Source organism: Anomaloglossus baeobatrachus, chromosome 5 (assembly GCF_048569485.1).
Source record: "Anomaloglossus baeobatrachus isolate aAnoBae1 chromosome 5, aAnoBae1.hap1, whole genome shotgun sequence".
NCBI classification, from domain to species: domain Eukaryota; kingdom Metazoa; phylum Chordata; class Amphibia; order Anura; family Aromobatidae; genus Anomaloglossus; species Anomaloglossus baeobatrachus.
In genome coordinates, this window is record NC_134357.1 from 595,267,416 (window position 1) to 595,339,071 (window position 71,656).

The following is a 71,656-nucleotide window of genomic DNA, read 5'->3' on the forward strand; positions in this document are numbered from 1 at the left end:
ACTGTATGGTGATGCCTGTGGGGTCTCCGTTATACTTTATGTAGAGGGCTGTTGGGTCTTCATTATACTGTATGTAGGGCGAGCTGTAGGATCTCCATTATACTGTATGTAGGGGCTGTGGGATCTCCATTATACTGTATGTAGGGGGGCTGTGGGGTCTCCATTATACTGTATGTAGAGGCCTGTGGGGTCTCCATTATACTGTATGTAGGGGCTGTGGGGTCTCCATTATACTGTATGTAGAGGCCTGTGGGGTCTCCATTATACTCTATGTAGGGGGGCTGTGGGGTCTCCATTATACTGTATGTAGGGGCTGTGGGATCTCCATTATACTGTATGTAGGGGCTGTGGGATCTCCATTATACTGTATGTAGGGGCTGAGGGATCTCCATTATACTGTATGTAGGGGGGCTGTGGGGTCTCCATTATACTGTATGTAGGGGCTGTGGGATCTCCATTATACTGTATGTAGGGGGCTGTGGGGTCTCCATTATACTGTATTCAGAGGCCTGTGGGGTCTCCATTATACTGTATGTAGGGGGGCTGTGGGGTCTCCATTATACTGTATGTAGGGGCTGTGGGATCTCCATTATACTGTATGTAGGGGCTGTGGGATCTCCATTATACTGTATGTAGGGGCTGAGGGATCTCCATTATACTGTATGTAGGGGGCTGTGGGATCTCCATTATACTGTATGTAGGGGCTGTGGGATCTCCATTATACTGTATGTAGGGGGCTGTGGGGTCTCCATTATACTGTATGTAGGGGGGCTGTGGGGTCTCCATTATACTGTATGTAGGGGCTGTGGGATCTCCATTATACTGTATGTAGGGGGGCTGTGGGGTCTCCATTATACTGTATGTAGAGGCCTGTGGGGTCTCCATTATACTGTATGTAGGGGCTGTGGGGTCTCCATTATACTGTATGTAGAGGCCTGTGGGGTCTCCATTATACTCTATGTAGGGGGGCTGTGGGGTCTCCATTATACTGTATGTAGGGGCTGTGGGATCTCCATTATACTGTATGTAGGGGCTGTGGGATCTCCATTATACTGTATGTAGGGGCTGAGGGATTTCCATTATACTGTATGTAGGGGGGCTGTGGGGTCTCCATTATACTGTATGTAGGGGCTGTGGGATCTCCATTATACTGTATGTAGGGGGCTGTGGGGTCTCCATTATACTGTATTCAGAGGCCTGTGGGGTCTCCATTATACTGTATGTAGGGGGGCTGTGGGGTCTCCATTATACTGTATTCAGAGGCCTGTGGGGTCTCCATTATACTGTATGTAGGGGGGCTGTGGGGTCTCCATTATACTGTATGTAGGGGCTGTGGGATCTCCATTATACTGTATGTAGGGGCTGAGGGATCTCCATTATACTGTATGTAGGGGGCTGTGGGATCTCCATTATACTGTATGTAGGGGCTGTGGGATCTCCATTATACTGTATGTAGGGGGCTGTGGGGTCTCCATTATACTGTATGTAGGGGGGCTGTGGGGTCTCCATTATACTGTATGTAGGGGCTGTGGGATCTCCATTATACTGTATGTAGGGGCTGAGGGATCTCCATTATACTGTATGTAGGGGGGCTGTGGGGTCTCCATTATACTGTATGTAGGGGCTGTGGGATCTCCATTATACTGTATGTAGGGGCTGTGGGGTCTCCATTATACTGTATTCAGAGGCCTGTGGGGTCTCCATTATACTGTATGTAGGGAGGCTGTGGGGTCTCCATTATACTGTATGTAGGGGCTGTGGGATCTCCATTATACTGTATGTAGGGGCTGTGGGATCTCCATTATACTGTATGTAGGGGCTGAGGGATCTCCATTATACTGTATGTAGGGGGCTGTGGGATCTCCATTATACTGTATGTAGGGGCTGTGGGATCTCCATTATACTGTATGTAGGGGGCTGTGGGGTCTCCATTATACTGTATGTAGGGGGGCTGTGGTGTCTCCATTATACTGTATGTAGGGGCTGTGGGATCTCCATTATACTGTATGTAGGGGGGCTGTGGGGTCTCCATTATACTGTATGTAGAGGCCTGTGGGGTCTCCATTATACTGTATGTAGGGGCTGTGGGGTCTCCATTATACTGTATGTAGAGGCCTGTGGGGTCTCCATTATACTCTATGTAGGGGGGCTGTGGGGTCTCCATTATACTGTATGTAGGGGCTGTGGGATCTCCATTATACTGTATGTAGGGGCTGTGGGATCTCCATTATACTGTATGTAGGGGCTGAGGGATTTCCATTATACTGTATGTAGGGGGGCTGTGGGGTCTCCATTATACTGTATGTAGGGGCTGTGGGATCTCCATTATACTGTATGTAGGGGGCTGTGGGGTCTCCATTATACTGTATTCAGAGGCCTGTGGGGTCTCCATTATACTGTATGTAGGGGGGCTGTGGGGTCTCCATTATACTGTATTCAGAGGCCTGTGGGGTCTCCATTATACTGTATGTAGGGGGGCTGTGGGGTCTCCATTATACTGTATGTAGGGGCTGTGGGATCTCCATTATACTGTATGTAGGGGCTGTGGGATCTCCATTATACTGTATGTAGGGGCTGAGGGATCTCCATTATACTGTATGTAGGGGGCTGTGGGATCTCCATTATACTGTATGTAGGGGCTGTGGGATCTCCATTATACTGTATGTAGGGGGCTGTGGGGTCTCCATTATACTGTATGTAGGGGGGCTGTGGGGTCTCCATTATACTGTATGTAGGGGCTGTGGGATCTCCATTATACTGTATGTAGGGGGGCTGTGGGGTCTCCATTATACTGTATGTAGAGGCCTGTGGGGTCTCCATTATACTCTATGTAGGGGGGCTGTGGGGTCTCCATTATACTGTATGTAGGGGCTGTGGGATCTCCATTATACTGTATGTAGGGGCTGTGGGATCTCCATTATACTGTATGTAGGGGCTGAGGGATCTCCATTATACTGTATGTAGGGGGCTGTGGGATCTCCATTATACTGTATGTAGGGGCTGTGGGATCTCCATTATACTGTATGTAGAGGCTGTGGGATCTCCATTATACTGTATGTAGGGGGGCTGTGGGGTCTCCATTATACTGTATGTAGGGGCTGAGGGATCTCCATTATACTGTATGTAGGGGGGCTGTGGGGTCTCCATTATACTGTATGTAGGGGGCTGTGGGGTCTCCATTATACTGTATGTAGGGGGGCTGTGGGGTCTCCATTATACTGTATGTAGGGGCTGTGGGATCTCCATTATACTGTATGTAGGGGGGCTGTGGGGTCTCCATTATACTGTATGTAGGGGCTGAGGGATCTCCATTATACTGTATGTAGGGGGGCTGTGGGGTCTCCATTATACTGTATGTAGGGGCTGTGGGATCTCCATTATACTGTATGTAGGGGGCTGTGGGGTCTCCATTATACTGTATGTAGGGGCTGTGGGATCTCCATTATACTGTATGTAGGGGCTGTGGGATCTCCATTATACTGTATGTAGGGGCTGTGGGATCTCCATTATACTGTATGTAGGGGCTGTGGGATCTCCATTATACTGTATGTAGGGGCTGAGGGATCTCCATTATACTGTATGTAGGGGGCTGTGGGGTCTCCATTATACTGTATGTAGGGGCTGTGGGATCTCCATTATACTGTATGTAGGGGGCTGTGGGTTCTCCATTATACTGTATGTAGGGGGGCTGTGGGGTCTCCATTATACTGTATGTAGGGGCTGTGGGGTCTCCATTATACTGTATGTAGGGGGCTGTGGGGTCTCCATTATACTGTATGTAGGGGCTGTGGGATCTCCATTATACTGTATGTAGGGGCTGAGGGATCTCCATTATACTGTATGTAGGGGGGCTGTGGGGTCTCCATTATACTGTATGTAGGGGCTGTGGGATCTCCATTATACTGTATGTAGGGGCTGTGGGATCTCCATTATACTGTATGTAGGGGCTGTGGGATCTCCATTATACTGTATGTAGAGGCCTGTGGGGGTCTACATTATTCTGTTTGTAGGGGGCTGTGGGATCTCCATTATACTGTATGTAGAGGGCTGTGGGGTCTCCATTATACTGTATGTAGAGGGCTGTGGGGTCTCCATTATACTGTATGTAGGGGCTGTGGGATCTCCATTATACTGTATGTAGGGGCTCTAGGATCTCCATTATACTGTATGTAGGGGGCTCTGGGATCTCCATTATACTGTATGTAGGGGGCTCTGGGATCTCCATTATACTGTATAAAGAGACCTGTGGGGTCTTCATTATACTGTATGTAGGGGCTGTGGGGTCTCCATTATACTGTATGTAGGGGGCTGTGGGATCTCCATTTTACTGTACGTGGGGTTCATTATCCTGAATGTGGGGGCTTCATGCTGTGGGGGTGTGTTTACTCTATACTTATTATACAGTGGTGTGTAAAAGTTTGGGCACCCCTGGTCAAAATTACTGTTATTGTGAACAGTTAAGCAAGTTGAAGATGAAATGAGTTCTAAAAGGCATAAAGATAAAGATAACACATTTCCTTTGTATTTTAGGCAAAAATAAAAATATTTTCATCTTTTGGATTGGAAAAATAACAAAAAGGAAAATGGACCGATGCAAAAGTTTAAGCACCCTCGAAGATTTGTGTGCTCAGATATCTTTGACCAAGGGTTCAGACCTTAATTATCCTGTTAGGGTTATGACTTGTTCACTATCATCGTAGGGAAAGGCCGGATGATGAAAATTTCACGCTTTATAAAAGCCCGGCCTCCTCTAACCTTGTGCCAAAATACAGCAAGCAGCTGCCCAGCACTCTGAAAATGGTGGAGGCCCACAAAGCATGAGAAGGCTTCAAGAAAATAGCAGAGTTTTTCTCAGTTTTGAAATGTAATTAAGGCTGCTTTCACACATCCGTTTTTTGCCATCAGGCACAATCCGGTTTGTGCCTGATGCAACGGATCTATCTCAGATTGTGTAAAAACTGATGCGACGGATCCGGTAAAAAACGGATCCGTTTTTTTTTTAATGCCAAAGGGGGACAGAGAGAGACCCCATCATCACTGCACACACCAAATCACTACCGCCCCCATCATTACCACACATACCCCGCCACTACCGCCCCCATCATCACCGCACACACGCAGGCACTACCGCCCCCATCATCACCACACACACCCGGGCACTACCGCACCCATCATCACCGCACACACCAGCACTACCTGAGTGACGTCCCCGCTGATAGCGCGGCTCACTTCAGTTTCTGCGTGCAGCTCACAGGAGCAGCTGTGTTCTACGGCCGCTCCTGTCAGCTTCCGATGTAGCAGAGCTGAAAGCGTCGTGGGACCTCGTGTAGATTACGTCGGACCTGGACGGGTATTTGGGGATTAATAAAGTGGTGAAAGAGGGTGTTTTTGTTTTTTTTGTCTTTTATTCTAAAGGATTTTTTCGGTGTCTGTGTTTATTTACTTTAAGTTACAGGTTAATCGTGGGGGGTGTCTCATAGACGCCTGCCATGATTAAGCTAGGACTTAGTGGCAGCTATGGGCTGCCATTAACTCCTTATTACCCCAATTGCCACCACACCAGGGCAATTCGGGAAGAGCCGGGTAGAGTCCCGGGACTGTCGCATCTAATGGATGTGGCAATTCTGGGCGGCTGCTGGCTAATATTTTTAGGCTGGGGGGCTTCCCATAACGTGGGGCTCCCCATCCTGAGAATACCAGCCTTCAGCCATGTGGCTTTTCATTGGCTGGTATCAAAATTGGGGGGGACCGCACGCCGTTTTTTTTTTTAAATTATTTATTTTACTGCAAGATATAGACCCGCCCACCGGTGGCTGTGATTGGTTGCAGTGAGACAGCTGTCTCTTAGCGTGGGGGCGGGTCTGCCTGCAACCAATCATAGGCACCGGTGGCCTGTGTGGCCGCCGGAGTGAAGAATTTTGCCGCATCCGGCAAAAACCTGATCAAATGCTAGTACATGCGGCACAATCCAGCGCTAATAAAAGTCTATGAGGAAAAAACGCATCCGGTTGGCAAAAAAAAAAACTGATGCGTTTTTCCCGCAAAGCGCCGGATTGTGCCTGACGCCAAAAACCGGATGTGTGAAAGCAGCCTAAGAAATGTCAGTTACCAGGAACAGTGTAGGTCAAGATAAGGTCTGGAAGAACAAGCAAAATTTCTGTGAGAGCTGCTCGTAGGATTGTTAGAGAGGCAAATCAGAGCCCCTGTGTGACTGTAAAAGACCTCCAGGAAGAATGGGAGGGGGGGGAATCAGGTACATCTGGAAATCCCGGCCCCAGGACTTGGCTGTCCTTCGTCTGGGGTCCCCAGGGGGTTAAGTATATCTGGAGAGCGCGGTCCCCAGGACCTGGTTGTCCTTCTTTTGGGATCCCCGGGGTGTCAGGTACATCTGGAGAGCTTGTGCCCCAGGACTTGGTTGTCCTTCTTCTGGGGTCCCCGGGGGGTCAGGTACATCTGGAGAGCGCAACCATCAGGATCCAGCTGTCCTTCTTCTGGGGTCCCCGGGAGGGGTCAGGTACATTTGGAGAGCGCGGCCCTCAGCCAGCTGTCCTTCTTCTGGGGTCCCTGGGGTGTTAGGTACATCTGAAGAGCGTGGCCCCAGGACCCAGCCGTCCATGTTCTGGGGTCCCCGAGGTGTTAGGAACGTCTTGAGAGCGCGGTCCCCAGGACCCAGTCCTCCATCTTCTGGGGTCTCCGGGGAGGTTAGGTACATTTGGAGAACGAGGTCAGGACCTGGCCGTCCATGTTCTGGGGTCCCCGGGGAGTCAGGTACATCTGGAGAGCTTGGCCCCCAGGACCCGGCCATCCTTCTTCTGGGGTCCCCGAAGTGTTAGAAACATCTGGAGAGCGCGGTCCCCAGGACCCGGTCCTCCATCTTCTGACGTCTCCGGGGGGGGTTAGGTACATTTGGAGAGCGCGGCCCCAAGGACCCGGCTGTCCTTCTTCCTGGTAAATCTTCTGATGAAGCTCCTGCCACTCGTCACCAATCCATCTCCAGCTTGTAACCGGCCGCTGACAGAGCGCTGCACGGGCGGCGGTAACTGCGCCCTCCGGTGGTAGATCTGTCCCATGATAATGTAACGGCCTCCTACAGAGAGAAGAGTCGGGGACTCAGCAGTGTGGTACCGTGTATCTAAGCCTACCATCTGTGATACAGAGCAGTGTGGTACTGCATACCTAATCCTACCATGCCTTGTGTGGCACAGAGCAGTATACTACTGCGAACCTAATCCTTCCATATGTGGTACAGAGCAGTATGCTACCGCGTACCTAATCCTTCCATATGTAGTACAGAGCAGTATGCTACCGTGTATTTAATCCTCTTCTGTGTGATACTGTCTGCTGAGCCGTGTACCTAATCCTATCCTGTATGATGTCTGCTGATCTGTGTATCTGATCCTCTCCGGTGTGGTCCCCTGTGCTGAGATGTATCTGATCCTCTCCTATGTGGTCTCATGTTCTGAGTTGTATCTGATCCTCTCAGGTGTGGTCCCCTGTGCTGAGCTATATCTGAGCCTCTCTAGTGTGATCCCATATCCTGTATCTGATCCTCCCCGGTATCTGATCCTCTCCGGTATGGTGCTCTGTATCTGATCCTCTCCAGTGTGGTGCTCTGTACCTGATCCTCTCCGGTATGGTGCTCTGTATCTGATCCTCTCCGGTGTGGTGCTCTGTATCTGATCCTCTCTGGTGTGGTGCTCTGTATCTGATCCGCTCCGGTGTGGTGCTCTGTATCTGATCCTCTCTGGTGTGGTGCTCTGTATCTGATCCTCTCTGGTGTGTGGTCCCCGGTATCTGATCCTCTCTGGTGTGTGGTCTCTGTATCTGATCCTCTCTGGTGTGGTCTCTGTATCTGATCCTCTCCGGTGTGGTGCTCTGTATCTGATCCTCTCTGGTGTGGTCTCTGTATCTGATCCTCTCCGGTGTGGTGCTCTGTATCTGATCCTCTCTGGTGTGATCTCTGTATCTGATCCTCTCCGGTGTGGTCCCCTGTATCTGATCCTCTCCGGTGTGGTGCTCTGTATCTGATCCTCTCTGTATCTGATCCTCTCCGGTGTGGTGCCCTGTATCTGATCCTCTCCGGTGTGGTGCTCTGTATCTGATCCTCTCCGGTGTGGTGCTCTGTATCTGATCCTCTCTGTATCTGATCCTCTCCGGTGTGGTCTCTGTATCTGATCCTCTCTGTATCTGATCCTCTCCGGTGTGGTCTCTGTATCTGATCCTCTCTGTATCTGATCCTCTCTGTATCTGATCCTCTCCGGTGTGGTCTCTGTATCTGATCCTCTCTGTATCTGATCCTCTCCGGTGTGGTCTCTGTATCTGATCCTCTCTGTATCTGATCCTCTCCGGTGTGGTCTCTGTATCTGATCCTCTCTGTATCTGATCCTCTCCGGTGTGGTCTCTGTATCTGAACCTCTCTGTATCTGATCCTCTCCGGTGTGGTCTCTGTATCTGATCCTCTTCGGTGTGGTGCTCTGTATCTGATCCTCTCTGTATCTGATCCTCTCTGTATCTGATCCTCTCCGGTGTGGTGCCCTGTATTTGATCTGGTGTGGTACCTGGGCTGAGCTGTATCTAAGCCCCGGAGTCGCGCAGTACTCACCCAGTCGGAGGTGGGCGCAGGGCGGGTGGTGCAGGGCGAGGACGGTGACCTGGAGAAGGCTCCGGTGTGGCGCAGTACTCACCCAGGCGGAGGTGGGGGCAGGGCGGGCGGTGCAGGGCGAGGACGGTGACCCTAGAGAAGGCTCCGGTGTCGGGGGTGAGGTGCAGCCGCTTCCCCTTGTAGAGTCCGGCGGTGGTCACCAGGACGGTGAGGATGGTGGCTCCTCCGCCCACCGCGTCCACGTCGTGGATGATCCCGTTCACCGCTGCAGAGGAGGCCGGGGTTACGGTTGCGGAGGCTGCGCTGTATGTAGGAGGAGGTCGGCAGGTACTCACCAAAGTCGCTGTGGCAGAACGCCTGGCGCTCGTCACCCTCTGTGTGACCCTCCGCCGCACACGTCCGCTCCGCGCCACCTACAAGACAGGAGGAGTGGGATGTAGTGCGGCATCCGACAGACCCTCATACATCACTGTGTGCTGATCTCACAGCTGAGGGGTCGTTACAATTGTATCCAGCCCGGACAATCTGCCCTGATACATTGTACCGAGGCCGCTGCTGTGAGACCTGGACGGTCAGATGTCTGCACCTTTCCTGAGGAGCCTGGGGTGGGCGGGCCGGGCCCCCTCTGCGGCTTGTGGGGGGCTTCTCCCAGGCCGGTTACTCTCATGCTGCGGGACCACCATGGTGTGAATATTGGGGGCGGTGAGGATGGAGCCCGGCCGGTTCCGGTGAGCGGCGGGGAGGTCGTTACGGTGCCGGACGTCCGCTGTCCTCAGCCCGGGGTTATTATCCAACGGCATCGAGAATCCGGGCAGGGAGGCGCTGAGAGGACGGACCACCCCCTCCAGAGGCCGGACCGGGACCCGGCCATCCACACCACCTGGAGAAAACAAACTGCAGTCACCTCCAGAGCTGCACTCATCAGCATCATACTGCAGTCACCTCCAGAGCTGCACTCATCAGCATCATACTGCAGTCACCTCCAGAGCTGCACTCATCAGGATCACACTGCAGTCACCTCCAGAGCTGCACTCATCAGGATCACACTGCAGTCACCTCCAGAGCTGCACTCATCAGGATTATACTCCAGTCACCTCCAGAGCTGCACTCATCAGGATCACACTGCAGTCACCTCCAGAGCTGCGCTCATCAGGATCACACTGCAGTCACCTCCAGAGCTGCACTCATCAGGATCACACTGCAGTCACCTCCAGAGCTGCATTCATCAGGATCATACTATACAGTCACCTCCAGAACTGCACTCATCAGGATCATACTACAGTCACCTCCAGAGCTGCACTCATCAGGATCATACTGCAGGCACCTCCAGAGCTGCAATCATCAGGATTACACTGCAGTCACCTCCAGAGCTGCACTCATCAGGATTATACTACAGTCACCTCCAGAGCTGCACTCATCAGGATCACACTGCAGTCACCTCCAGAGCTGCACTCATCAGGATTATACTACAGTCACCTCCAGAGCTGCACTCATCAGGATCATACTATACAGTCACCTCCAGAGCTGCACTCATCAGGATCATACTACAGTCACCTCCAGAGCTGCACTCATCAGGATCATACTACAGTCACCTCCAGAGCTGCACTCATCAGGATCACACTGCAGTCACCTCCAGAGCTGCACTCATCAGGATTATACTACAGTCACCTCCAGAGCTGCACTCATCAGGATCATACTATACAGTCACCTCCAGAGCTGCACTCATCAGGATCATACTATACAGTCACCTCCAGAGCTGCACTCATCAGGATCATACTATACAGTCACCTCCAGAGCTGCACTCATCAGGATTATACTACAGTCACCTCCAGAGCTGCACTCATCAGGATCATACTACAGTCACCTCCAGAGCTGCACTCATCAGGATCACACTGCAGTCACCTCCAGAGCTGCACTCATCAGGATTATACTACAGTCACCTCCAAAGCTGCACTCATCAGGATCATACTACAGTCACCTCCAGAGCTGCACTCATCAGGATCACACTGCAGTCACCTCCAGAGCTGCACTCATCAGGATTATACTGCAGTCACCTCCAGAGCTGCACTCATCAGGATTACACTGCAGTCACCTCCAGAGCTGCAATCATCAGGATTATACTGCAGTCACCTCCAGAGCTGCACTCATCAGGATTATACTACAGTCACCTCCAGAGCTGCACTCATCAGGATCATACTACAGTCACCTCCAGAGCTGCACTCATCAGGATCACACTGCAGTCACCTCCAGAGCTGCACTCATCAGGATTATACTGCAGTCACCTCCAGAGCTGCACTCATCAGGATTACACTGCAGTCACCTCCAGAGCTGCAATCATCAGGATTATACTGCAGTCACCTCCAGAGCTGCACTCATCAGGATTATACTACAGTCACCTCCAGAGCTGCACTCATCAGGATCATACTGCAGTCACCTCCAGAGCTGCACTCATCAGGATTACACTGCAGTCACCTCCAGAGCTGCACTCATCAGGATCACACTGCAGTCACCTCCAGAGCTGCACTCATCAGGATTATACTGCAGTCACCTCCAGAGCTGCACTCATCAGGATTATACTGCAGTCATCTCCAGAGCTGCATTTGTTCTAATCCTAGCAGGACAGGTTGGAGATAGCAAGTTAGTGCTCTCTGTTATCAGGTACAGAGATGTGCAGCAGAGCATCTCCACCTGCAGATAGAGATGTGCAGCAGAGCATCTCCACCCGCAGATAGAGATGTGCAGCAGAGCATCTCCACCCGCAGATACAGAGATGTGCTGCAGAGCATCTCCACCCTTAGAAAGAGATGTGCTGCAGAGCATCTCCACCAGCAGATAGAGATGTGCTGCAGAGCTTCTCCACCAGCAGATAGAGATGTGCTGCAGAGCATCTCCACCCGCAGATAGAGATGTGCTGCAGAGGATCTCCACCCGCAGAGAGAGATGTGCTGCAGAGCATCTCCACCCGCAGATAGAGATGTGCTGCAGAGCATCTTCACCCGCAGATAGAGATGTGCTGCAGAGCTTCTCCACCCGCAGATAGAGATGTGCTGCAGAGCATCTCCACCCGCAGATATGAGATGTGCTGCAGAGCATCTTCACCCGCAGATAGAGATGTGCTGCAGAGCTTCTCCACCCGCAGATAGAGATGTGCTGCAGAGCATCTTCACCAGCAGATAGAGATGTGCTGCAGAGCATCTTCACCCGCAGATAGAGATGTGCTGCAGAGCTTCTCCACCAGCAGATATGAGATGTGCTGCAGAGCATCTCCACCCGCAGATAGAGATGTGCTGCAGAGCGTCTCCACCCGCAGAGAGAGATGTGCTGCAGAGCATCTCCACCCGCAGATACAGAGATGTGCTGCAGAGCGTCTCCACCCGCAGAGAGAGATGTGCTGCAGAGCTTCTCCACCAGCAGATAGAGATGTGCTGCAGAGCATCTCCACCCGCAGATACAGAGATGTGCTGCAGAGCGTCTCCACCCGCAGATACAGAGATGTGCTGCAGAGCGTCTCCACCCGCAGATACAGAGATGAGCTGCAGAGCACCTCCACCCGCAGATATGAGATGTGCTGCAGAGCATCTCCACCCGCAGATATGAGATGTGCTGCAGAGCTTCTCCACCAGCAGATATGAGATGTGCTGCAGAGCATCTCCACCCGCAGATAGAGATGTGCTGCAGAGCATCTTCACCCACAGATAGAGATGTGCTGCAGAGCATCTTCACCCACAGATAGAGATGTGCTGCAGAGCATCTCCACCCGCAGATAGAGATGTGCTGCAGAGGATCTCCACCTGCAGATAGAGATGTGCTGCAGAGCATCTCCACCCGCAGATAGAGATGTGCTGCAGAGCATCTTCACCCGCAGATACAGATGTGCTGCAGAGCATCTCCACCCGCAGATATGAGATGTGCTGCAGAGCATCTTCACCCGCAGATACAGAGATGTGCTGCAGAGCATCTCCACCAGCAGATATGAGATGTGCTGCAGAGCATCTTCACCCACAGATAGAGATGTGCTGCAGAGCATCTCCACCCACAGATAGAGATGTGCTGCAGAGCATCTCCACCCACAGATAGAGATGTGCTGCAGAGGATCTCCACCCGCAGATAGAGATGTGCTGCAGAGCATCTCCACCCGCAGATAGAGATGTGCTGCAGAGGATCTCCACCCGCAGATAGAGATGTGCTGCAGAGGATCTCCACCCGCAGATAGAGATGTGCTGCAGAGCATCTCCACTCGCAGATAGAGATGTGCTGCAGAGGATCTCCACCCGCAGATAGAGATGTGCTGCAGAGGATCTCCACCCGCAGATAGAGATGTGCTGCAGAGCATCTCCACCCGCAGATAGAGATGTGCTGCAGAGCATCTTCACCCGCAGATACAGAGATGTGCTGCAGAGCATCTCCACCCGCAGATATGAGATGTGCTGCAGAGCATCTCCACCCGCAGATATGAGATGTGCTGCAGAGCATCTCCACCCGCAGATACAGATGTGCTGCAGAGCATCTCCACCCGCAGATACAGAGATGAGCTGCAGAGCATCTCCACCCGCAGATAGAGATGTGCTGCAGAGCATCTCCACTCGCAGATAGAGATGTGCTGCAGAGCATCTCCACCCGCAGATAGAGATGTGCTGCAGAGCATCTTCACCCGCAGATACAGAGATGTTCTGCAGAGCATCTCCACCCGCAGATATGAGATGTGCTGCAGAGCATCTCCACCCGCAGATAGAGATGTGCTGCAGAGCATCTTCACCCGCAGATAGAGATGTGCTGCAGAGCATCTCCACCCGCAGATAGAGATGTGCTGCAGAGCTTCTCCACCAGCAGATATGAGATGTGCTGCAGAGCATCTCCACCCGCAGATAGAGATGTGCTGCAGAGCATCTCCACCCGCAGATACAGAGATGTGCTGCAGAGGATCTCCACCCGCAGATAGAGATGTGCTGCAGAGGATCTCCACCCGCAGATAGAGATGTGCTGCAGAGCGTCTCCACCCGCAGAGAGAGATGTGCTGCAGAGCTTCTCCACCAGCAGATAGAGATGTGCTGCAGAGCATCTCCACCCGCAGATACAGAGATGTGCTGCAGAGCGTCTCCACCCGCAGATACAGAGATGTGCTGCAGAGCGTCTCCACCCGCAGATACAGAGATGAGCTGCAGAGCACCTCCACCCGCAGATATGAGATGTGCTGCAGAGCATCTCCACCCGCAGATATGAGATGTGCTGCAGAGCTTCTCCACCAGCAGATATGAGATGTGCTGCAGAGCATCTCCACCCGCAGATAGAGATGTGCTGCAGAGCATCTTCACCCACAGATAGAGATGTGCTGCAGAGCATCTCCACCCACAGATAGAGATGTGCTGCAGAGGATCTCCACCCGCAGATAGAGATGTGCTGCAGAGCTTCTCCACCAGCAGATATGAGATGTGCTGCAGAGCATCTCCACCCGCAGATAGAGATGTGCTGCAGAGCATCTTCACCCGCAGATACAGATGTGCTGCAGAGCATCTCCACCCGCAGATATGAGATGTGCTGCAGAGCATCTTCACCCGCAGATACAGAGATGTGCTGCAGAGCATCTCCACCAGCAGATATGAGATGTGCTGCAGAGCATCTTCACCCACAGATAGAGATGTGCTGCAGAGCGTCTCCACCCGCAGAGAGAGATGTGCTGCAGAGCTTCTCCACCCACAGATACAGAGATGTGCTGCAGAGCATCTCCACCCGCAGATACAGAGATGTGCTGCAGAGCGTCTCCACCCGCAGATACAGAGATGTGCTGCAGAGCGTCTCCACCCGCAGATACAGAGATGAGCTGCAGAGCACCTCCACCCGCAGATATGAGATGTGCTGCAGAGCATCTCCACCCGCAGATATGAGATGTGCTGCAGAGCTTCTCCACCAGCAGATATGAGATGTGCTGCAGAGCATCTCCACCCGCAGAGTGAGATGTGCTGCAGAGCATCTTCACCCACAGATAGAGATGTGCTGCAGAGCATCTCCACCCACAGATAGAGATGTGCTGCAGAGGATCTCCACCCGCAGATAGAGATGTGCTGCAGAGCATCTCCACCCGCAGATAGAGATGTGCTGCAGAGCATCTTCACCCGCAGATACAGATGTGCTGCAGAGCATCTCCACCCGCAGATATGAGATGTGCTGCAGAGCATCTTCACCCGCAGATACAGAGATGTGCTGCAGAGCATCTCCACTTGCAGATAGAGATGTGCTGCAGAGCATCTCCACCCGCAGATAGAGATGTGCTGCAGAGCATCTCCACCCACAGATAGAGATGTGCTGCAGAGCATCTCCACCCACAGATAGAGATGTGCTGCAGAGGATCTCCACCCGCAGATAGAGATGTGCTGCAGAGCATCTCCACCAGCAGATATGAGATGTGCTGCAGAGCATCTCCACCCACAGATAGAGATGTGCTGCAGAGCATCTCCACCCACAGATAGAGATGTGCTGCAGAGGATCTCCACCCGCAGATAGAGATGTGCTGCAGAGCATCTCCACCCGCAGATAGAGATGTGCTGCAGAGGATCTCCACCCGCAGATAGAGATGTGCTGCAGAGGATCTCCACCCGCAGATAGAGATGTGCTGCAGAGCATCTCCACTCGCAGATAGAGATGTGTTGCAGAGCATCTCCACCCGCAGATATGAGATGTGCTGCAGAGCATCTCCACCCGCAGATATGAGATGTGCTGCAGAGCATCTCCACCCGCAGATACAGATGTGCTGCAGAGCATCTCCACCCGCAGATACAGAGATGAGCTGCAGAGCATCTCCACCCGCAGATAGAGATGTGCTGCAGAGCATCTCCACTCGCAGATAGAGATGTGCTGCAGAGCATCTCCACCCGCAGATAGAGATGTGCTGCAGAGCATCTTCACCCGCAGATACAGAGATGTGCTGCAGAGCATCTCCACCCGCAGATATGAGATGTGCTGCAGAGCATCTCCACCCGCAGATACAGATGTGCTGCAGAGCATCTCCACCCGCAGATACAGATGTGCTGCAGAGCATCTTCACCCGCAGATACAGAGATGAGCTGCAGAGCATCTCCACCCGCAGATATGAGATGTGCTGCAGAGCTTCTCCACCAGCAGATAGAGATGTGCTGCAGAGGATCTCCACCCGCAGATAGAGATGTGCTGCAGAGCATCTCCACCCGCAGATAGAGATGTGCTGCAGAGGATCTCCACCCGCAGATAGAGATGTGCTGCAGAGGATCTTCACCCGCAGATAGAGATGTGCTGCAGAGCTTCTCCACCCACAGATAGAGATGTGCTGCAGAGCATCTTCACCAGCAGATAGAGATGTGCTGCAGAGCATTTTCACCCGCAGATAGAGATATGCTGCAGAGCATCTCCACTCGCAGATACAGATGTGCTGCAGAGCATCTCCACCAGCAGATATGAGATGTGCTGCAGAGCTTCTCCACCAGCAGATAGAGATGTGCTGCAGAGGATCTCCACCCGCAGATAGAGATGTGCTGCAGAGCATCTCCACCCGCAGATAGAGATGTGCTGCAGAGGATCTCCACCCGCAGATAGAGATGTGCTGCAGAGGATCTTCACCCGCAGATAGAGATGTGCTGCAGAGCATCTTCACCCGCAGATAGAGATGTGCTGCAGAGCATCTCCACCCGCAGATACAGATGTGCTGCAGAGCTTCTCCACCAGCAGATAGAGATGTGCTGCAGAGCATCTCCACCCGCAGATACAGAGATGTGCTGCAGAGCATCTCCACACGCAGATACAGAGATGAGCTGCAGAGCATCTCCACCCGCAGATATGAGATGTGCTGCAGAGCAGCTCCACCCGCAGATATGATGTGCTGCAGAGCATCTCCACCTGCAGATAGAGATGTGCTGCAGAGCTTCTCCACCAGCAGATAGAGATGTGCTGCAGAGCATCTCCACCCGCAGATAGAGATGTGCTGCAGAACTTCTCCACCAGCAGATAGAGATGTGCTGCAGAGCTTCTCCACCCGCAGATAGAGATGTGCTGCAGAGCATCTCCACCCGCAGATAGAGATGTGCTGCAGAGCTTCTCCACCAGCAGATAGAGATGTGCTGCAGAGCATCTCCACCCGGATAGAGATGTGCTGCAGAGCATCTCCACCAGCAGATAGAGATGTGCTGCAGAGCATCTCCACCTGCAGATACAGATGTGCTGCAGAGCATCTCCACCTGCAGATAGAGATGTGCTGCAGAGCTTCTCCACCAGCAGATAGAGATGTGCTGCAGAGCATCTCCACCCGCAGATAGAGATGTGTTGCAGAGCATCTCCACCCGCAGATAGAGATGTGCTGCAGAGCATCTCCACCCGCAGATAGAGATGTGCTGCAGAGCATCTCCACTTGCAGATAGAGATGTGCTGCAGAGCATCTCCACCTGCAGATACAGATGTGCTGCAGAGCATCTTCACCCGCAGATACAGATGTGCTGCAGAGCATCTCCACTTGCAGATAGAGAAGTGCTGCAGAGCATCTCCACCCGCAGATACAGAGATGTGCTGCAGAGCATCTCCACCCGCAGATACAGAGATGTGCTGCAGAGACACTGACCTGTGAGTGCAGCACTGCCGGCTGTGATGGTGATGATGATGAGGAGGATGATGTGAGTGCATCCGGCCCCTGATAACATTGTAGTGCTGTTTTGCAGAGTGTCGCGTCCTCGGCCTTCAGAGCCTCATGCTAATGAGGGGCTTCCATAGGGGCGGACACAGAGCGCCACAATCCCACACGTCCTCAGTGACCCACAAACCCATTCAGCCGGCGCCCTCGTTCTGCCACCGCTCACCGGCCCCTGGCAACCGCAGATCTGCATGTCAAAGGGATGAGCGGCGCCGGGCGCCCAGCAGGGAGGAAGAACGCTGCAGTCCTGGTGATCCGGCCCCTGGTGATCCGGCACCTTGGAATGCGGCACCTGATAATCCAGCACCTGATAATCCAGCACCTGATAATCCGGCACCTGATAATCCAGCACATGGTGATCCGTCACCTGATAATCTGGTACCTAGTAATTTAGCACTTGATAATCCGGCACTTGATAATCCGTCACCTGATAATCCAGCACCTGATAATCTGGTACCTGATAATCCAGCACCTGGTGATCCGTCACCTGATAATCTGGTACCTAGTAATTTGGCACTTGATAATCTGGCACTTGATAATCCGGCACCTAGTTATCCGGCACTTGATAATCCGGCACCTAGTGATTCGGCACCTGATAATCCGGCACTTGATAATCTGTTACCTGGTGATCCGGGACCTGATAATCCGGGACCTGATAATCTGGTACCTAGTAATCCGGCACCTGATAATCTGGCACTTGATAATCCGGCACCTAGTGATTCGGCACCTGATAATCTGGCACCTGGTGATCCGGGACCTGATAATCCGGCTATTAAATGTCAAAAATGAGAACTGATTCTACAATGAATGATATGTGTGTGAAAATAACAGTCACAGAGCGAATCTGTGCCAGGATGGTGGTGGTTATACTCCTCCCTGTTACCGCAGGTGAGGGGTTAATGCACATCCTGTTACCTGCAGGTGAGGGATTAACGCTCTCCAGTTACCGGCAGGTGAGGGGTTAACGCTCTCCAGTTACCGGCAGGTGAGGGGTTAATACTCTGTTACCCCGGCAGCTGAGGGGTTAATGCTCTCCGTTACCGGCAGTTTAGGGGTTAATACTCTCTGTTACTGGCAGGTGAGGGGTTAATGCTCTCCGTTACTGGCAGCTGAGGGGTTAATACTCTCTGTTACCGGCAGGTGAGGGGTTAATGCTCTCCGTTACCGGCAGGTGAGGGGTTATTGCTCTGTTACCGGCAGGTGAGGGGTTAATACTCTCTGTTACCGGCAGGTGAGGGGTTATTGCTCTCCAGTTACCGGCAGCTGAGGGGTTAATACTCTCTGTTACCGGCAGCTGAGGGGTTAATACTCTGCTACCGGCAGGTGAGGGGTTAATGCTCTCCGTTACCGGCAGGTGAGGGGTTAATACTCTCCGTTACCGGCAGGTGAGGGGTTAATGCTCTCCGTTACTGGCAGGTGAGGGGTTAATGCTCTCCGTTACCGGCAGGTGAGGGGTTAATGCTCTCCGTTACCGGCAGGTGAGGGGTTAATGCTCTCCGTTACTGGCAGGTGAGGGGTTAATGCTCTCCGTTACTGGCAGCTGAGGGGTTAATACTCAGTTACCGGCAGGTGAGGGGTTGATAATCCCTGTTACCGGCAGGTGTAAGGTTAATGCTCTCCGTTACCGGCAGGTGAGGGGTTAAAGCTCTCCGTTTCTGGCAGGTGAGGGGTTAATGCTCTCCGTTACCGGCAGGTGAGGGGTTGATAATCCCTGTTACCGGCAGGTGAGGGGTTAATGTTCTTCGTTACCGGCAGCTGAGGAGTTGATGCTCTCCAGTTACCGGCAGGTGAGAGGGGTTACGGCAGGTGAGGGGTTAATGCTCTGTTACCGGCAGGTGAGGGGTTAATACTCTGTTACCCCGGCAGCTGAGGGGTTAATACTCTGTTACCGGCAGGTGAGGGGTTATTGCTCTCCAGTTACCGGCAGGTGAGGGGTTAATGCTCTCCGTTACCGGCAGGTGAGGGGTTGATAATCCCTGTTACCGGCAGGTGAGGGGTTGATGTCTCTCCGGGGGTCTCCGCTTCGGCCTCGGCTGCGCGCACATGCGCAGTGGCTCCCGTGTCCCCGTTCTCTCGCTGAGGTAAAATGTGTCCCGCCGTGTGAGGGGGCGCGGAGGGGTCTGCCGCCTCACACTGGCCGGGTCACGTGCTCCTCCGCACTATTAATTTTCTCCATTTTTTATTTAAAACGAGATTCTGGAGCGACCCAGATGGGACTCGAACCCACAATCCCCAGCTCCGGAGGCTGATGCCTTATCCATTAGGCCACTGGGTCACCACACGTCTGCCAGCCTCACACACGTGCCTTACGTCTGACGCGAGCGGGAGGAGCGGCCCCGCCCACCTGCTGCCTGCAGCCAATCACAGCTGAGCATCTCCAGGAGATGACGCCGCCATCAGCCGGGAGTCAGTGCACGGCAGAGACAGACAGAGAAAGATGTGGCGAGATAGTGGAGGAGGCAGCAGCGCGGCGGGGGCTATACCGGGGGAGCGGAGGGATACAGGAGGGAGCAGCGCGGCGGAGGCTATACCGGGGGAGCGGAGGGATACAGGATGAGGCAGCAGCGCGGCGGAGGCTATACCGGGGGAGCGGGGCTATACCGGGGGAGCGGAGGGATACAGGAGGAAGCAGCGCGGCGGAGGCTATACCGGGGGAGCACAGGGATACTGGAGGAGGCAGCAGCGCGGCGGAGGCTATACCGGGGGAGCAGAGGGATACTGGAGGAGGAAGCAGCACGGCGGGGGCTATACCGGGGGAGCGGAGGGATACTGGAGGAGGCAGCAGCGCGGCGGAGGCTATACCGGGGGAGCGGGGCTATACCGGGGGAGCGGAGGGATACAGGAGGAAGCAGCGCGGCGGGGGCTATACCGGGGGAGCGGAGGGATACAGGAGGAGGCAGCAGCGCGGCGGAGGCTATACCGGGGGAGCGGGGCTATACCGGGGGAGCGGAGGGATACAGGAGGAGGCAGCAGCGCGGCGGAGGCTATACCGGGGGAGCGGGGCTATACCGGGGGAGCAGAGGGATACTGGAGGAGGCAGCAGCGCGGCGGGGGTTATACCGGGGGAGCAGAGGGATACTGGAGGAGGCAGCAGCGCGGCGGGGGTTATACCGGGGGAGCGGAGGGATACTGGAGGAGGCAGCAGCGCGGCGGAGGCTATACCGGGGGAGCGGAGGGATACAGGAGGAGGAAGCAGCGCGGCGGGGGCTATACCGGGGGAGCGGGGCTATACCGGGGGAGCGGAGGGATACAGGAGGAGGCAGCAGCGCGGCGGGGGCTATACCGGGGGAGCGGAGGGATACAGGAGGAGGAAGCAGCGCGGCGGGGGCTATACCGGGGGAGCGGAGAGATACTGGAGGAGGCAGCAGCGCGGCGGGGGTTATACTGGGGGAGCAGAGGGATACAGGAGGAGGAAGCAGCGCGGCGGGGGTTATACTGGGGGAGCAGAGGGATACAGGAGGAGGAAGCAGCGCGGCGGGGGTTATACTGGGGGAGCAGAGGGATACTGGAGGAGGCAGCAGCGCGGCGGAGGCTATACCGGGGGAGCAGAGGGATACAGGAGGAAGCAGCGCGGCGGGGGTTATACCGGGGCTATACCGGGGGAGCAGAGGGATACAGGAGGAGGAAGCAGCGCGGCGGGGGTTATACTGGGGGAGCAGAGGGATACAGGAGGAGGAAGCAGCGCGGCGGGGGTTATACTGGGGGAGCAGAGGGATACTGGAGGAGGCAGCAGCGCGGCGGAGGCTATACCGGGGGAGCAGAGGGATACAGGAGGAAGCAGCGCGGCGGGGGTTATACCGGGGGAGCGGAGGGATACTGGAGGAGGCAGCAGCGCGGCGGAGGCTATACCGGGGGAGCGGAGGGATACTGGAGGAGGCAGCAGCGCAACGGAGGCTATACCGGGGGAGCGGAGGGATACTGGAGGAGGCAGCAGCGCGGCGGAGGCTATACCGGGGGAGCGGAGGGATACAGGAGGAGGAAGCAGCGCGGCGGAGGCTATACCGAGGGAGCAGAGGGATACTGGAGGAGGCAGCAGCGCGGCGGGGGTTATACCGGGGGAGCGGGGCTATACCGGGGGAGCGGAGGGATACAGGAGGAAGCAGCGCGGCGGAGGCTATACCGGGGGAGCGGAGGGATACAGGAGGAGGCAGCAGCGCGGCGGGGGTTATACCGGGGGAGCGGAGCTATACCGGGGGAGCGGAGGGATACAGGAGGAAGCAGCGCGGCGGAGGCTATACCGGGGAAGCGGAGGGATACAGGAGGAGGAAGCAGCGCGGCGGAGGCTATACAGGGGGAGCGGAGGGATACAGGAGGAGGAAGCAGTGCGGCGGGGGTTATACCGGGGGAGCGGGGCTATACCGGGGGAGCGGAGGGATACAGGAGGAAGCAGCGCGGCGGGGGCTATACCGGGGGAGCGGGGCTATACCGGGGGAGCGGAGGGATACAGGAGGAGGAAGCAGCGCGGCGGGGGCTATACCGGGGAGCGGAGGGATACAGGAGGAGGCAGCAGCGCGGCGGGGGTTATACCGGGGAAGCGGGGCTATACCGGGGGAGCAGTGCGGCGGGGGCTATACCGGGGGAGCAGAGGGATACAGGAGGAGGCAGCAGCGCGGCGGGGGCTATACCGGGGGAGCAGAGCGATACAGGAGGAGGCAGCAGCGCGGCGGGGGTTATATCGGGGGAGCGGAGGGATACAGGAGGAGGCAGCAGCGCGGCGGGGGTTATACCGGGGGAGCAGAGGGATACTGGAGGAGGCAGCAGCGCGGCGGGGGTTATACCGGGGGAGCGGAGGGATACTGGAGGAGGCAGCAGCGCGGCGGGGCTATACCGGGGGAGCGGAGGGATACAGGAGGAAGCAGCGCGGCGGGGGTTATACTGGGGGAGCGGAGGGATACTGGAGGAGGCAGCAGCGCGGCGGGGGTTATACCGGGGGAGCGGAGGGATACTGGAGGAGGCAGCAGCGCGGCGGGGGTTATACCGGGGGAGCAGAGGGATACAGGAGGAAGCAGCGGGGCGGGGGTTATACCGGGGCTATACCGGGGGAGCAGAGGGATACTGGAGGAGGCAGCAGCGCGGCGGGGGTTATACCGGAGGAGCAGAGGGATACTGGAGGAGGCAGCAGCGCGGCGGAGGCTATACCGGAGGAGCAGAGGGATACAGGAGGAAGCAGCGCGGCGGAGGCTATACCGGGGGAGCGGAGGGATACTGGAGGAGGCAGCAGCGCGACGGAGGCTATACCGGGGGAGCGGAGGGATACTGGAGGAGGCAGCAGCGCGGCGGAGGCTATACCGGGGGAGCGGAGGGATACTGGAGGAGGGAACAGCGCGGCGGAGGCTATACCGGGGGAGCAGAGGGATACTGGAGGAGGCAGCAGCGCGGCGGGGGTTATACCGGGGGAGCGGGGCTATACCGGGGGAGCGGAGGGATATAGGAGGAAGCAGCGCGGCGGAGGCTATACCGGGGGAGCGGAGGGATACAGGAGGAGGCAGCAGCGCGGCGGGGGTTATACCGGGGGAGCGGGGCTATACCGGGGGAGCGGAGGGATACAGGAGGAGGCAGCAGCGCGGCGGGGGTTATACCGGGGGAGCGGGGCTATACCGGGGGAGCGGAGGAATACAGGAGGAAGCAGCGCGGCGGAGGCTATACCGGGGGAGCGGAGGGATACAGGAGGAGGAAGCAGCGCGGCGGGGGTTATACCGGGGGAGCGGGGCTATACCGGGGGAGCGGAGGGATACAGGAGGAAGCAGCGCGGCGTGGGTTATACCGGGGGAGCGGAGGGATACAGGAGGAGGCAGCAGCGCGGCGGGGGTTATATCGGGGGAGCGGAGGGATACAGGAGGAGGAAGCAGCGCGGCAGGGGCTATACCGGGGGAGCGGAGGGATACAGGAGGAAGCAGCGCGGCGGAGGCTATACCGGGGGAGCGGAGGGATACAGGAGGAGGCAGCAGCGCGGCGGGGGTTATACCGGGGGAGCGGGGCTATACCGGGGGAGCGGAGGGATACAGGAGGAAGCAGCGCGGCGGAGGCTATACCGGGGAAGCGGAGGGATACAGGAGGAGAAAGCAGCGCGGCGGAGGCTATACAGGGGGAGCGGAGGGATACAGGAGGAGGAAGCAGTGCGGCGGGGGTTATACCGGGGGAGCGGGGCTATACCGGGGGAGCGGAGGGATACAGGAGGAAGCAGCGCGGCGGGGGCTATACCGGGGGAGCGGAGGGATACAGGAGGAGGAAGCAGCGCGGCGGGGGCTATACTGGGGGAGCGGAGGGATACAGGAGGAGGAAGCAGCGCGGCGGGGGCTATACCGGGGGAGCGGAGGGATACAGGAGGAGGCAGCAGCGCGGCGGGGGCTATACCGGGGGAGCGGGGCTATACCGAGGGAGCGGAGGGATACTGGAGGAGGCAGCAGCGCGGCGGGGGTTATACCGGGGAAGCGGGGCTATACCGGGGGAGCAGCGCGGCGGGGGCTATACCGGGGGAGCAGAGGGATACAGGAGGAGGCAGCAGCGCGGCGGGGGCTATACCGGGGGAGCAGAGGGATACAGGAGGAGGCAGCAGCGCGGCGGGGGCTATACCGGGGGAGCAGAGGGATACAGGAGGAGGCAGCAGCGCGGCGGGGGCTATACCGGGGGAGCAGAGGGATACAGGAGGAGGCAGCAGCGCGGCGGGGGCTATACCGGGGGAGCAGAGGGATACAGGAGGAGGCAGCAGCGCGGCGGGGGTTATATCGGGGGAGCGGAGGGATACAGGAGGAGGAAGCAGCGCGGCGGGGGCTATACCGGGGGAGCGGAGGGATACAGGAGGAGGAAGCAGTGCGGCGGGGGTTATACCGGGGGAGCGGGGCTATACCGGGGGAGCGGAGGGATACAGGAGGAAGCAGCGCGGCGGGGGCTATACCGGGGGAGCGGGGCTATACCGGGGGAGCGGAGGGATACAGGAGGAGGAAGCAGCGCGGCGGGGGCTATACCGGGGGAGCGGAGGGATACAGGAGGAGGAAGCAGCGCGGCGGGGGCTATACCGGGGGAGCGGAGGGATACAGGAGGAGGCAGCAGCGCGGCGGGGGCTATACCGGGGGAGCGGGGCTATACCGAGGGAGCGGAGGGATACTGGAGGAGGCAGCAGCGCGGCGGGGGTTATACCGGGGGAGCGGGGCTATACCGAGGGAGCGGAGGGATACAGGAGGAGGCAGCAGCGCGGCGGGGGTTATATCGGGGGAGCGGAGGGATACAGGAGGAGGCAGCAGCGCGGCGGGGGTTATACCGGGGGAGCAGAGGGATACTGGAGGAGGCAGCAGCGCGGCGGGGGTTATACCGGGGGAGCGGAGGGATACTGGAGGAGGCAGCAGCGCGGCGGGGCTATACCGGGGGAGCAGAGGGATACAGGAGGAAGCAGCGCGGCGGGGGTTATACTGGGGGAGCGGAGGGATACTGGAGGAGGCAGCAGCGCGGCGGGGGTTATAGCGGGGGAGCAGAGGGATACAGGAGGAAGCAGCGCGGCGGGGGTTATACCGGGGCTATACCGGGGGAGCAGAGGGATACTGGAGGAGGCAGCAGCGCGGCGGGGGTTATACCGGAGGAGCAGAGTGATACTGGAGGAGGCAGCAGCGCGGCGGAGGCTATACCAGAGGAGCAGAGGGATACAGGAGGAAGCAGCGCGGCGGGGGTTATACCGGGGGAGCGGAGGGATACTGGAGGAGGCAGCAGCGCGGCGGAGGCTATACCGGGGGAGCGGAGGGATACTGGAGGAGGCAGCAGCGCGGCGGAGGCTATACCGGGGGAGCGGAGGGATACTGGAGGAGGCAGCAGCGCGACGGAGGCTATACCGGGGGAGCGGAGGGATACTGGAGGAGGCAGCAGCGCGGCGGAGGCTATACCGGGGGAGCGGAGGGATACTGGAGGAGGCAGCAGCGCGGCGGAGGCTATACCGGGGGAGCAGAGGGATACTGGAGGAGGCAGCAGCGCGGCGGGGGTTATACCGGGGGAGCGGGGCTATACCGGGGGAGCGGAGGGATACAGGAGGAAGCAGCGCGGCGGAGGCTATACCGGGGGAGCGGAGGGATACAGGAGGAGGCAGCAGCGCGGCGGGGGTTATACCGGGGGAGCGGGGCTACACCGGGGGAGCGGAGGGATACAGGAGGAAGCAGCGCGGCGGAGGCTATACCGGGGGAGCGGAGGGATACAGGAGGAGGAAGCAGCGCGGCGGGGGTTATACCGGGGGAGCGGGGCTATACCGGGGGAGCGGAGGGATACAGGAGGAAGCAGCGCGGCGGGGGTTATACCGGGGGAGCGGAGGGATACAGGAGGAGGCAGCAGCGCGGCGGGGGTTATATCGGGGGAGCGGAGGGATACAGGAGGAGGAAGCAGCGCGGCAGGGGCTATACCGGGGGAGCGGAGGGATACAGGAGGAAGCAGCGCGGCGGAGGCTATACCGGGGGAGCGGAGGGATACAGGAGGAGGCAGCAGCGCGGCGGGGGTTATACCGGGGGAGCGGAGGGATACAGGAGGAAGCAGCGCGGCGGAGGCTATACCGGGGAAGCGGAGGGATACAGGAGGAGGAAGCAGCGCGGCGGAGGCTATACAGGGGGAGCGGAGGGATACAGGAGGAGGAAGCAGTGCGGCGGGGGTTATACCGGGGGAGCGGGGCTATACCGGGGGAGCGGAGGGATACAGGAGGAAGCAGCGCGGCGGGGGCTATACCGGGGGAGCGGGGCTATACCGGGGGAGCGGAGGGATACAGGAGGAGGAAGCAGCGCGGCGGGGGCTATACCGGGGGAGCGGAGGGATACAGGAGGAGGAAGCAGCGCGGCGGGGGCTATACCGGGGGAGCGGAGGGATACAGGAGGAGGCAGCAGCGCGGCGGGGGCTATACCGGGGGAGCGGGGCTATACCGAGGGAGCGGAGGGATACTGGAGGAGGCAGCAGCGCGGCGGGGGTTATACCGGGGAAGCGGGGCTATACCGGGGGAGCAGCGCGGCGGGGGCTATACCGGGGGAGCAGAGGGATACAGGAGGAGGCAGCAGCGCGGCGGGGGCTATACCGGGGGAGCAGAGGGATACAGGAGGAGGCAGCAGCGCGGCGGGGGTTATATCGGGGGAGCGGAGGGATACAGGAGGTGGAAGCAGCGCGGCGGGGGCTATACCGGGGGAGCGGAGGGATACAGGAGGAGGAAGCAGTGCGGCGGGGGTTATACCGGGGGAGCGGGGCTATACCGGGGGAGCGGAGGGATACAGGAGGAAGCAGCGCGGCGGGGGCTATACCGGGGGAGCGGGGCTATACCGGGGGAGCGGAGGGATACAGGAGGAGGAAGCAGCGCGGCGGGGGCTATACCGGGGGAGCGGAGGGATACAGGAGGAGGAAGCAGCGCGGCGGGGACTATACCGGGGGAGCAGAGGGATACAGGAGGAGGCAGCAGCGCGGCGGGGGCTATACCGGGGGAGCGGGGCTATACCGAGGGAGCGGAGGGATACTGGAGGAGGCAGCAGCGCGGCGGGGGTTATACCGGGGAAGCGGGGCTATACCGGGGGAGCAGCGCGGCGGGGGCTATACCGGGGGAGCAGAGGGATACAGGAGGAGGCAGCAGCGCGGCGGGGGCTATATCGGGGGAGCGGAGGGATACAGGAGGAGGAAGCAGCACGGCGGGGGCTATACCGGGGGAGCGGAGGGATACAGGAGGAGGCAGCAGCGCGGCGGGGGCTATACCGGGGGAGCAGAGGGATACAGGAGGAGGCAGCAGCGTGGCGGAGGCTATACCGGGGGAGCAGAGGGATACTGGAGGAGGCAGCAGCGCGGCGGGGGCTATACCGGTGGAGCGGGGCTATACCGGGGGAGCGGAGGGATACAGGAGGAGGCAGCAGCGCGGCGGGGGCTATACCGGGGGAGCGGAGGGATACAGGAGGAGGAAGCTGCGCGGCGGGGTCTATACCGGGGGAACGGAGAGATACAGGAGGAGGCAGCAGCGCGGCGGGGGCTATACCGGGGGAGCGGAGGGATACAGGAGGAGGCAGCAGCGCGGCGGGGGCTATACCGGGGGAGCAGAGGGATACAGGAGGAGGCAGCAGCGCGGCAGAGCCTATACCGGGGGAGCGGGGCTATACCGGGGGAGCGGAGGGATACAGGAGGAGGAAGCAGCGCGGCGGGGGCTATACCGGGGGAGCGGGGCTATACCGGGGGAGCGGAGGGATACAGGAGGAGGCAGCAGCGCGGCGGAGGCTATAACGGGGGAGCGGGGCTATACCGGGGGAGTGGAGGGATACAGGAGGAGGAAGCAGCGCGGCGGGGGCTATACCGGGGGAGCAGAGGGATACAGGAGGAGGCAGCAGCGCGGCGGGGGCTATACCGGGGGAGCGGAGGGATACAGGAGGAGGCAGCAGCGCGGCGGGGGTTATACCGGGGGAGCGGAGGGATACAGGAGGAGGCAGCAGTGCGGCGGGGGCTATACCGGGGGAGCGGAGGGATACAGGAGGAGGCAGCAGCGCGGCGGGGGCTATACCGGGGGAGCGGAGGGATACAGGAGGAGGCAGCAGCGCGGCGGGGGCTATACCGGGGGAGCGGAGGGATACAGGAGGAGGCAGCAGCGCGGCGGGGGTTATACCGGGGGAGCGGAGGGATACAGGAGGAGGCAGCAGCGCGGCGGGGGCTGTGAGGTAAATCCGGAGATATGACGATAAATCATGATATTCAAGTTATGTCAGGAAGCCCTCTCCTGGTGTCACCCCCCCTTTCCTTCACACAACTTGTTTAGCAACCCATCTCATGGCCATCTCCTGTGATATGGAAATTAGGTGATGTGGGAACAAAGGACACAGGATGACTCCCTGCCGTCACCCTGTAACAAGAGTTGTATCTCATTATAAGGCTCTGGAACTAGCCAGACAGAACGACTCCAGTAAAAAATGGTTCATATCTCGCAAGCCATATTTCCGATAAATACGGCAACCATAAAAATGGTGTTTTCGCATGCGGACGATGCTGGCACACCTTTTTTATGGGAGCGGGAGCTTGGGAAATACCCCAGGCGTGATATCAGCCAATGTGGAACTAGTAGACAAGTCATGAAACCTCTCATTCTGTAGCTAAATTCATAACTGTCACAATGAGAGCATTGGCGTCCGCCTACGACGCTCCCAGGCAAAGTTATGGCCATATTCCATGTTGTGGATTTTGTCCATAACTCCAGCCAGGGGTGGAGCAGTGCTCCCTCTGAGGTCACGAAGGTAGGAGGGGACCTGGATTTGCCCAGGTTGATAACCCTACTTCGGCCATTTTCCAGTGTTCTTTCGCTGGGGGTCACGTGCAGGAAACATCTGTGGGAGTTCCTAGAAACCTGGCTACAGCGCCCCCCTGTGGCCAGACGCACAAGGTAACTGATTGAATTGCATACCTGTTTGTAACCCATGCTTTATCTGTAACTGTACTCTGACATATGTATATTCTGTAGATTCCCTATTGTATATATTGTAGTTTCTAGTGTGCTTTAGGCTGATTAAATTATATAATTAATCTTGGGCTGTTCTGTTATCTCGATCTTGAATCCCACGTCTGTGTGTTCGGCTAATAGTTACCGTGAAGCGGTTGGTGGCAGCGAGTTTGTGCCAAGGATTATTGTGGGGAGGCCAGTGAGATTCGGGGAGGTTTTATATATTCCGCCCGCGGAGGTCGGGGGAATATATACCCTACTCTCACCGGGGACCCTTCAATAATCGGCATAAGTAGTATAGCGGCCTCCTTGCTTATTGTCGGGCAATTCCATAATTGGCCTGACTATAAGAGGGGCGCTAGAGAGCGCGTCACGTGCTCTGTCTGTCGGTCGGGAGGTATAAAGGAGGGGTGACCCCCACTTGTTACCCCCCGATTGTGACGTACTGGTAGCCAGCGCGGGGGATTTCTGAGTGACCCCCCCGGTGGTTTCTGACATATTGGTGGCAAGCGGTGGGATCGAGATAATAGTGTGTGTGAGTGTGAGACCCATACTCCCAGACACTAAAGACTGCCTGCAGCAGCTGTGGCTGCTGGGGTCTTCAGACTAGCTCAACACTAGAGTGTCAGAGTGCAGATACTGTAAGGTGTGTGGAGGCATCAGGTGTCAGTTCTGTGTCAGTGACCAAAAGTCTGCAAGAATGGCTGAGAGCACCAGGAGCAAAGCCAAAGGAATGGCCGATGCTCAGGCCAGAGACGATGAGGAGGTTGTCCACGAGCCCTCCAAGAGCCCGACGCCAGAGAACAGCTCTGCAGAGGACATCGCACAACCTGGCACTGCTGGACAAAATGAGGAGGAGCTCGCCCAAGGGTCCTCAACGAGCCAGATGCCAGCCCTCCGCTCTGCAATGGACAGTGAATCACCAGGCTCCGCAGCGGGCCGCAGATCACCACGTGCCATTCCACCGAGCCTGGGAGGCTCGGATAGCCTTCTTCAAATGGCTATGGCCCTTCTCCAGGCTGGAGACCAGGAGGGCTACAAGGAACTCCTGGCAGAGCGCAGGGCAGAGCGGCAGGCAGCGCGTGAAGAGCGCCAGGCAGAGCGTGAGGCTGCGGAGCGACGGCAACAGGCAGACCGTGACCACCAGCTGCAGCTAGCTCAGCTCCGGCCCTCATCAGCCACACGTGACCTTCAAGACACCAAACTTCCAAAGGTCCGTGTTGAGGACTTCCCAGTGCTGGAGAAGGATGGAGACTTGGACTCTTTCTTGACTGCTTTTGAACGGACTTGCTTGCAGCACCATCTGGACAAGGAGCAGTGGGCCAAATACCTGACCCCCCGTTTAAGGGGTAAGGCCCTGGATATCCTTGGGGACTTGCCTGCTGAGGCAGATCAGGGCTACGACACCATCAAGCGGGCCCTGATCCAACAGTACAACCTCACCCCAGAGTCCTACCGCAAGAAGTTCCGGAGCCTACAGAAGGGACCAAAGGACTCCTGGGCTGACCACAGGCGGGCACTTGCCCGAGCTGCCGACCACTGGACCCAAGGCCTGCAGCTTTCCACCGGACCGGAGATCCTGGACTTGTTCATCACGGAGCAACTCTTGTGGAACTGCCCTGAGGATCTCCGCCAGTTCATCCGAGACCAGAAGCCAAAGGGGTCCACGGCTACAGCTGCCCTGGCCGATGACTACACCAACAATCGGGCTCCTGAAGCCAGGAGAGCAGCCACCAGCAGCACCTGGAGAGGGGGTAAGATGAATTCTGCGACTGCCCCACCTGCCCCTAGACTGCAGGGGGTGTCCCCCTCAACTCCCCTCTCCAGGCCCGTGGCAGAACCAAGACGGTGCCACCAGTGCAACCTACCTGGACACTTCAAGGCCATGTGCCCTCAGCGTCCCAAGGCCCCGGCTCCGTCCCCGTCCCAAGGGCCGCCCAAGGTGTATTGTGTGGGTGGGGGTGGTGGTAGGTCCCTGGACAGCTTCCAACCTGTCACCGTCGGCCGGTCTGTGACCATAGGACTGCGAGACAGCGCCTCGGAGGTGACTCTGGTGCGGCCTGAGATGGTGTCCCCCCAAGACTTGATCCCTGGAAAAACCCTCGCTGTCTCCGGGATTGGAGGCATTGACCCGGCGCTGCCTGTTGCTGACATTTATGTGGACTGGGGCGCAGGGCGAGGGGTGAGGGAGGTGGGGGTAACTGATCGGATCCCCGCAAACGTGCTACTTGGGACAGATTTGGGGCAGATAACCTCCCAGTTTGGGCCCCAACCAAGGGCTGAACCTTCAGCCAGTACTGACATGCCTCCGGACAATGTTAATGTGTTATCTATGAATGATGTAAGGGAGGAGGGAGTGAACTCTGATATTTCTGCTTGCATAGACACCATAGACACACACACAGCTGCAGCTGTGACAGGGGAGGGGGTCAGAGAAAGGTGTGACAATGCCTCTACAAGTAATCAGCCGGTGAGCTGGGATCTGTTGCCCTCTGCAGGGATAAGCAGAGAGCAGGGTGCTGCAGGGGGAGGACCAGTGTGTGGGGTGGGGGCTACCACAGCAAATGTGGGGTCCCCAGAGATTTCACAGCGGGGTTCTGTTGCTGCAGGAGGGGAACAGGCAGGTGAGATTGGGGCCGGTCCCGGAGCGGAAGTGCTTCCAGGTAAGATCTCGGTGCATGGTTCCCCCACAACCGGGGTGTCAGGAAGCCAGGTAGGTCTGCCTGAACCGGCGACTTGGTCAGGAACGGAGGAGGAGCAGGCACGACCCACGGTCGCAGCGGCTGTGGCCGCCGTCACCCGCAGTGGGAGTGCTGGAAGCCAAGGGGCCTCCCGGAGGTCCGATAGCTCTTCCCCTTCTGACCAAGTGGCAGCCGAGTCAGGTGGAGGCCAGGACACAGGTCCCGGGGTACTGACTGAAGATGTGACAGTCTCGTCGATTCTGGCCACCTCTAGTCAGGGGTTTCAGGCAGCGTTAGAAGCTGACGACAGCCTGAAAGCTCTTAAGGAGCAGGCGGCACAGCCTCCCTCGGACTCGGACCCGGAGCGAGTGGTCTGGGACCAAGGACGGCTGTACCGGGCCACGGTCCAGCAGGGTTCACCGGAGGCGTGGCCCAGGGACCGACAGTTAGTGGTACCCTATCCGTTCCGGACGGAGTTGTTGCGGATCGCACATGAGATTCCGATGGCCGGACACCTAGGGATCGCTAAGACCAAGGCCAGGTTGAACCAGCATTTCTACTGGCCAAAAATGGGGGCCGATGTGGCTGCCTACTGCCGTTCGTGTGAAACCTGTCAGAGAGTGGGGAAGGCGGGGCCACACCCCAAAGCCCCACTGGTATCTCTGCCAATCATCGATGAGCCTTTCAGGAGGGTGGCTGTGGATCTGGTCGGCCCGCTGGCCATCCCCAGTAGCTCCGGGAAACGCTTCATACTGACGGTAGTGGACTATGCCACCCGGTACCCAGAAGCAGTGGCCTTGTCGTCCATTCGGGCTGACAAGGTGGCCACCGCATTGCTGGAGATTTTCTCCCGAGTGGGTTTTCCCCAGGAAATGCTCACTGACCGGGGGACCCAATTCATGTCCCAGCTGATGGAGGCCCTCTGTAAGCAAGTCCAGGTGCGACATCTGGTGGCCAGCCCGTACCATCCACAGACTAATGGCCTGTGCGAGCGGTTTAATGGCACCTTAAAGCAGATGCTTAAGATGTTGGTCGACTCCCATGGGCGTGACTGGGAGCGGTATCTCCCACACCTGTTATTTGCTTACCGGGAGGTTCCACAGGCCTCAACAGGATTCTCACCGTTTGAGCTCCTGTACGGGCGACGTGTGCGGGGCCCCCTGGCTCTGGTGAAAGAGGCTTGGGAAGGGGATTTGGCCACCCCTGGAGTGTCGGTTATCGAGTATGTCATGCGCTTCCGGGACAAAATGCAGGCCTTGACGCAACTGGTACACGACAATATGGCTCAAGCCCAGGCCGATCAGAAGCGTTGGTACGACCAGAACGCTTGTGAGAGGACCTACCAAGTGGGTCAAAAGGTGTGGGTACTGGTCCCCGTACCACAGGACAAGCTTCAGGCAGCCTGGGAAGGCCCATACCTCGTGTACCAGCAGCTCAACCCTGTGACGTACCTGGTCACCCTGGACCCTGCCCGTGGAAGGCGGAAGCCCTTCCATGTGAACATGATGAAGGCACATCATGAGCGGGAGGCATGTGCGCTCCCCGTGTGCAACCTGCCCGAGGAGGGAGAAGCGGAAACCCTCTTGGATATGCTAGCCCAGGTTAGGGCAGGCGGATCCATTGAGGATGTGGAGGTTGGCCACCAGCTCTTGGAGGACCAACGGTCCCAGCTGTGGGCCACCCTACACCCCTTCCGGGGGTTGTTTACCAACCAGCCCGGAAGGACTGACTTGGCTGTCCATCACGTGGACACTGGGGATCATCCCCCGATCCGGCGTTCAGCATATCGGGTCTCCCTGGAGGTGCAGCAACACATGCGCCAGGAGATTGACGAGATGCTGAAGCTGGGGGTGATCCAGGCATCCAACAGCGCTTGGGCCTCGCCTGTAGTCCTCGTCCCTAAGAAGGACAGAACCACTCGGTTCTGCGTGGACTACAGGGGGCTCAATGCTGTCACGGTCGCCGATGCGTACCCAATGCCACGCATCGATGACCTGCTCGATCAGTTGGCCGGGGCTCAGTACCTGACCATCATGGACCTGAGCCGGGGATATTGGCAGATCCCCCTGACTCGCAAGGCCAGGGAACGCTCTGCCTTTATTACCCCATTTGGACTGTACGAGTCCACGGTGATGCCATTCGGGATGAGGAATGCCCCTGCCACTTTCCAGCGGATGGTCAACACCCTGCTCAAGGGACTTGAAGGGTACGCGGCCACGTACCTGGATGACATTGCCGTCTTCAGTCCCACCTGGGAAGATCACCTAGAGCATCTAGCACAGGTGCTCAGGCGGGTCCACCGGGCAGGTTTGACCATCAAGCCGGGCAAGTGTCAGCTGGCCATGAGCGAGGTCCAGTACCTCGGTCACCGGGTAGGCGGGGGAACACTGAAGCCCGAGCCTGAGAAAGTGGAGGCCATCGCATCCTGGCCCACCCCCAGGACCAAGAAGCAGGTGATGTCCTTCTTGGGGACCGCTGGGTACTATAGGAGGTTTGTTCCATGCTATAGTAGCCTGGCAAAGCCCCTGACGGACCTCACCAAGAAGAAGCTGCCCTCTGCAGTCGATTGGACAATGGACTGCGAGACAGCCTTCCGGGCCCTAAAGGACGCCCTGTCCAGCCCGCCCGTGCTACAGGCAGCCGACTTCACGCGGCCGTTTGTAGTACAGACCGACGCCAGTGACTTCGGCCTCGGTGCGGTGCTCAGCCAGGTGGACTCTGCGAGCCAAGAGCACCCAGTCTTGTACCTGAGCAGGAAGCTGTTACCGAGGGAAGTGGCCTATTCCACAATGGAGAAGGAGTGCCTGGCCATCGTGTGGGCCCTGCAGCGTCTGCAACCCTATCTATACGGGCGCCACTTCATCGTGGAGACGGACCACAATCCCCTCAGCTGGTTGCACACCGTCTCTGGGACGAATGGGCGATTGTTGCGATGGAGCCTTGCGCTCCAGCAATACAACTTCGCCATTCGCCACAAAAGGGGCCGTGACCACGGTAACGCAGACGGGCTGTCCCGACAAGGAGAGGTCGCGGACGGGCGCACGGGGGAACACCGGAGTGTGCTGCCCCCTAGCGCCCTCAAAAGGGGGGAGGTGTGAGGTAAATCCGGAGATATGACGATAAATCATGATATTCAAGTTATGTCAGGAAGCCCTCTCCTGGTGTCACCCCCCCTTTCCTTCACACAACTTGTTTAGCAACCCATCCCATGGCCATCTCCTGTGATATGGAAATTAGGTGATGTGGGAACAAAGGACACAGGATGACTCCCTGCCGTCACCCTGTAACAAGAGTTGTATCTCATTATAAGGCTCTGGAACTAGCCAGACAGAACGACTCCAGTAAAAAATGGTTCATATCTCGCAAGCCATATTTCCGATAAATACGGCAACCATAAAAATGGTGTTTTCGCATGCGGACGATGCTGGCACACCTTTTTTATGGGAGCGGGAGCTTGGGAAATACCCCAGGCGTGATATCAGCCAATGTGGAACTAGTAGACAAGTCATGAAACCTCTCATTCTGTAGCTAAATTCATAACTGTCACAATGAGAGCATTGGCGTCCGCCTACGACGCTCCCAGGCCAAGTTATGGCCATATTCCATGTTGTGGATTTTGTCCATAACTCCAGCCAGGGGTGGAGCAGTGCTCCCTCTGAGGTCACGAAGGTAGGAGGGGACCTGGATTTGCCCAGGTTGATAACCCTACTTCGGCCATTTTCCAGTGTTCTTTCGCTGGGGGTCACGTGCAGGAAACATCTGTGGGAGTTCCTGGAAACCTGGTCTACAGCGCCCCCCTGTGGCCAGACGCACAAGGTAACTGATCGAATTGCATACCTGTTTGTAAACCATGCTTTATCTGTAACTGTACTCTGACATATGTATATTCTGTAGATTCCCTATTGTATATATTGTAGTTTCTAGTGTGCTTTAGGCTGATTAAATTATATAATTAATCTTGGGCTGTTCTGTTATCTCGATCTTGAATCCCACGTCTGTGTGTTCGGCTAATAGTTACCGTGAAGCGGTTGGTGGCAGCGAGTTTGTGCCAAGGATTATTGTGGGGAGGCCAGTGAGATTCGGGGAGGTTTTATATATTCCGCCCGCGGAGGTCGGGGGAATATATACCCTACTCTCACCGGGGACCCTTCAATAATCGGCATAAGTAGTATAGCGGCCTCCTTGCTTATTGTCGGGCAATTCCATAATTGGCCTGACTATAAGAGGGGCGCTAGAGAGCGCGTCACGTGCTCTGTCTGTCGGTCGGGAGGTATAAAGGAGGGGTGACCCCCACTTGTTACCCCCCGATTGTGACGTACTGGTAGCCAGCGCGGGGGATTTCTGAGTGACCCCCCGGTGGTTTGTGACAGGGGCTATACCGGGGGAGCGGAGGGATACAGGAGGAGGCAGCAGCGCGGCGGGGGCTATACCGGGGGAGCGGAGGGATACAGGAGGAGGCAGCAGCGCGGCGGGGGCTATACCGGGGGAGCGGAGGGATACAGGAGGAGGCAGCAGCGCGGCGGGGGCTATACCGGGGGAGTGGAGGGATACAGGAGGAGGCAGCAGCGCGGCGGGGGCTATACCGGGGGAGCGGAGGGATACAGGAGGAGGCAGCAGCGCGGCGGGGGCTATACCGGGGGAGCGGAGGGATACAGGAGGAGGCAGCAGCGCGGCGGGGGCTATACCGGGGGAGCGGAGGGAAACAGGAGGAGGCAGCAGCGCGGCGGGGGCTATACCGGGGGAGCGGAGGGATACAGGAGGAGGCAGCAGCGCGGCGGAGGCTATAACGGGGGAGCGGGGCTATACCGGGGGAGCGGAGGGATACAGGAGGAGGAAGCAGCGCGGCGGGGGCTATACCGGGGGAGCAGAGGGATACAGGAGGAGGCAGCAGCGCGGCGGGGGTTATACCGGGGGAGCAGAGGGATACAGGAGGAGGCAGCAGCGCGGCGGGGGCTATACCGAGGGAGCAGAGGGATACAGGAGGAGGCAGCAGCGCGGCGGAGGCTATACCGGGGGAGCGGGGCTATACCGGGGGAGCAGAGGGATACAGGAGGAGGCAGCAGCGCGGCGGGGGCTATACAGGGGGGGAGCGGGGGCTATACGGGGGGTAGCGGGGGCTATACGGGGGGGTAGCGGGGGCTATACGGGGGGTAGCGGGGGCTATACGGGGGGTAGCGGGGGCTACACGGGGGGGAGCGGGGCTACACGGGGGGGAGCGGTGCTACACAGGGGGGTAGCGGGGGCTACACAGGGGGGAGCAGGGCTATCCAGGGGGGAGCGGGGCTATGCGGGGGCTATACAGGGGGGAGCTGGGCTATACAGGGGGACTACACAGGGGGGAGCGGGGGACTACACAGGGGGGAGCGGGGGACTACACAGGGGGGAGCGGGGGCTACACAGGGGGGAGCGGGGGCTACACAGGGGGGAGCAGGGCTATGTGGGGCTATGCGGGGGGGAGCGGGGCTATGCGGGGGCTATCCAGGGGGGAGCGGGGCTATGCGGGGGCTATCCAGGGGGAGCGGGGCTATACAGGGGGACTACACAGGGGGGAGCTGGGCTATACAGGGGGACTACACAGGGGGGAGCGGGGGCTACACAGGGGGGAGCGGGGGCTACACAGGGGGGAGCGGGGACTACACAGGGGGGAGCGGGGGCTACACAGGGGGGAGCGGGGGCTACACAGGGGGGAGCGGGGACTACACAGGGGGGAGCGGGGGCTATACAGGGGGGAGCGGGGACTACACAGGGGGGAGCGGGGGCTACACAGGGGGGAGCGGGGACTACACAGGGGGGAGCGGGGGCTACACAGGGGGGAGCGGGGGCTACACAGGGGGGAGCGGGGACTACACAGGGGGGAGCGGGGGCTACACAGGGGGGAGCGGGGGCTACACAGGGGGGAGCGGGGACTACACAGGGGGGAGCGGGGGCTACACAGGGGGGAGCGGGGGCTACACAGGGGGGAGCGGGGGCTACACAGGGGGGAGCGGGGGCTATACAGGGGGAACGGGGGCTATACCGGGGGAGCGGGGCTATACCGGGGTGTGAGGTAAATCCGGAGATATGACGATAAATCATGATATTCAAGTTATGTCAGGAAGCCCTCTCCTGGTGTCACCCCCCCTTTCCTTCACACAACTTGTTTAGCAACCCATCCCATGGCCATCTCCTGTGATATGGAAATTAGGTGATGTGGGAACAAAGGACACAGGATGACTCCCTGCCGTCACCCTGTAACAAGAGTTGTATCTCATTATAAGGCTCTGGAACTAGCCAGACAGAACGACTCCAGTAAAAAATGGTTCATATCTCGCAAGCCATATTTCCGATAAATACGGCAACCATAAAAATGGTGTTTTCGCATGCGGACGATGCTGGCACACCTTTTTTATGGGAGCGGGAGCTTGGGAAATACCCCAGGCGTGATATCAGCCAATGTGGAACTAGTAGACAAGTCATGAAACCTCTCATTCTGTAGCTAAATTCATAACTGTCACAATGAGAGCATTGGCGTCCGCCTACGACGCTCCCAGGCCAAGTTATGGCCATATTCCATGTTGTGGATTTTGTCCATAACTCCAGCCAGGGGTGGAGCAGTGCTCCCTCTGAGGTCACGAAGGTAGGAGGGGACCTGGATTTGCCCAGGTTGATAACCCTACTTCGGCCATTTTCCAGGGTTCTTTTCGCTGGGGGCACGTGTAGGAAACATCTGTGGGAAGGATCCTGGAAACCTGGTCTACAGCGCCCCCCTGTGGCCAGACGCAACAAGGTAACTGCTGGAACTGTGTATGCCTGTTTGTAACCCATGCTTTGATTGTAACTGTACTCTGACATATGTATATTCTGTAGATTCCCTATTGTATATATTGTAGTTCTAGTGTGCTTTAGGCTGATTAAATTATATAATTAATCTTGGGCTGTTCTGTTATCTCGATCTTGAATCCCACGTCTGTGTGTTCGGCTAATAGTTACCGTGAAGCGGTTGGTGGCAGCGAGTTTGTGCCAAGGATTATTGTGGGGAGGCCAGTGAGATTCGGGGAGATTTTATATATTTCGCCCGCGGAGGTCGGGGGAATATATACCCTACTCTCACTGGGGACCCTTCAATAATCGGCATAAGTAGTATAGCGGCCTCCTTGCTTATTGTCGGGCAATTCCATAATTGGCCTGACTATAAGAGGGGCGCTAGAGAGCGCGTCACGTGCTCTGTCTGTCGGTCGGGAGGTATAAAGGAGGGGTGACCCCCACTTGTTACCCCCCGATTGTGACGTACTGGTAGCCAGCGCGGGGGATTTCTGAGTGACCCCCCGGTGGTTTGTGACATATTGGTGGCATAGCGGTGGGATCGAGATAATAGTGTGTGTGAGTGTGAGACCCATACTCCCAGACACTAAAGACTGCCTGCAGCAGCTGTGGCTGCTGGGGTCTTCAGACCAGCTCAACACTAGAGTGTCAGAGTGCAGATACTGTAAGGTGTGTGGAGGCATCAGGTGTCAGTTCTGTGTCAGTGACCAAAAGTCTGCAAGAATGGCTGATGGCACCAGGAGCAGAGCTATGCAACTGGCCAATGCTAAGGCAGGAGCCGAAGAGAGGGAGGACGGTGCTGTGGACAGTAATGAGGAGGTTGCCCACGAGTCCTCCAGGAGCTCGACGCCAGAAAACAGCTCTGCAGAGGACATTGCACAACCTAGCAATTATGGACAAGATGAGGAGCAGCTCACCCAAGGGTCCTCAACGAGCCAGATGCCAGCCCTCCGCTCTGCAATGGACAGTGAAGCACCAGGCTCCGCAGCGGGCCGCAGATCACCACGTGCCATTCCACCGAGCCTGGGAGGCTCGGATAGCCTTCTTCAAATGGCTATGGCCCTTCTCCAGGCTGGAGACCAGAAGGGCTACAAGGAACTCCTGGCAGAGCGCAGGGCAGAGCGGCAGGCAGCGCGTGATGCTGAGGCTGCGGAGCGGCAAGCAGCGCGTGAAGAGCGCCAGGCAGAGCGTGAGGCTGCGGAGCGACAGGCAGACCGTGACTACCAGCTGCATCTAGCCAAGCTCCAGCCCTCATCAGCCACACGTGACCTTCAAGACACCAAACTTCCAAAGGTCCGTGTTGAGGACTTCCCAGTGCTGGAGAAGGATGGAGACTTGGACTCTTTCTTGACTGCTTTTGAACGGACTTGCTTGCAGCACCATCTGGACAAGGACCAGTGGGCCAAATACCTGACCCCCCGTTTAAGGGGTAAGGCCCTGGAAATCCTTGGGGACTTGCCTGCTGAGGCAGATCAGGGCTACGACACCATCAAGCGGGCCCTGATCCAACAGTTCAACCTCACTCCAGAGTCCTACCGCAAGAAGTTCCGGAGCCTACAGAAGGGACCAAAGGACTCCTGGGCTGACCACAGGCGGGCACTTGCCCGAGCTGCCGACCACTGGACCCAGGGCCTGCAGCTTTCCACCGGACCGGAGATCCTGGACTTGGTCATCACGGAGCAACTCTTGTGGAACTGCCCTGAGGATCTCCGCCAGTTCATCCGAGACCAGAAGCCAAAGGGGTCCACGGCTACAGCTGCCCTGGCCGATGACTACACCAACAATCGGGCTCCTGAAGCCAGGAGAGCAGCCACCAGCAGCACCTGGAGAGGGGGTAAGATGAACTCTGCGACTGCCCCACCTGCCCCTAGACTGCAGGGGGTGTCCCCCTCAACTCCCCTCTCCAGGCCCGTGGCAGAACCAAGACGGTGCCACCAGTGCAACCTACCTGGACACTTCAAGGCCATGTGCCCTCAGCGTCCCAAGGCCCCGGCTCCGTCCCCGTCCCAAGGGCCGCCCAAGGTGTATTGTGTGGGTGGGGGTGGTGGTAGGTCCCTGGACAGCTTCCAACCTGTCACCGTCGGCCGGTCTGTGACCATAGGACTGCGAGACAGCGCCTCGGAGGTGACTCTGGTGCGGCCTGAGATGGTGTCCCCCCAAGACTTGATCCCTGGAAAAACCCTCGCTGTCTCCGGGATTGGAGGCATTGACCCGGCGCTGCCTGTTGCTGACATTTATGTGGACTGGGGCGCAGGGCGAGGGGTGAGGGAGGTGGGGGTAACTGATCGGATCCCCGCAAACGTGCTACTTGGGACAGATTTGGGGCAGATAACCTCCCAGTTTGGGCCCCAACCAAGGGCTGAACCTTCAGCCAGTACTGACATGCCTCCGGACAATGTTAATGTGTTATCTATGAATGATGTAAGGGAGGAGGGAGTGAACTCTGATATTTCTGCTTGCATAGACACCATAGACACACACACAGCTGCAGCTGTGACAGGGGAGGGGGTCAGAGAAAGGTGTGACAATGCCTCTACAAGTAACCAGCCTGTGAGCTGGGATCTGTTGCCCTCTGCAGGGATAAGCAGAGAGCAGGGTGCTGCAGGGGGAGGACCAGTGTGTGGGGTGGGGGCTACCACAGCAAATGTGGGGTCCCCAGAGATTTCACAGCGGGGTTCTGTTGCTGCAGGAGGGGAACAGGCAGGTGAGATTGGGGCCGGTCCAGGAGCGGAAGTGCTCCCAGGTAAGATCTCGGTGCATGGTTCCCCCACAACCGGGGTGTCAGGAAGCCAGGTAGGTCTGCCTGAACCGGCGACTTGGTCAGGAACGGAGGAGGAGCAGGCACGACCCACGGTCGCAGCGGCTGTGGCCGCTGTCACCCGCAGTGGGAGTGCTGGAAGCCAAGGGGCCTCCCGGAGGTCCGATAGCTCTTCCCCTTCTGACCAAGTGGCAGCCGAGTCAGGTGGAGGCCAGGACACAGGTCCCGGGGTACTGACTGAAGATGTGACAGTCTCGTCGATTCTGGCCACATCTAGTCAGGGGTTTCAGGCAGCGTTAGAAGCTGACGACAGCCTGAAAGCTCTTAAGGAGCAGGCGGCACAGCCTCCCTCGGACTCGGACCCGGAGCGAGTGGTCTGGGACCAAGGACGGCTGTACCGGGCCACGGTCCAGCAGGGTTCACCGGAGGCGTGGCCCAGGGACCGACAGTTGGTGGTACCCTATCCGTTCCGGACGGAGTTGTTGCGGATCGCACATGAGATTCCGATGGCCGGACACCTAGGGATCGCTAAGACCAAGGCCAGGTTAAACCAGCATTTCTACTGGCCAAAAATGGGGGCCGATGTGGCTGCCTACTGCCGTTCGTGTGAAACCTGTCAGAGAGTGGGGAAGGCGGGGCCACACCCCAAAGCCCCACTAGTATCTCTGCCAATCATCGATGAGCCTTTCAGGAGGGTGGCTGTGGATCTGGTCGGCCCGCTGGCCATCCCCAGCAGCTCCGGGAAACGCTTCATACTGACGGTAGTGGACTATGCCACCCGGTACCCAGAAGCAGTGGCCTTGTCGTCCATTCGGGCTGACAAGGTGGCCACCGCATTGCTGGAGATTTTCTCCCGAGTGGGTTTTCCCCAGGAAATGCTCACTGACCGGGGGACCCAATTCATGTCCCAGCTGATGGAGGCCCTCTGTAAGCAGGTCCAGGTGCGACATCTGGTGGCCAGCCCGTACCATCCACAGACTAATGGCCTGTGCGAGCGGTTCAATGGCACCTTAAAGCAGATGCTTAAGATGTTGGTCGACTCCCATGGGCGTGACTGGGAGCGGTATCTCCCACACCTGTTATTTGCTTACCGGGAGGTTCCACAGGCCTCAACAGGATTCTCACCGTTTGAGCTCCTGTACGGGCGACGTGTGCGGGGCCCCCTGGCTCTGGTGAAAGAGGCTTGGGAAGGGGATTTGGCCACCCCTGGAGTGTCGGTTATCGAGTATGTCATGCGCTTCCGGGACAAAATGCAGGCCTTGACGCAACTGGTACACGACAATATGGCTCAAGCCCAGGCCGATCAGAAGCGTTGGTACGACCAGAACGCTTGTGAGAGGACCTACCAAGTGGGTCAAAAGGTGTGGGTACTGGTCCCCGTACCACAGGACAAGCTTCAGGCAGCCTGGGAAGGCCCATACCTCGTGTACCAGCAGCTCAACCCTGTGACGTACCTGGTCACCCTGGACCCTGCCCGTGGAAGGCGGAAGCCCTTCCATGTGAACATGATGAAGGCACATCATGAGCGGGAGGCATGTGCGCTCCCCGTGTGCAACCTGCCCGAGGAGGGAGAAGCGGAAACCCTCTTGGATATGCTGGCCCAGGTTAGGGCAGGCGGATCCATTGAGGATGTGGAGGTTGGCCACCAGCTCTTGGAGGACCAACGGTCCCAGCTGTGGGCCACCCTACACCCCTTCCGGGGGTTGTTTACCAACCAGCCCGGAAGGACTAACTTGGCTGTCCATCACGTGGACACTGGGGATCATCCCCCGATCCGGCGTTCAGCATATCGGGTCTCCCTGGAGGTGCAGCAACACATGCGCCAGGAGATTGACGAGATGCTGAAGCTGGGGGTGATCCAGGCATCCAACAGCGCTTGGGCCTCGCCTGTAGTCCTCGTCCCTAAGAAGGACCGAACCACGCGGTTCTGCATGGACTACAGGGGGCTCAATGCGGTCACGGTCGCCGATGCGTACCCAATGCCACGCATCGATGACCTGCTCGATCAGTTGGCCGGGGCTCAGTACCTGACCATCATGGATCTGAGCCGGGGATATTGGCAGATCCCCCTGACTCGCAAGGCCAGGGAACGCTCTGCCTTTATTACCCCATTTGGACTGTACGAGTCCACGGTGATGCCATTCGGGATGAGGAATGCCCCTGCCACTTTCCAGCGGATGGTCAACACCCTGCTCAAGGGACTTGAAGGGTACGCGGCCGCGTACCTGGATGACATTGCCGTCTTCAGTCCCACCTGGGAAGATCACCTAGAGCATCTAGCACAGGTGCTCAGGCGGGTCCAACGGGCAGGTTTGACCATCAAGCCGGGCAAGTGTCAGCTGGCCATGAGCGAGGTCCAGTACCTCGGTCACCGGGTAGGCGGGGGAACACTGAAGCCCGAGCCTGAGAAAGTGGAGGCCATCGCATCCTGGCCCACCCCCAGGACCAAGAAGCAGGTGATGTCCTTCTTGGGGACCGCTGGGTACTATAGGAGGTTTGTTCCATGCTATAGTAGCCTGGCAAAGCCCCTGACGGACCTCACCAAGAAGAAGCTGCCCTCTGCAGTCGATTGGACAATGGACTGCGAGACAGCCTTCCGGGCCCTAAAGGACGCCCTGTCCAGCCCGCCCGTGCTACAGGCAGCCGACTTCACGCGGCCGTTTGTAGTACAGACCGACGCCAGTGACTTCGGCCTCGGTGCGGTGCTCAGCCAGGTGGACTCTGCGAGCCAAGAGCACCCAGTCTTGTACCTGAGCAGGAAGCTGTTACCGAGGGAAGTGGCCTATTCCACAATGGAGAAGGAGTGCCTGGCCATAGTGTGGGCCCTGCAGCGTCTGCAACCCTATCTATACGGGCGCCACTTCATCGTGGAGACGGACCACAACCCCCTCAGCTGGTTGCACACCGTCTCTGGGACGAATGGGCGACTGTTGCGATGGAGCCTTGCGCTCCAGCAATACAACTTCACCATTCGCCACAAAAGGGGCCGTGACCACGGTAACGCAGACGGGCTGTCCCGACAAGGAGAGGTCGCGGACGGGCGCACGGGGGAACACCGGAGTGTGCTGCCCCCTAGCGCCCTCAAAAAGGGGGAGGTGTGAGGTAAATCCGGAGATATGACGATAAATCATGATATTCAAGTTATGTCAGGAAGCCCTCTCCTGGTGTCACCCCCCCTTTCCTTCACACAACTTGTTTAGCAACCCATCCCATGGCCATCTCCTGTGATATGGAAATTAGGTGATGTGGGAACAAAGGACACAGGATGACTCCCTGCCGTCACCCTGTAACAAGAGTTGTATCTCATTATAAGGCTCTGGAACTAGCCAGACAGAACGACTCCAGTAAAAAATGGTTCATATCTCGCAAGCCATATTTCCGATAAATACGGCAACCATAAAAATGGTGTTTTCGCATGCGGACGATGCTGGCACACCTTTTTTATGGGAGCGGGAGCTTGGGAAATACCCCAGGCGTGATATCAGCCAATGTGGAACTAGTAGACAAGTCATGAAACCTCTCATTCTGTAGCTAAATTCATAACTGTCACAATGAGAGCATTGGCGTCCGCCTACGACGCTCCCAGGCCAAGTTATGGCCATATTCCATGTTGTGGATTTTGTCCATAACTCCAGCCAGGGGTGGAGCAGTGCTCCCTCTGAGGTCACGAAGGTAGGAGGGGACCTGGATTTGCCCAGGTTGATAACCCTACTTCGGCCATTTTCCAGTGTTCTTTCGCTGGGGGTCACGTGCAGGAAACATCTGTGGGAGTTCCTGGAAACCTGGTCTACAGCGCCCCCCTGTGGCCAGACGCACAAGGTAACTGATTGACTTGCATACCTGTTTGTAAACCATGCTTTATCTGTAACTGTACTCTGACATATGTATATTCTGTAGATCTCCTATTGTATATATTGTAGTTTCTAGTGTGCTTTAGGCGATTAAATTATATAATTAATCTTGGGCTGTTCTGTTATCTCGATCTTGAATCCCACGTCTGTGTGTTCGGCTAATAGTTACCGTGAAGCGGTTGGTGGCAGCGAGTTTGTGCCAAGGATTATTGTGGGGAGGCCAGTGAGATTCGGGGAGATTTTATATATTCCGCCCGCGGAGGTCGGGGGAATATATACCCTACTCTCACTGGGGACCCTTCAATAATCGGCATAAGTAGTATAGCGGCCTCCTTGCTTATTGTCGGGCAATTCCATAATTGGCCTGACTATAAGAGGGGCGCTAGAGAGCGCGTCACGTGCTCTGTCTGTCGGTCGGGAGGTATAAAGGAGGGGTGACCCCCACTTGTTACCCCCCGATTGTGACGTACTGGTAGCCAGCGCGGGGGATTTCTGAGTGACCCCCCGGTGGTGGGGGGAGCGGGGACTACACAGGGGGGAGCGGGGGCTACACAGGGGGGAGCGGGGGCTACACAGGGGGGAGCGGGGACTACACAGGGGGGAGCGGGGGCTACACAGGGGGGAGCGGGGGCTACACAGGGGGGAGCGGGGGCTACACAGGGGGGAGCGGGAGCTACACAGGGGGGAGCGGGGGCTACACAGGGGGAACGGGGGCTATACCGGGGGAGCGGGGGCTATACCGGGGGAGCGGGGCTATACCGGGGGAGCGGAGGGATACAGGAGGAGGCAGCAGCGCGGCGGGAGCTATACCGGGGGAGCAGAGGGATACAGGAGGAGGCAGCAGCGCGGCGGGGGCTATACCGGGGGAGCAGAGGGATACAGGAGGAGGCAGCAGCGCGGCGGGGGCTATACCGGGGGAGCGGAGGGATACAGGAGGAGGCAGCAGCGCGGCGGGGGCTATACCGGGGGAGCGGAGGGATACAGGAGGAGGCAGCAGCGCGGCGGGGGCTATACCGGGGGAGCGGAGGGATACAGGAGGAGGAAGCAGCGCGGCGGGGGCTATACCGGGGGAGCGGAGGGATACAGGAGGAGGCAGCAGCGCGGCGGAGGCTATACCGGAGGAGCGGGGCTATACCGGGGGAGCAGAGGGATACAGGAGGAGGCAGCAGCGCGGCGGGGGTTATACCGGGGGAGCGGAGGGATACAGGAGGAGGCAGCAGCGCGGCGGGGGCTATACCGGGGGAGCGGAGGGATACAGGAGGAGGCAGCAGCGCGGCGGGGGCTATACCGGGGGAGCGGAGGGATACAGGAGGAGGCAGCAGCGCGGCGGGGGCTATAACGGGGGAGCAGAGGGATACAGGAGGAGGCAGCAGCGCGGCGGGGGCTATACCGGGGGAGCAGAGGGATACAGGAGGAGGCAGCAGCGCGGCGGGGGCTATACCGGGGGAGCAGAGGGATACAGGAGGAGGCAGCAGCGCGGCGGAGGCTATACCGGGGGAGCGGGGCTATACCGGGGGAGCAGAGGGATACAGGAGGAGGCAGCAGCGCGGCGGGGGCTATACAGGGGGGTAGCGGGGGCTATACAGGGGGGTAGCGGGGGCTATACGGGGGGTAGCGGGGGCTATACGGGGGGTAGCGGGGGCTATACGGGGGGTAGCGGGGGCTATACTGGGGGGAGCGGGGCTACACGGGGGGGAGCGGGGCTACACGGGGGGGAGCGGGGCTATGCGGGGGCGATCCAGGGGGGAGCGGGGCTATGCGGGGGCTATCCAGGGGGAGCGGGGCTATGCGGGGGCTATACAGGGGGGAGCTGGGCTATACAGGGGGACTACACAGGGGGGAGCGGGGGCTACACAGGGGGGAGCGGGGGCTACACAGGGGGGAGCGGGGGCTACACAGGGGGGAGCGGGGGCTACACAGGGGGGAGCGGGGGCTACACGGGGGAGCGGGGACTACACGGGGGAGCGGGGACTACACAGGGGGGAGCGGGGGCTACACAGGGGGGAGCGGGGGCTACACAGGGGGGAGCGGGGGCTACACAGGGGGGAGCGGGGGCTACACAGGGGGGAGCGGGGGCTATACAGGGGGAGCGGGGGCTATACAGGGTTAACGGGGGCTATACCGGGGGAGCGGGGCTATACCGGGGGAGCGGAGGGATACAGGAGGAGGCAGCAGCGCGGCGGGAGCTATACCGGGGGAGCAGAGGGATACAGGAGGAGGCAGCAGCGCGGCGGGGGCTATACCGGGGGAGCGGAGGGATACAGGAGGAGGCAGCAGCGCGGCGGGGGCTATACCGGGGGAGCGGAGGGATACAGGAGGAGGCAGCAGCGCGGCGGGGGCTATACCGGGGGAGCAGAGGGATACAGGAGGAGGCAGCAGCGCGGCGGAGGCTATAACGGGGGAGCGGGGCTATACCGGGGGAGCGGAGGGATACAGGAGGAGGAAGCAGCGCGGCGGGGGCTATACCGGGGGAGCAGAGGGATACAGGAGGAGGCAGCAGCGCGGCGGGGGCTATACCGGGGGAGCAGAGGGATACAGGAGGAGGCAGCAGCGCGGCGGGGGCTATACCGGGGGAGCAGAGGGATACAGGAGGAGGCAGCAGCGCGGCGGAGGCTATACCGGGGGAGCGGGGCTATACCGGGGGAGCAGAGGGATACAGGAGGAGGCAGCAGCGCGGCGGGGGCTATACAGGGGGGTAGCGGGGGCTATACAGGGGGGTAGCGGGGGCTATACGGGGGGTAGCGGGGGCTATACGGGGGGTAGCGGGGGCTATACGGGGGGTAGCGGGGGCTATACGGGGGGTAGCGGGGGCTATACTGGGGGGAGCGGGGCTACACGGGGGGGAGCGGGGCTACACGGGGGGGAGCGGGGCTACACGGGGGGGAGCGGGGCTACACGGGGTGGAGCGGGGCTACACAGGGGGGTAGCGGGGTCTATACAGGGGGGAGCAGGGCTATCCAGGGGGGAGCGGGGCTATGCGGGGGCTATACAGGGGGGAGCTGGGCTATACAGGGGGACTACACAGGGGGGAGCGGGGGCTATACAGGGGGACTACACAGGGGGGAGCGGGGGCTATACAGGGGGGAGCTGGGCTATACAGGGGGACTACACAGGGGGGAGCGGGGGACTACACAGGGGGGAGCGGGGGACTACACAGGGGGGAGCGGGGGCTACACAGGGGGGAGCGGGGCTATGTGGGGCTATGCGGGGGGGAGCGGGGCTATGCGGGGGCGATCCAGGGGGGAGCGGGGCTATGCAGGGGCTATCCAGGGGGGAGCGGGGCTATGCGGGGGCTATCCAGGGGGAGCGGGGCTATGCGGGGGCTATACAGGGGGGAGCTGGGCTATACAGGGGGACTACACAGGGGGGAGCGGGGGCTACACAGGGGGGAGCGGGGACTACACAGGGGGGAGCGGGGGCTACACAGGGGGGAGCGGGGGCTACACAGGGGGGAGCGGGGGCTACACAGGGGGGAGCGGGGGCTACACAGGGCGGAGCGGGGGCTACACAGGGGGAGCGGGGGCTACACAGGGGGGAGCGGGGGCTACACGGGGGAGCGGGGACTACACGGGGGAGCGGGGACTACACAGGGGGGAGCGGGGGCTACACAGGGGGGAGCGGGGGCTACACAGGGGGGAGCGGGGACTACACAGGGGGGAGCGGGGGCTACACAGGGGGGAGCGGGGGCTACACAGGGGGGAGCGGGGGCTACACAGGGGCGAGCGGGGACTACACAGGGGGGAGCGGGGGCTATACAGGGGGAGCGGGGGGCTATACAGGGGGAGCGGGGGCTATACAGGGGGAACGGGGGCTATACCGGGGGAGCGGGGCTATACCGGGGGAGCGGAGGGATACAGGAGGAGGCAGCAGCGCGGCGGGAGCTATACCGGGGGAGCAGAGGGATACAGGAGGAGGCAGCAGCGCGGCGGGGGCTATACCGGGGGAGCGGAGGGATACAGGAGGAGGCAGCAGCGCGGCGGGGGCTATACCGGGGGAGCGGAGGGATACAGGAGGAGGCAGCAGCGCGGCGGGGGCTATACCGGGGGAGCGGAGGGATACAGGAGGAGGCAGCAGCGCGGCGGGGGCTATACCGGGGGAGCGGAGGGATACAGGAGGAGGCAGCAGCGCGGCGGAGGCTATACCGGAGGAGCGGGGCTATACCGGGGGAGCAGAGGGATACAGGAGGAGGCAGCATCGGGACTACACGGGGGAGCGGGGGCTACACAGGGGGGAGCGGGGGCTACACAGGGGGGAGCGGGGGCTACACAGGGGGGAGCGGGGGCTACACAGGGGGGAGCGGGGGCTACACAGGGGGGAGCGGGGCTATGTGGGGCTATCCGGGGGGGAGCGGGGCTATGCGGGGGCTATCCAGGGGGAGCGGGGGCTATCCAGGGGGAGCGGGGGCTATACGGGGGGGGGGAGCGGGGGCTATACGGGGGGGGAGCGGGGGCTATACGGGGGGGGAGCGGGGGCTATACGGGGGGGGGAGCGGGGGCTATACGGGGGGGGAGCGGGGGCTATACGGGGGGGGGAGCGGGGGCTATACGGGGGGGGGAGCTGGGGCTATACGGGGGGGGGAGCGGGGGCTATACGGGGGGGGGAGCTGGGGCTATACGGGGGGGGAGCTGGGGCTTCACGGGGGGGGGAGCTGGGGCTACACGGGGGGGGGGAGCTGGGGCTATACGGGGGGGGAGCTGGGGCTATACGGGGGGGGGGAGCTGGGGCTATACGGGGGGGGGAGCTGGGGCTACACGGGGGGGGGAGCTGGGGCTATACGGGGGGGAGCTGGGGCTATACGGGGGGGGAGCTGGGGCTATACGGGGGGGGAGCTGGGGCTATACGGGGGGGGGAGCTGGGGCTATACGGGGGGGGAGCTGGGGCTATACGGGGGGGGGGAGCTGGGGCTATACGGGGGGGGAGCTGGGGCTATACGGGGGGGGGAGCTGGGGCTATACGGGGGGGGAGCTGGGGCTATACGGGGGGGGGAGCTGGGGCTACACGGGGGGGAGCTGGGGCTATACGGGGGGGGAGCTGGGGCTATACGGGGGGGAGCTATACGGGGGGGAGCGGGGGCTATACGGGGGGAGCGGGGGCTACATTGGGATCGGGGTGATAAGGCTATGTGTGCACGCTGCATCTTGTTCCTCTGGTCGCAGAGCAGCGGCGCATGATGTTTTTGACGCGTTTTTGTTTATGCGTTTTTTATAGGAGAAACAAGATCGGATAATTGACAGCTCGGAGAGATAGACTTAACATAAAGGGTGCGTTACACGCTGCGACATCGCTAACGATATATCGTCGGGGTCACGGCATTGGTGACGCACATCCGGCGCAGTTGGCGACATCGCAGCGCGTGACACCAAGGAGCGACGATCAACGAGCACAGAAACGTGACAAATCGTTGCTCGTTGACACGTGGCTCCTTTCCTTAATATCGCTGCTGCTGCTGGTACGATGTTATTCGTCGTTCCTGGGCAGCACCGCACATCGCTACGTGTGACACCGCAGGAACGACGACCATCTCCTTACCTGCCTCCACCGGCAATAAGGAAGGAAGGAGTGACGTGGCGTCCCCCCCCCATTTTCCATATCCAGCACAGGAACTGCAGCAGCTATAGGCTGCCCCCCTCAGCTGTGTGCTGGACCTTGGCTGGTTATGAAAAATAGAGGGGATCCCACGCTTTTTTTTTCTTTTTAATATCGTGGGGTACCCAGCCGAGGTACAGCAGACAGCTGGGGGCTGATATTTTTAGGGTGTGAAGGCCCAAGGTTATTTGGCCCTTTGCAGCCTAACAATAGCAGCCCACAGCCGCCCCGGAAGTAGCGCATACACTAGATGTGACAATTCTGGCGCTGGACCCGGCTCTTTCCATTGCCCTGGTGTGGTGGCAATCGGGGTAATAAGGAGTTAATGGCAGCCATACCTGCCACTAAGCACTAGATTAGTTATGGGAGGCGTCTATGGAGACCCCCCTCACTAGTCTGTAAGAGAAAAGTAAATAAACACAAACCCTCCCCAAAATCCTTTATTTGAAATAAAAGACAAAAATCATCCTCTTTCATCACTTTATCAACCCCCCAAAACATCTCTGCAGGTCCAACATAATCCATACAAGGTCCCACAACACTTCCAGCACTGCTACATCTGAAACTGATAGCACCATATAACATGACTACCCGCTGTGAGGTTCAGGCACAGACTGAGCCACGATCAGCGGTGACGTCACTCAGGTTATCCGCGACCACAGCTGGAGTCCACCACCTGTGACCACAAATAACCTGAGTGACGTCACCATTGATCACAGGTCAGTCTCTGCCTGAACATCACGGCAGGTGCTCGCTGTGAGCTTCAGATGTAGCAGTTCTGGAATGAGGTCACCTGAAGTCAGATTACCTGTGATCACAGGTGGAGGACCGTGGGAACCTCCAGCAGTGACTGCAACTAACCTGAGTGACATCACCTCGCATCACTGTGGCTCAGTCTCTGTCTGAACCTCACAGCAGGCGGTCCTGTCCTATGGTGCTCGTGTACCACCCCGCGCTCGGCTGCAGCCGAGCCGCTCGGATCCGGGCTCGTTTGGTGGGTGGCTCGTGCGCCTCCGGACCCGGGGGTCACGTCGCTCTGCAAGGGGGTTGCTGGCGATCTCGATAGGGTTGGTGGTTAGGTAGGTGCAAGGCCGGAGCCGTGTTTGAGTTCGTGACGCCACCCACGGGACGCGGTGAAGGTGTAGACACCACCGCTGCAGTTACGGGGGCACCCGGGGGAGATGGTCGTGCAGCAAGATGTTAACCCCTCCGTGGGCAGGGATGGTGGCCCGGGGACCCGTTTGGGGAGAGTAGTGGCTGGGCGGTGCAGAGACGTGGCGTCCCCCCCCCATTTTCCATATCCAGCACAGGAACTGCAGCAGCTATAGGCTGCCCCCCTCAGCTGTGTGCTGGACCTTGGCTGGTTATGAAAAATAGAGGGGATCCCACGCTTTTTTTTTCTTTTTAATATCGTGGGGTACCCAGCCGAGGTACAGCAGACAGCTGGGGGCTGATATTTTTAGGGTGTGAAGGCCCAAGGTTATTTGGCCCTTTGCAGCCTAACAATAGCAGCCCACAGCCGCCCCGGAAGTAGCGCATACACTAGATGTGACAATTCTGGCGCTGGACCCGGCTCTTTCCATTGCCCTGGTGTGGTGGCAATCGGGGTAATAAGGAGTTAATGGCAGCCATACCTGCCACTAAGCACTAGATTAGTTATGGGAGGCGTCTATGGAGACCCCCCTCACTAGTCTGTAAGAGAAAAGTAAATAAACACAAACCCTCCCCAAAATCCTTTATTTGAAATAAAAGACAAAAATCATCCTCTTTCATCACTTTATCAACCCCCCAAAACATCTCTGCAGGTCCAACATAATCCATACAAGGTCCCACAACACTTCCAGCACTGCTACATCTGAAACTGATAGCACCATATAACATGACTACCCGCTGTGAGGTTCAGGCACAGACTGAGCCACGATCAGCGGTGACGTCACTCAGGTTATCCGCGACCACAGCTGGAGTCCACCACCTGTGACCACAAATAACCTGAGTGACGTCACCATTGATCACAGGTCAGTCTCTGCCTGAACATCACGGCAGGTGCTCGCTGTGAGCTTCAGATGTAGCAGTTCTGGAATGAGGTCACCTGAAGTCAGATTACCTGTGATCACAGGTGGAGGACCGTGGGAACCTCCAGCAGTGACTGCAACTAACCTGAGTGACATCACCTCGCATCACTGTGGCTCAGTCTCTGTCTGAACCTCACAGCAGGCGGTCCTGTCCTATGGTGCTCGTGTACCACCCCGCGCTCGGCTGCAGCCGAGCCGCTCGGATCCGGGCTCGTTTGGTGGGTGGCTCGTGCGCCTCCGGACCCGGGGGTCACGTCGCTCTGCAAGGGGGTTGCTGGCGATCTCGATAGGGTTGGTGGTTAGGTAGGTGCAAGGCCGGAGCCGTGTTTGAGTTCGTGACGCCACCCACGGGACGCGGTGAAGGTGTAGACACCACCGCTGCAGTTACGGGGGCACCCGGGGGAGATGGTCGTGCAGCAAGATGTTAACCCCTCCGTGGGCAGGGATGGTGGCCCGGGGACCCGTTTGGGGAGAGTAGTGGCTGGGCGGTGCAGGTCAGCGCGCGGCCGGATGGCACTGTTGTACTCACGATTATTGACACACACAAGTCTCTGGTAAACAAAGTTGATGGTGGTCAGTGCCCGCAGCCGGCTGCATCTGGTCCCCCACCCGGGTTGGTGGTCTTGGCCTTTCTCCTGCACCGTGTTGTGTTTGTGTAGACTGCCTGTGCCTCAGCAACGGGAGTCCGCTCCCCGGCTATGTACAGTGCCTACAAGTAGTATTCAACCCCCTGCAGATTTATAATATGTACAGTGCCTACAAGTAGTCTTCAACCCCCTGCAGATTTATAATATGTACAGTGCCTACAAGTAGTCTTCAACCCCCTGCAGATTTATAATATGTACAGTGCCTACAAGTAGTCTTCAACCCCCTGCAGATTTATAATATGTACAGTGCCTACAAGTAGTCTTCAACCCCCTGCAGATTTAGCAGGTTTGATAAGATGCAAACTTCAAACAAGAGCAGGATTTATTAACAGATGCATAAATCTTACAAACCAACAAGTTTTGTTGCTCAGTTAAATTTTAATAAATTTTCAACATAAAAGTGTGGGTCAATTATTATTCAACCCCTAGGTTTAATATTTTGTGGAATAACCCTTGTTTGCAATTACAGCTAATAATCGTCTTTTATAAGACCTGATCAGGCCGGCACAGGTCTCTGGAGTTATCTTGGCCCACTCCTCCATGCAGATCTTCTCCAAGTTATCTAGGTTCTTTGGGTGTCTCATGTGGACTTTAATCTTGAGCTCCTTCCACAAGTTTTCAATTGGGTTAAGGTCAGGAGACTGACTAGGCCACTGCAACACCTTGATTTTTTCCCTCTTGAACCAGGCCTTGGTTTTCTTGGCTGTGTGCTTTGGGTCGTTGTCTTGTTGGAAGATGAAATGACGACCCATTTTAAGATCCTTGATGGAGGAGCGGAGGTTCTTGGCCAAAATCTCCAGGTAGGCCGTGCTATCCATCTTCCCATGGATGCGGACCAGATGGCCAGGCCCCTTGGCTGAGAAACAGCCCCACAGCATGATGCTGCCACCACCATGCTTGACTGTAGGGATGGTATTCTTGGGGTCGTATGCAGTGCCATCCAGTCTCCAAACGTCACGTGTGTGGTTGGCACCAAAGATCTCGATCTTGGTCTCATCAGACCAGAGAACCTTGAACCAGTCTGTCTCAGAGTCCTCCAAGTGATCATGAGCAAACTGTAGACGAGCCTTGACATGACGCTTTGAAAGTAAAGGTACCTTACGGGCTCGTCTGGAACGGAGACCATTGCGGTGGAGTACGTTACTTATGGTATTGACTGAAACCAATGTCCCCACTGCCATGAGATCTTCCCGGAGCTCCTTCCTTGTTGTCCTTGGGTTAGCCTTGACTCTTCGGACAAGCCTGGCCTCGGCACGGGTGGAAACTTTCAAAGGCTGTCCAGGCCGTAGAAGGCTAACAGTAGTTCCATAAGCCTTCCACTTCCGGATGATGCTCCCAACAGTGGAGACAGGTAGGCCCAACTCCTTGGAAAGGGTTTTGTACCCCTTGCCAGCCTTGTGACCCTCCACGATCTTGTCTCTGATGGCCTTGGAATGCTCCTTTGTCTTTCCCATGTTGACCAAGTATGAGTGCTGTTCACAAGTTTGGGGAGGGTCTTAATTAGTCAGAAAAGGCTGGAAAAAGAGATAATTAATCCAAAAATGTGAAGCTCATTGTTCTTTGTGCCTGAAATACTTCTTAATACTTTAGGGGAACCAAACAGAATTCTGGTGGTTTGAGGGGTTGAATAATAAATGACCCTCTGAATAAACTTTTCTCAATTTAAAAAAAAAAAAAAAAAAGAAATATACTTTTTTGCTGCATTTCACACTTCCAGGCTGATCTACAGTCCAAATGTCACAATGCCAAGTTATTCCGAATGTGTAAACCTGCTAAATCTGCAGGGGGTTGAATACTACTTGTAGGCACTGTATGTGTCGGTGGAGTCCGTTTGCCCGCAGACGCTGGCCGTGGGATCACTCTGCCTGTGCGGTGGCTTTCTATCCCCCTCAGTGGGCTGTTGCCTTCAGTCGGGACTTGGGATGGGAATGGACCTAAAGTCCAGACCTCAATCAGTAAATTCGACTTGGTCCAGTGTCTTCTGGGCCTCGTTCCGAGTCTGAGTACCCCCCTGGTGCTCCGGTTTCCAGTCCACTACCCTGTCCCGGTCCCTTACGGTTCAACCTGGCCATCTTCCCGGCTCCTGTAGGCTAAGGCCACCGCCTGCCTCCTAGCCAAGGTGTGTGGGCTGCGACCCTCACACCTGTCAGTTTCCGCTGCAGACCTGTCACCACAGGCCTGCTGCACTCTACTCCTCTCAACTCCAACTGACTACTGTCACTGTCAACTAGCCACTGGCCACCGACAAACTGCTGTTTTTCCTGCCTCAGACCCTCTGGACTCCTCGGTGGGTGTGGCCAACCGCCTGGCTCTGCTTCCTGGTGTGACCATTAAGCTCAGAGGGAGGTGACTAGGTTTTAATGTGGTTGGCTGCTGTTACCTTTTTAGGGGACCAGTGTTATGCGGGGCCTATCTGTGACTACCTGACTAGTCCAGGGCGTCACATTCGCTGTGAGCGTCAGATGTAGCAGTTCTGAAATGAGGTCAGGTTACCTGCGATCACAGGTGGAGGACTGTGGGAACCTCTAGCAGTGACTGTAACAAACCTGAGTGACATCACCTCGCATCACTGTGGCTCAGTCTCTGCCTGAACCTCACAGCAGGCGGTCCTGTCCTATGGTGCTCGTTGTGATCTTCAGATGTAGCATGTAGCAGTTCTGGAATGAGGTCATCTGAAGTCAGTTTACCTGCGATCACAGGTGGAGGACCATAGGAACCTCCAGCAGTGACTGCAACTAACCTGAGCGACGTCACCGCGCATCACTGTGGCTGAGTCTCTGCCTGAACCTCACAACGCACAGTCATGTTCTATGTCCACATGCAGTCACTTCAGATGTAGAAGAGCTGGAATTGTTGTGGGACCTCGTGTGGATTACTTTGGACTTGGGTGTTTTGGAGGTTAATAAAAGATTGAAAGAGGGTGGATTTTTTGTATTTTATTTCAAACAAAGGATTTTTTGGCATTTGTGTTTATTTCTTTTCACTTACAGATTAGTAATGGGGGGGTCTCATAAACTCCTCCCATTACTAATCTAGTGCTTAGTGGCAGCTGTGAGCTGTTATTAACTCCTTATTACCCCGATTGCCACCACACCTGGGCAATCGGCATGAGCCGGGTAAAGTACTGGGACTAATGAATGCCACAATCCTGGGTGGCTGCTATTTTTAGACTTGGTGGGGGGAGGGGGGATGTAATAAGCATGGGTTTCCCCAGCCTGAGAGTACCGGCTGTTGGCTTTACCATGGCTGGGTATCAAAATTGGGTGGGGGGGACCGCATGCCTGTTTTTTAAAAAAATTATTTGAATAATTTTTTTAAACAAAGCCGCATGCGTTTCCTCTAATTTTACTTTATCCTGCATGCTCCGAGAATGGAGAACAGATCCCCCACTTTTCCAGCAAGGGGGGGGAAACTCCACCTCCAGGATCCCTTGTGGGTTATGTCTGCCCCCGGGGGTCAAAATAGGGGCTTGTGCTGGGTGGTCTCTCCACTCCATTGTGGGGTCGAGACTGCAGGGCCAGGTATTTAAGAGCAGGAGGAGAGAAAATGGCCAGCGGTACAGGCCGCAAGTGTATGGAGGGAGAACGCAGGGCCCGTATTTCAGGGCACTCACCGCTGGACCCTCCAATCCCGAGTGTCTGTGGGTCCAACCATCACTATTTATAGGCCGCTCTGAGGTCAATTTTAGAGAACCATTTAGCACGGCAATCTGATAGGTCAGAAATAAGTGTTAGAGGATAAGGATTGCAAACCGTTATTTGGTTGAGCACACAAAAGTCCAGGCTCAACCGTAACCACAAAGATTAATCCAGCCGCAACTGGTGACAAAGATGGCCTAATGTGCCGCTTTGCTAAACTCTCCGTTATGTATCTTTGAGAGCGGATCTCTCAGGACCGCACAAATTCTAGAGTTTGCACTTGGGCAATTTTGCCCCCAGGATAAACCTTCTGATAAAGACGGGGGAGAAAAGAAACCACAGACACATTACAAACTCATAGGAACAAAAAGTAATAAACTAAGGAGAAAAGCAAGAGCAGGAAGGCAGCAACAAAAGGACAACAAGGGTTAACACCACAACAGCTCACCACAATGAAGTACAACCACCAGTATGTCTGGATCACAACATCTCACCAGACTAGTATAGAGAAGCTATAGCTGGCATTAAAGGAAGTGTCCAGCCAGCGTATATAGGAATATAGGTAGGAATTAGCACTAACACTCAGTCTCAAGGGCTGAATTCTCTCACCCTTTCCAAACGATTGTATACTCTCGCCTGGGCCTCTGGCCCCTGGAGAAGACTTTCCTTCACTATCGCCATCACCTCCTCAACCTCCTCCTGCATCTGCGCCACGTGTTAGATGATGCTCCTGTAGGGTGTGACCCTGGCTTCCGAGGTTTCCTTCGCTGTGTCTAGGAGTTCCCGAGGAAGGTGACCATAAAGAAGTTTGAACAGAGAAAAACCCGTAGAGGCCTTAGGAACGTCTCTAATGGAGAACATCAGATATGGCAGTAGACAATCTCAGTCCCGGCCATCTTTCTCAAATACCTTTCTGAGCAAAACCTTCAAGGTTTTGTTGAACCTCTCCATGAGACCTTCTGTGTGTGGATGGTACACCGATGTCTTTAGTTGGGTAATCTGGAGGGCTTTACACAACTCTCATCTGTTTAGACATGAACGGGCTGTTCTTTAGTTCCTTTTGGCAGAAGAGTTTCTTAGTGGTACGGCCTCTAGGTACTGGGTCACATAGTCTAGGACCACCAGGATATATTGATGCCCTCTGGTGAAGTTAACCAGGGGTCCCACTAGATCCATGATCATGCGGTCAAACGGGACCTCTATGATGTGCAATGGTATTTAGGGACATTGGAAGTGAGCAACCGTGGCAGCTGACAGGTGGGACAGGACCTTCAATAGTTCAGAATTTCTCGAAGACACCCGTGCCTGTTGAACCTCTGCAGGATCCACTCTTGGGAGTTGTCTATACCCTGATGTCCACCCGAGACATGAGTGGGCCATGTTGAACACCTACGCCTATAGTGTCCTGGTACTAACAATTGCTCAACCACTTCACCACTTTCCTTAGTGACTAGGGATGATCGAATACCCTATTATTTGCTTCGCCGAATATCCGACGAATACCTCGCAGCTATTGGAATATTCACGAATAATCGACCCCCAATGTAAGTCTATGGGAAACCAGAATAATTTCATGTTGGACCTGTCGGTGACCTGTGGTAACTGAGGAAAAGGCTGAAATGGATGGAAAAAGGCAGATACAGTATGGGCATTTCTGCCCCATCCCGATTCATCCAAGGTAACAGGACGCACACTAATGCGCCGCCCGCATTCACCCTCTTCCTCTGATTTCTGTCACATGTGCCATGACACATGCGACAGAAAACTCCTCCCCTGGTCCAGCTAAGTCAACCCCCATACCCCCCGGTGTTCCCCCTGTGTTTCTACCTTTTTGCAGTGTTGATAGATAGACAGATAATGGATAGATAGAGAGAAAGATAGAGAGAAAGATAGAGGGATAGATATAGATAGAGGGATAGATAATAGATAGATAATGGATAGATAGATAGAGGGTTTAATGGATGGATAGATAGATGGATGGATAGATAGATAGATAGAGGGATTCATGGATGGATAGATAGATGGATGGATAGATAGATGAATAGATAGATGGATGTATAGATGGATAGATAGATGATGGATGGATGGAGAGATAGATAGATGGATAGATAGATGATATTAGAGCTTTTATTTGGGATGTATGCGTTTCCCTCCCCAACAGTATGTGTGATGGAGCACTGACCCTGCGGGAGCTTGGATCTGAGTTCTTGCAGGGTCACTGCCGATCAGTGACGTCACTCTGAGTTGTGCTTTACGGCAGCACTGAAGTTCTCGCGAGCGGTAATGTGTTGACATCACCGACCGTGAGAAACGACCTGGAGTTACCCTTGCAGCATCGTTCACGGAATGAGGCTGCATTGAGCACTCGCTCACAGACGTTGCTGAATCAGTGTGGATTACGCCGGACCTGGATATTTGGGGGGTTAATAGAGTGGCAACAGAGGGGCTTTTTGGTGTTTTATTTCAAATAAAGGATTTTTTGGTGTTGTGTTTATTTACAGATTAGTGATGGCGTGTCATAGACGCTGCCATTACTAATCTTGGACTTAGTGGCAGCTATGAGCTGCTATTAACTCCTTATTACCCCGATTGCCACCGCATCACGGCAATCGGGAAGAGCCGGTAACACACTGGGACTGTCGCATCTAATGGATGCGACATTCTCGGGGCAGCAGCGGGCTGATATTCTCGGCTGCGAGAAGGGCCCTCGCCCTCCCCAACCCGTCCCGCTGCTGTGTGCTTACCTCGGCTGGGTATCATTTGAGGGGAGACTGCATGTCGTTGTTTTAAATTATTTATTTATTTTACTACACGATATAGATCCACCCACCGGCAGCTGTGGTTGGTTGCAGTAAGAAAGCTGTCACTCAGCGTGGGGGCGTGTCTGACTGCAACCGATCATAGGCGCCGGCGGGCAGGGAAAGCAGGAAATACAAGATGGAATAATGTGCGGCTGGCATTTTCAAAAGTTGGAGAAGCCGCCACAGTGTGAACGCCGTGCAGTGCCGCGCCGGTGATCGGTGAGTTAGAAAGAGAGAGGGAGAGACCGACTGACCAAAATGGCTGCTGGCTTATATAGCCCCTATGACGCTGTGCGGCCAAGCCAATCACAGTAACACCACAACAAAGATGGCTGCGGCGTTACTGTGAGGGCAAGCAACATTAGATGTGTTCATTGGCTGGAAAAAGGCGCCAGGAAGTGAGAAATGAAAATGAAAGTATCGGAGCGAATACCATATTAGCTGTCGGATAGCGAATACTTCGAATACCCCATTATCCGTCGGATACCAAATAGTGGCGAATACATTCGCTCATCCCTATTAGTGACCCGATATAACAGTTCCCCATTGACAACGAAATAGAACATCTGCCCTCGGCTCTTGAGCGACCCCGTTTACGGCTGCAACAAGGTTCCCTTAAGGTTGGCCTGGGTCTTACCCGTGTAACCAAGGACTCCAAACTTCCCCCACAAATCCCAAAATATGGCAAAATCCCACTCTATTATGACAGAGTGTAACAGGTCCTACACCCCACTCATCTCATGGGACTTGGTGCCACAGTTTGTCTCCATGAACACTCTGGCCGCAGAGTGGTCCTTAGTGTCCCTGTGGATACAGCGGATGTCCACCATCTTTCCCAGAACCAGTCGGTGAGGGAGTGTGGATCTCACTAGAATCACCAAGCACTTTAGAAATCACCACAGCTGTACTCCGAGACTTCTGAAAGTCCGGGGTATTGATCGGCTGCAGTGCGGCATCAGGGGAGGTGGCACAAAGAAATCATTGGCACAACTTGAATGCCGCTGGACAGTGACTGTGGGCTCTGTTACACCCAATGAACTCAATGAAAAATTAAGTTTGCCCCTTTCCTTTGAAATTGACTATACTAGATACTTACCATACTTTACTTTAGATATGCATAGTACTTATACAATATTCTTATGTGTGTGTTTCTCCAGTAATTTGATACTAGAGACATGACCACACATGCGCTACTTACGCTGGGGCCAACTGTGGACACCATTATTAAAAGGTATTTAAGAATTGCTAGACATGGCTATGTTTGACCCCCACGAGGAAGCCCATGCGAAAAGTGCATCGAGCTTATATTTGACCCCAGAGGAAGCCTATGCGAAACGCGCGTCGGGGTTACTGTGGTGTCTCTCATTAAACTAGGGATATTATGGGTGAGTGCAATGAACAGTGAGCCTTATGTTTCTAGTTGCTAGGAAGGCTGTCAGATGCGGTGACTGCTTACTACATATCTGCACTCTTCATGTGATGAGAAACCCTTCCCCCATGCTTTTTTGCTATAGCTCTTGGCACCCTCAGCTAGCTCTTGTCCGCACTATGCACTTTTCTTAACTTTTACATTGATATTATATGTTAAGGGGATATTTAATAAAAAAATCTATTGTTTTATTCATGAATTACCTTGGTGGTTTTATGACTCCAATTCTTCTATAGGTTCACAGTGTATCTGGGAGTTTCTACCTCTCAGTATCAGATGTGTTGTACATCCAGAATCTTACCAGCTGCCTCAGTGGCACATAGCTGTCATCCAGGACTTTGACAGCAGCCTCAGCGGCACAAAACTGCTATACATTTGCAGCTGTCCCAGCGACACATACCTGCCATCAAGGACCTTTGCAGCTGCCTCGGTGGAACATACCTTCCATTCACGACCTTACCAGCGGTCTCGGCGGCACACATTTGCCATCTAGGACCTTTGCAGCTGCATTGGCGGCACATACCTGTCATCCAGGACCTTGCCAGCTGTCTTCTCAGCACATACCTGTCATCCAGGACCTTGCCAGCTGTCTTCTCAGCACATACCTGTCATCCAGGACCTTGCCAGCTGTCTTCTCAGCATATACCTGCCATCCAGGACCTTGCCAGCTGTCTTCTCAGCACATACCTGCCATCCAGGACCTTGCCAGCTGTCTTCTCAGCATATACCTGCCATCCAGGACCTTGCCAGCTGTCTTCTCAGCATATACCTGCCATCCAGGACCTTGCAGCTGTCTTCTCAGCACATACCTGCCATCCAGGACCTTGCCAGCTGTCTTCTCAGCACATACCTGCCATCCAGGACCTTGCAGCTGTCTTCTCAGCACATACCTGCCATCCAGGACCTTGCAGCTGTCTTCTCAGCATATACCTGCCATCCAGGACCTTGCCAGCTGTCTTCTCAGCACATACCTGCCATCCAGGACCTTGCCAGCTGTCTTCTCAGCACATACCTGCCATCCAGGACCTTGCCAGCTGTCTTCTCAGCACATACCTGTCATCCAGGACCTTGCCAGCTGTCTTCTCAGCACATACCTGTCATCCAGGACCTTGCCAGCTGTCTTCTCAGCACATACCTGCCATCCAGGACCTTGCCAGCTGTCTTCTCAGCACATACCTGTCATCCAGGACCTTGCCAGCTGTCTTCTCAGCACATACCTGCCATCCAGGACCTTGCAGCTGTCTTCTCAGCATATACCTGCCATCCAGGACCTTGCCAGCTGTCTTCTCAGCACATACCTGCCATCCAGGACCTTGCCAGCTGTCTTCTCAGCACATACCTGCCATCCAGGACCTTGCCAGCTGTCTTCTCAGCACATACCTGCCATCCAGGACCTTGCCAGCTGTCTTCTCAGCACATACCTGTCATCCAGGACCTTGCCAGCTGTCTTCTCAGCACATACCTGCCATCCAGGACCTTGCCAGCTGTCTTCTCAGCATATACCTGCCATCCAGGACCTTGCCAGCTGTCTTCTCAGCACATACCTGCCATCCAGGACCTTGCCAGCTGTCTTCTCAGCACATACCTGCCATCCAGGACCTTGCAGCTGCCTCGGCAGCACATCTAGGACTTCAGCTCTAGTTTTCTTTCAGGCATTATAGAAAGAGTCACATGACTTTGTGCCCCCCAGAGAGTGGTGCCTCATATACAGATCACAGTATGCACCCTACATTCCGTAATACATTTTTTCCCCAATTTCCCTACATTTACCCCATCCTTCGTTTTTCAGAACATTTAATGGTAAAAATGGTGAAATTCAAAACCACAACTTGTCTCGCCCGTGCGCACTGAAGACTCGTGTGCACTGGGGGCCTATGTGCCCTAGAGGCCCGTATGCATAGGAGGCCTGTGTGCACTGGAGGCTCGTGTGCACTGGGGGCCTATGTGCCCTAGAGGCCCGTATGCATAGGAGGCCTGTGTGCACTGGAGGCTCGTGTGCACTGGGGGCCTATGTGCCCTAGAGGCCCATATGCATAGGAGGCCTGTGTGCACTGGAGGCTTATGTGCACTGGGGGCCTATGTGCCCTAGAGGCCCGTATGCATAGGAGGCCTGTGTGCACTGGAGGCTCGTGTGCACTGGGGGCCTATGTGCCCTAAAGGCCCGTATGCATAGGAGGCCTGTGTGCACTGGAGGCTTATGTGCACTGGGATTCCTATGTGCCCTAGAGGCCCGTATGCATAGGAGGCCTGTGTGCACTGGAGGCTCGTGTGCACTGGGGGCCTATGTGCCCTAGAGGCCCATATGCATAGGAGGCCTGTGTGCACTGGAGGCTTATGTGCACTGGGGGCCTATGTGCCCTAGAGGCCCGTATGCATAGGAGGCCTGTGTGCACTGGAGGCTCGTGTGCACTGGGGGCCTATGTGCCCTAGAGGCCCATATGCATAGGAGGCCTGTGTGCACTGGAGGCTCGTGTGCACTGGGGGCCTATGTGCCCTAAAGGCCCGTATGCATAGGAGGCCTGTGTGCACTGGGGGCCTGTGTGCACTGGGGGCCTATGTGCCCTGGAGGCCCGTGTGGACTGTAGGCTCATGTGCACTGAAAATAGATTTCCATCTCTGGAAGGTAAATGCAGTTATAGGTGGAGCTGCCTTGTGGACGATGGGTGGGTGTAGATAGTGATGTTCTTATATCCAGGCACAACCCTGCACTGACGATACAGGAGATCGCACTGTGAGATTCCACTGTGCCGTTTTGTAATGGAGGAATACTGCAGCCGTCGACGGTGCCACGACTCCAGGATTATTACACACCGGACAAAAATGAGAAAACAGACAAAACTCTTAACACTGACACTGCAGACACACTGACACCGCCTCATATTTATTACAGAATTATCAGAAATGTGGACTGTTCCTCGTACAGCAGATGACATCACAGGGGTGGGAAGGGAAGTGTCTGTGGCTGCAAGGGTCCTCACAATACGATCAGCGCTACATTCTCCCGCGTTGTCAGATGTGATGGAAAATCCACCAGGAAACGACCACCCTGTACAGACAGATTTTCCTTGGTTTCCAGTTACATTGCTACAACTTTGACAAACATTGGAAAAGGCAAATTACATAAAAGTAATCTAAGCTCTAAGGAAACCAATGCATTTTATATTCAGGATAGGGGGCACCGCCATGGGGTCTAACGTGACACCGCCATGGGGTCCAACATAACGCCACACTATGTGAATATCTTCAGTGCAAAATTATAAGAAAGGTTCATTTATAGTCACATTAATCTTCTGGTAACATAGAAGACATCATCCTTTTTCATTATTATTATTGTGTAATAGATTGTCATATCTCAGGTGCATTGTTTTCTCATCACTTTGCCCTGATCATCAGTAATCATATTCCTTCTCTCCTCGGATGCTTCATTCTATTGTATTTTAACTTATGGTATAAAACACATGGAAAAAGGATTTCGGATTCCTGGATATTCCTTGGTCCATCCAGAATGTATTCTATGCTCCTCCGTACACGTCATAGAAGAGTTCACCTCTCATTTTTGTTCCCTGATGTCTCCTTATTACTTTACTGATTATTGTTCCTACTTTTCTACATATTTTATATGCCCGTTGTATTTATACTTTTTTATTTTATGTACAGATAAAAAAAATCTTGAAAAAGGCTCATAAGTGGGGCAAATTGTCAGATTTAGTGATAAGTGTTGTTCTGAAGCCGGCAATAAAATGTCATATTCTTTCTAAATCTCATGATTGTTTGGACAATAGCGTGCCGAGGATTCCTATACTTTATGGAACGACTTCAGAGCAGCGATCCAGAGCCGAGAACACGCCATACTGATGAGAACCAAACATTACTGTCACCAGCATCACAAACACATCTCACCATAGTGAGACCCCCAGAGACCAAGAGAGGGACCCCGAACAAGAGGGAATCAGGGGCCTGGGGTCATGTGCAGAGCGTCTCACAATTTCATTCTGCCCCACTCCACCCACATTTTGCCCCCACACTACCCACATTCTGCCACCACACGCTGCCATCTCCCCTTGTCCAACATTTTGCTCACACTCCACCTACATTCTGCCCCCACATTCTTCTCCCCCTCAGCCCACATTCTCCCCTCTCCTCTGCCCCCACTTTGTGCCCCCATTTTGAACCCACACCGCCAACATTCTGCCACCACACACTGCCATCCCCCCTTGTCCAACATTTTGCTCACACTCCACCCACATTCTTCTCCCCCTCAGCCCACACTCTGCCCCCCGCCCACATTCTCCCCTCTCCTCTGCCCCCACTTTGTGCCCCCATTTTGAACCCACACCGCCCACATTCTGCCACCACACACTGCCATCCCCCCTTGTCCAACATTTTTCTCACACTCAGCCCACATTCTGCTCCCCCTCAGCCCACACTCTGCCCCTCGCCCACATTCTGCCCCTCGTCACATTCTGCTGTCATTCTACCAATTTGTGATCCAGAGAACAACCTTCCCACAGTAACCTGGCTTGGTGGCAAAGTGGTAACCATACAAGCAACATCTAACAATCTCAGGGTATAGAGGATTTGCCTCATGCACAGTCAGTTTTGATGAACGGTTGAATTCTACTTCTTTGAAAGCAAGTGAAATTTTTTCCAGAAATCTGGTCTGTTTGCTATGGCAGTGGAATAGAATGAGGCTGAAGATACAGCAGCAGTAGCACTGGCAGGATCCAACTCCTCATCAGATGAGGCTAAAGCTATGGCAGCAATAGGATTGGATGACCCAACACCTCATCTGATGAGGCTGAGATATGGCAGCAGTAGGTCTGGATAACACAACTCCTCATCTGATAAGGCTGAAGACATGGCAGCGTAGCACTAGATGACAACTCCTCATCTGATGAGGTTGAAGATACAGCAGCAGTAGCACTGGCAGGATCCAACTCCACATCAGAAGAGGCTGAAGATATGGCAGCAGTAGGCTTGTATGACCCAACACCTCATCTGATGAGGCTGAGATATGGGAGCTGTGAGCCTGGATAACACAATAAATAATAATAATAATCTTTATTTCTATAGCGCCAACATATTCCGCAGCGATTTACAATTCAGGAGGCTCATATACATATCATATACATAAACACAACTCCTCATCTGTTGAAGATATGGAGGAGTAGCACTGGATGACAACTCATCTGATGAGACTGAAATTATGGCAGCAGTAGCTCTGGATGACTAAACTACTCCTTTGATGAGGATGAAGATATGGCAGCAGTACCACTGGATGACAACTCATCTGATGATGCTGAAGTTATAGCAACAGTAGCACTGAATGACACAATTCTTCATCTGATGAGGCGGAAGATACGGCAGCATACCCTGGATGACAACACTCCTCATAGCATTATGCTGAAGATATGAAACAGTAACCCTCGATGATACAGCTCATCTGGCTAAAGATATGGCAGCAGTAGCAGCCCTGGATGACACAACTCCTTATTTGATGAGTATGAAGATATGGAAGCAGTAGCCCTGAGTAACAACTCCTTAACTCATGAGGCTGAAGATTTGGAGCAGTAGCCCTGGATGACACAACTCCTCATCTGATAAGGCTGAAGATCAGTAGCCTTGGATGACACAAGTCCTCATTCAATGAGGCTGAAGCTATAGCAGCATTACCTCTGGATGACCCAACTCCTCATCTGATGAGGCTGAGGTTTGGAGCAGTAGGCCTGGATGACACAACTCCTCATCTGATGAGGCTGAAGAAATGGAGGAGTAGCCCTGGATGACAATTCCTCATTGATGAGGTTGAAGTAATGGCAGCAGTAGCCCTGGATGACACAATACCTCATCTCATGAGGTTGAAATTATGGCAGCAGTACCCTAGATGACACAACTCCTCATTTGATGAGTCTGAATATATGGCAGCAGTAGCCCTGGATGACAACTCCTTAACTGGTGAGGCTGAATATTTGGAACAGTAGTCCTGGATGACACAACTCCTCATCTGATAAATCTGAAGATATGGAGCAGTAGCCCTGGATGACACAACTCATCTGGTGAGGCTAAAGATATAGAAGCAGTAGCACTGTTAGTATCCAAGTCCTCATCTGATGAAGCTGAAGATATGGCAGCAGTAGCACTGGCAGGATCTAAGTCCTCTTGCTCTTGGCAGTGCTCTAGCCCAATCACCCTAACTGCTACCTCAGTCAGAGCTTCTTTTCCTTTAGTATATGTTGATCATCCAGCAATATATGATGACTTGGATTCACATACACAGCTGCCAGAAGAATTGTATTTTCCAATCGCTGTGTCTCTCTGCATTTCATTGAAGCAGCAATGCTACCTGAGTTTCAACCTCCACTCTGGGACAGGCAAAACAGCAAGTTCTTCCATTCCTTTATGACAATGTCATGAGTTAAATCCTCACCTTGTCATTATTTAGTCACTGTAAATGGGTCATGAAGCAATTCCTTCGGTTCAGCCGCCTGTGTCCATTGACCTTCACTTAGTGTTACCTGAGGGTCGGCCATGTCTACAAGAAAGGGCCTGATGGACAAATGACCTTCTATAGCACGTCTCTTCAAGATGGGATCAATTTTAGGGGTTGTGGCTGCAATAACCAATCTGAGTTCCAGCAGGTCCCTCCTGCAGACGATCCCTTATTACCGGCTGCATCCAGTGCACAACACAGCGCATGTGATAAATAGCCTCTGCTCCCCCCCTGCATACACACAGCCTCTGCTCCCCCCCTGCATACACACACACAGCCTCTGCTCCCCCCCTGCATACACACAGCCTCTGCTCCCCCCCTGCATACACACAGTCTCTGCTCCCCCCCTACACACACAAAGCCTCTGCTCTGCCCCCTGCACACATGGCCTCTGCTTCCCCCTGCACACACACAGCCTCTGCTCTCCCCCTGCACACACACAGCCTCTGCTCTCCCCCTGCACACACAGCCTCTGCTCTCCCCCTGCACACACACAGCCTCTGCTCTCCCCCTGCACACACACAGCCTCTGCTCCCCCTGTACACACACAGCCTCTGCTCCCTCCCCCCGCGCACACACACAGCCTCTGCTCTCACCCTGCGCACACACACAGCCTCTGCTCTCCCGCTGCACACACACAGCCTCTGCTCCCCCCTGCATACACACAGCCTCTGCTCCCCCCTGCACACACACAGCCTCTGCTCCCCCCCTGCACACACACAGCCTCTGCTCCCCCCCTGCACACACACAGCCTCTGCTCCCCCCCTGCACACACACAGCCTCTGCTCCCCCCCTGCACACACACAGCCTCTGCTCCCCCCCTGCACACACACAGCCTCTGCTCTCCCCTGCACACACACAGCCTCTGCTCCCCCCTGCACACACACAGCCTCTGCTCCCCCCTGCATACACACAGCCTCTGCTCCCCCCTGCACACACACAGCCTCTGCTCCCCCCCTTCACACACACAGCCTCTGCTTCCCCCCTGCACACACAGCCTCTGCTCTCCCCCTGCATACACACAGCCTCTGCTCCCCCCCTGCACACACACAGCCTCTGCTCCCCCCTGCACACACACACACACACACACACACACACACACACACACACAGCCTCTGCTCCTCCCTGCACACACACAGCCTCTGCTCTCCCCCTGCACACACACAGCCTCTGCTCTCCCCTGCACACACACAGCCTCTGCTCCCCCCCTGCACACACACAGCCTCTGCTCCCCCTGCATACACACAGCCTCTACTCCCCCCCTGCACACACACAGCCTCTGCTCCCCCCCTTCACACACACAGCCTCTGCTCCCCCCCTGCACACACACAGCCTCTGCTCCCCCCCTGCACACACACACAGCCTCTGCTCCCCCCCTGCACACACACAGCCTCTGCTCCTCCCCCTGCACACACACAGCCTCTGCTCCCCCCCTGCACGCACACAGCCTCTGCTCCCCCCCTGCACACACACACAGCCTCTGCTCCCCCCTGCACACACACACAGCCTCTGCTCCCCCGCTGCACACACGCACACACACACACACACACACACACACACACACACACACACAGCCTCTGCTCCCCCCTGCACACACACACAGCCTCTGCTCCCCCCTGCACACACACACAGCCTCTGCTCCCCCCTGCACACACACACACACACACAGCCTCTGCTCCCCCCTGCACACACACAGCCTCTGCTCCCCCCTGCACACACACACACACACACACACACACACACACAGCCTCTGCTCCCCCCTGCACACACACAGCCTCTGCTCCCCCCTGCACACACACAGCCTCTGCTCTCCCCTGCACACACACAGCCTCTGCTCCCCCCCTGCACACACACACAGCCTCTGCTCCCCCCTGCACACACACAGCCTCTGTTCCCCCCTGCACACACACAGCCTCTGCTCCCCCCCTGCACACACACAGCCTCTGCTCTCCCCCTGCACACACACACACACACACACACACACAGCCTCTGCTCTCCCCCTGCACACACACACAGCCTCTGCTCTCCCCCTGCACACACACAGCCTCTGCTCCCCCCCTGCGCACACACAGCCTCTGCTCCCCCCCTGCGCACACACAGCCTCTGCTCCCCCCCTGCACACACACAGCCTCTGCTCCCCCCCTGCACACACACAGCCTCTGCTCCCCCCCTGCACACACACAGCCTCTGCTCCCCCCTGCACACACACAGCCTCTGCTCTCCCCCTGCATACACACAGCCTCTGCTCTCCCCCTGCACACACACAGCCTCTGCTCTCCCCCTGCACACACACAGCCTCTGCTCCCCCCCTGCACACACACAGCCTCTGCTCTCCCCCTGCATACACACAGCCTCTGCTCTCCCCTGCACACACACAGCCTCTGCTCTCCCCCTGCACACACACAGCCTCTGCTCTCCCCCTGCATACACACAGCCTCTGCTCCCCCCCTGCACACACACAGCCTCTACTCCCCCCCTGCATACACACAGCCTCTGCTCCCCCCCTGAACACACACAGCCTCTGCTCTCCCCTGCACACACACAGCCTCTGCTCCCCCCTGCACACACACAGCCTCTACTCCCCCCCTGCATACACACAGCCTCTGCTCCCCCCCTGCACACACACAGCCTCTGCTCTCCCCCTGCACACACACAGCCTCTGCTCCCCCCTGCACACACACAGCCTCTGCTCCCCCCTGCACACACACAGCCTCTGCTCCCCCCTGCACACACACAGCCTCTGCTCCCCCCCCTGCACACACACAGCCTCTGCTCCCCCCCCTGCACACACACAGCCTCTGCTCCCCCCTGCACACACACAGCCTCTGCCCCCCCCTGCACACACACAGCCTCTGCTCCCCCCCTGCACACACACAGCCTCTGCTCCCCCCCTGGACACACACAGCCTCTGCTCCCCCCTGCACACACACAGCCTCTGCCCCCCCCCCCCCCTGCACACACACAGCCTCTGCTCCCCCCCTGCACACACACAGCCTCTGCTCCCCCCCTGGACACACACAGCCTCTGCTCCCCCCCCTGAACACACACAGCCTCTGCTCCCCCCTGCACACACACAGCCTCTGCTCCCCCCCTGCACACACACAGCCTCTGCTCCCCCCCTGCACACACACACAGCCTCTGCTCCCCCCCTGCACACACACACAGCCTCTGCTCTCCCCTGCACACACACAGCCTCTGCTCTCCCCCTGCACACACACAGCCTTTGCTCTCCCCCTGCACACACACAGCCTCTGCTCTCCCCTGCACACACAAAGCCTCTGCTCCCCCCTGCACACACACAGCCTCTGCTCCCCCCTGCACACACACAGCCTCTGCTCCTCCCCCTGCACACACACAGCCTCTGCTCCCCCCTGCACACACACAGCCTCTGCTCCCCCCCTGCACACACACACAGCCTCTGCTCCCTCCCCCCCCTGCACACACACAGCCTCTGCTCTCCCCCTGCACACACACAGCCTCTGCTCCCCCCTGCACACATACAGCCTCTGCTCCCCCCCTGCACACATACAGCCTCTGCTCCCCCCCTGCACACACACACAGCCTCTGCTCCCCCCTGCACACACACACAGCCTCTGCTCTCCCCCTGCATATACACAGCCTCTGCTCCCCCCCTGCACACACACAGCCTCTGCTCCCCCCCTGCATATACACAGCCTCTGCTCCCCCCCTGCATATACACAGCCTCTGCTCCCCCCCTACACACACACAGCCTCTGCTCTCCCCCTGCACACACACAGCCTCTGCTCCCCCCCTGCATATACACAGCCTCTGCTCCCCCCCTGCATATACACAGCCTCTGCTCCCCCCCTGCATATACACAGCCTCTGCTCCCCCCCTGCATATACACAGCCTCTGCTCTCCCCCTGCATATACACAGCCTCTGCTCTCCCCCTGCACACACACAGCCTCTGCTCCCCCCCTGCATATACACAGCCTCTGCTCCCCCCCTGCATACACACAGCCTCTGCTCCCCCCCTGCATATACACAGCCTCTGCTCCCCCCCTGCATATACACAGCCTCTGCTCTCCCCCTGCATATACACAGCCTCTGCTCTCCCCCTGCATACACACAGCCTCTGCTCCCCCCTGCATATACACAGCCTCTGCTCCCCCCCTGCACACACACAGCCTCTGCTCCCCCCCTGCACACACACAGCCTCTGCTCCCCCCCTGCACACACACAGCCTCTGCTCCCCCCCTGCATATACACAGCCTCTGC

At 56.9% G+C, this 71,656-nt stretch overlaps 1 protein-coding gene and 1 non-coding gene across 4 annotated transcripts; both read right to left on the bottom strand.

The window, feature by feature from the left end:
- Nucleotides 1-4,057: 4,057 nt before the first annotated feature.
- C5H17orf58 (chromosome 5 C17orf58 homolog) lies at nucleotides 4,058-17,355 on the bottom strand. Of its 3 annotated transcripts, none has more exons than XM_075348020.1 (5): nucleotides 17,181-17,354; nucleotides 9,189-9,482; nucleotides 8,938-9,015; nucleotides 8,603-8,867; nucleotides 4,058-7,087 (listed from the first exon to the last, which is right to left on the bottom strand). In XM_075348020.1, the coding sequence occupies exons 1-5, from the start codon at nucleotides 17,257-17,259 to the stop codon at nucleotides 6,703-6,705; spliced, it is 1,101 nt and encodes a 366-aa protein (XP_075204135.1). In that variant the 5' UTR covers nucleotides 17,260-17,354; the 3' UTR covers nucleotides 4,058-6,702. The 3 variants fall into 3 exon arrangements, with proteins under 3 accessions (XP_075204135.1, XP_075204137.1, XP_075204136.1); XM_075348021.1 differs by having other exon boundaries at nucleotides 6,816-7,087; nucleotides 8,685-8,867; nucleotides 17,181-17,355; XM_075348022.1 differs by lacking the exon at nucleotides 9,189-9,482 and having other exon boundaries at nucleotides 17,181-17,355.
- Nucleotides 17,356-19,451: 2,096 nt separating this feature from the next.
- Nucleotides 19,452-19,524, bottom strand: TRNAR-CCG (transfer RNA arginine (anticodon CCG)). Its single transcript has one exon. It is a non-coding gene; the product is annotated as a tRNA-Arg (tRNA).
- Between the last annotated feature and the right edge of the window lie 52,132 nt (nucleotides 19,525-71,656).

What these genes read in the sequence shown, in the direction of transcription:
- C5H17orf58 (XM_075348020.1), bottom strand. Translation starts at nt 17,259, where the DNA reads ATGTTATCAGGGGCCGGATGCACTCACATCATCCTCCTCATCATCATC. An exon ending in CGGCAGTGCTGCACTCACAG is followed by an intron (nt 9,483 to 17,180) that starts GTCAGTGTCTCT and finishes TGTTTTCTCCAG; the next exon opens with GTGGTGTGGATGGCCGGGTC. An exon ending in CCCCAGGCTCCTCAGGAAAG is followed by an intron (nt 9,016 to 9,188) that starts GTGCAGACATCT and finishes CCTGTCTTGTAG; the next exon opens with GTGGCGCGGAGCGGACGTGT.